We start from the raw sequence: 72,089 nt of genomic DNA, 5'->3' as shown, positions 1-72,089 counted from the left end.
TACCCTTCTCGGACTTTAAAAGAACGCTTGCGTAAATTAAATAAAGAAAGTAACTTAAAAGAAAAGAGACATCGGATTTGACTTGGTTACAATCAGGGAGGTTGTTAATCCAAAGAATGGATCACACTAAGTATCTCCTTCAGGCGGAGAAGTCTCTTACCCAAAAGTCAAGTAGGTCAAGGTTAACCAGATACTTGATTGGGAAGTCCTAATTGGAGGTTAGACAAGGGCAAGTCGAACGAGAAGTTTGGCAGAAGAAGAAAATCCAAGTGGGTCAGTGTTGACCAAACACTTTGTATAGAAAGTCCTAGTGAATGAAGCTAGGTGATGAAAAATCCTAGTGAGTGAAGCTAAATAGATAGGAAAAACCCTAGTGAGTGAAGCTAGGAAGTGAGAAAGTCTTTGTGAGTAAAGTCAAATAGTTAGGAAGTCCTAATGAGTGAAGCTAGGCAGTTAGAAAATCTTGATGAGTGAAGTCGGGTGAAAAGCCCTAACAAGTGAAGCTAGACAGTGTGAAAAGACCTAGTGAGTGAAGTCAAGCAAATAGAAATCATAACGAGTGAAGTCAGTTAGGAAAATCTTAGTGAGTGAAGCTAGGTGATGAAAAGTCCTGGTAAGTGAAGTCAGATGAAAAGCCCTAGTGAGTGAAGCTAGGCAGTGGGAAAAGTCCTGGTGAGTGAATCTAGGTGAAAACCCCCTAGTGAGTGAGACTATGCAGAAGGAAAGCCCTGGTGAGTGAAATTAGGCAGAAGAAAAGCCCTGGTAAGTGAAGTCAGACATGAGAAAATACAGGTGGATTAAGGTTGACCGGGCACCTGGTGTTTGAAAGTCTAAGTGGATCATGGAGGACCAAACAATTGGCCCGAGATAGTAAGTCCAAGTGGGTCAAGGTTGACTAGACACTTGACATGAAGAGAAGAGACTAAGTGGATCAAAAAATTGATTGGACACTTGGTAACAAAGTCTCAGCATGTCAAGGTTGACCGGATGCTAGGCACAAGGAAGTCCCAACAGGTTACAATTGACTAAATATTGGATAAGGGAACCCTAGACTTGAGATTAGCAAGTTAAGGTTGGTCAATCGATCAAGTGATAAATTGAACCAGATCTCAATCGATCAGTTGATCAATTGGGAGAGTGCTGCGAGTAAAGATAGCCTAATTGATCAATTAGGGTTGTGCCAATCGATCAGCTGATTGATTCGCAACCATTTATCACGAAACAAAAATGCCCTGAATTAATTTATCAATCGATTTAAGCATTCCTAATCAATCATTTGATCAATTGGGGAAGTTTCTCTCACAATAACGCAAGGCAACCAAAATCGATTGGTCAATCGATTCTGGAGTTTTCTGCGATTGTACAGAAGGATTCTGGATTGATCAGCCAATCAATCCAGTTGCCCTCAACCGATAGATTGAGAGATGACCATTGTGCAGGATGCAGGTTTGGACAACTATGATCACTAGGATATGACGTGGCAATCGATTGGGAGTAGGCACAATCGATTGGGAGCCCTAAAAATGTAGATATAAAGGCGACATGGAGTTCAAACTCAAGAACTACACACACGATTCTTCTTCGACTCTCACCGCTAGTTCTTGGAAGCTTAGGGATGAAATGTTGCTTCACTTCTAAGCTTACAAGAGGCATTCACAAACAACAAGAGATCAAGTAAGAAGATGTTTGAGTTGTATTCTTACATTTACTTCTTGTTTAGAATTATATTCTTATTCTTATGTTGTAAGAGGTTTATCCACCTTCGGATTATTCTGAAAAGGAGTATTTTTGATAGTGGAGAGTGTGCTCATGTGTGGATCCTTGGATTAGTCACCTCATCTTGAGGTGAATATCAAGTAAATCCTTGTGTTAGCATTGGGGAGCTTGGCTTCGAGTTTATCTGCTGCAACAACATCTATGAAGCGAGCGAGCTATTCCCCCCCCCCCCCCCCAAGCTCCGAATGTCCCAACAAATGGTATCTGAGTGAGGCTGCACTTCGTATGACTCATCGCTGGAAAGGGCAATGAGCTAAAGGAAGAAGAAGTTAAAGCCCTAAACTCAACAAGTCGAAGACATCATCAACAAGCTCAACTTCAAGATGGATTTATAAAATGGACTCAGATATGACACAAGGAGAAAATTGGATAATACAAGGATGTAAGTGAATTATGGAGAAAATTGGCCAAGCTCCATGAATATCCCTCCACTGTACCAAATCAAGAAGAATCCAAAGAGAAAAATTCTATCGATCAAAAGGAAGAGGATTCAGAGGTTAAGAGATGCTCATTTTTCAAAGAAGAAGAAATTGAAGAAGATCCATCCTTAAGAGAGCGTCAAGACAAAGGCAAAGGAGCATACTCTTTGTTTAATGTGCACGAGAATTCGGAGGTTGAGAGGTGTTCAATATTTAAGAAGGAAATTCAAGAAGCCTCCACCTCAAGGATTGAGAGGGAGCGTCATTCGTTGACAACGGAGCAAGAAGAAGCTTTTACCTCCAGGCCAAATGAAAAGGAAGATGTGTCACATCCAAAAATCAAGAAAAATCAAATGGAGGATCAAGTGTCACTCCTATACGGAAAGGTATAAAAATGTCAAATTGTAATAATAAAAATCACATTATATGCTTTGATATAGGAAAAGATGATACTACAAAAGCAAGTGTCCAAAGTTGACCAAGGAGAAGGGTCAAATGGCATCAAAGGCTAAGGAGAAACCAAGAAAGGAAGTCGGCCCCATTGTACAAAAAGGCAAGGAACACATTGTGTATTTCTTGTGTAACCAAAAAGGGTATTATCAGAGTCAATGTCCTAAGGAGAAGAAATTAACCAAGGTCAAAGGAAGAAGTTCAAATCGAGGGAGAGCTCTCAAGAGCAAATCCAATGTATCATTTATTGATTCAATTCCTTTGGGCTATGATAAAAAGCATGTTAAGTCTAATCTCTATCATTTTAATGCTATTTATTATGAAAATAGAAAGCATGATAGAATTAAGGAAAATTATGTAACATATCATGCTAAGACTAGGAAAGTAGAAAATAATTTAGGCAAGACCTCTAAGAATTTTAAATATATGCCTAAAAATAAAAATACTCAAGAAAATCAAGAAAAATTAAATTTAAGGAGTTAAGGATAAAAAATCAAATCTTAAGGTCAAGCCTTGATAAATTAGAAAAAACCCTTAAAAGAATGGAAAATATATTTAAGGGATCAAATGAGCATGACCTAGGGATAGATAAGAAAGAGTCATTCAATGGCCATAGGAGTTTGGGATACAAACCTAAAGCCAAGAAGAATGTTCCATCATTCCATAGAGTTTCATATAGTTATAGAACTAACCCTAGGTCTGGGTCAAGTCAAGGTTACAAGGGAGGTCATTCCTAGAGTTAACCTTGAAGAAACCAATGTGACTAAGGATTTTAAGAAGCCTAAGAAAGTCACTAAGAAGGTCACAAGGGAAGTTATCCCTAGAGTTGACCTAGAGGAGTCTAGCATGACCAAGGCTTCTAAGAAGTCTAGAAAGGTCATTAGAAAGGTATCAAGAGAAGTTAACCCTATTGAGCACCTAGAACACTCAAGGAGTACTAATAGATTTTGGATTCCTAAAAGTGTATTCTCTACATCCTAGATGGGTTTAGAGAGTGTCAACTCTAATTGGAATGGTAGTTAACCTAACTTTGATAAAGTTGACACTTAGAGACATTTTTAAGGTTTGTCAACCTTTGAAAATGTAGGTTTAGATGTTTACTCTTTTGGAAGAGTAAAATATGCCAAAAAATTTAAAGATATGGACTTAATTAAAATTGGCACAAATAGGAAGAGTAAAAGAAATGTCAAGCTGGGATTTTGGCATTCTCTTAGGAGATAAGGACAAACTTAAAACTTAGGTCTATTCTTTAAATTTAGCAATTAATTAGGGAAACTTAGATAGATAATCTAGGTATATTATTTATGCTAAATTGCCATGATTGTTTTCTCATCATATGTCATGACATCATATTTTGCATTCATATCTCTATGCAAAAATTATCACATATCATGTCATGCATCATATAGCTATAGTATGTTTTCTTTTGAAAATTATTTATTATGATGTATACCATAAAAATCATCATGCATTAGTTTAATTCCTTGTAATTAAGGACAAGGGCATTAGCTATCAAATGACATCCTAGGTGGATGATCACAACTTAAATGCTTAGATAGATATGTATGAACCCTTATATTAGGGAGAACCAATAACTACATCTCACAAAAACTATAAGGTGACTTCTATGTGTGTTAGTGCATATTAGATACAAGTGAGATGTTAGGAGGATGAATAAAACTCAAGATGTTGATTTAGTACATCTCTTTGAGTTTTAGATTCATCAAAACACATAGTTATATGTTATCCAATTATTAGGAAAGCTAGTGTACAAGCCATGTACATTGAGCTCAAGGAACGTGGTTATAAATTGGTTTTAAAAATCATTTTAAAATATTTTTAAAAAACCTTGGTGAAGGCTATCTTTTGATACAAATCACCATTGTATAGTTAAACACAAACTAGTGCAAAATATTGAAGTTTTTAATGGTTTCAAGTTTTATGTCAATCTTTGAAAATAGAAATTATTTTCTTAGAAAATTATTTTTTTCATGAAAGTATATGACTTAAATAATGTCTACTTAAAATTTTATGATTTTTGAAAAATCATAGAATTATTTAAGCATTTCTGAAATTCGGCCAAAAGCTTATTTTAGAAAAATCAGAAACTCAGTCGATCAGTCGATCGATTGGGGGAGTTCAATCGATTAGATTGAACTAGGTTTTCCGTGAATAGAAGCTCCTAGAATCAATCCGTTGATCGATTGACCCGTGACTTGATCGATCGGTTGATCGATTCAAGTACTTTTCCACAAACAAAGCCTTGCTGAATCAATCAGTTGATCGATTGAAAGGCTTCAATCGATTGAGTCTCAACTTTAATCGATTGGGAAAGCTGATTTTGGCTGTGATAATCTGATTTCAGTCCATTAAATCGTGTTTAGTCATGTTAACCATCCTTAACCCTATGAAACTCATTTATGAACATTTAAGGATAATTTTCTTGATGAAAACAAGAATGAAATGGTTAAGAAAGACTAAGTTGGAGTTTAGGATGAGGTTAAGTTTTAAAAATAAATTTTGAACCTCAAACTTCAAATCTTGGGTTTCCTAACGATTTAGGAATTCTAAGCCATTGTTGGTGAAATGACAGAAGGTTAGAATATATTTTGAGGGGGAGCTACTCCTTAAATACATGAATTTATTTTTAACGAAACAATGGAAGGTTGTAAACCTTCCTTATTGTGAATGCTCTAGGATGAGCATTGTAGGATGAAAGTATGCTCTAGAATGAGCACTTGGAGACAATGAAGGGTATGAAATCTTCATTGTGATGTTGTGAACAACAAGTGAGATTGTAAATAACATGTAGATAAGTCTTTAGGAGAAGAGTTTTTGATGTGTGTTAAGGGGGGAGAATGTAGGGTTTAAGTTAGGAAATCTTTATTTACCCAATGAAGGAGATCACTCAAAGGGGGAGAATAAGGAAAACCCACATTTATGCTTTAGCATGAAAAAGAATATGAGGCTATAGGATTAGCCTAACTTCAACGTATCGTTAAATATTACAAATTGAGAGATTATTTGTACAATTTCCCCTGCATCAAGGTTAACCAAGTTGACTAAGCTTGAGTTGGCTCAAACTTGAATCTTGATATTTGACAATATATGGATATTTCAGGTGCAATTGTCCATATGGAGATTGATGGTCAAAGGTTGACTAGAAGTCAAGTAGGTCAAGGTTGACTGAATACTTGACTGGGAAGCCCTAACTGAAGATTAGGGAAGGGCAAGTCCAATGGGAAGGTTGGCAGAAGAAGAAAATCCAATTGGGTCAGTGTTGACCAGACACTTGATGTGGAAGTCCTAGTGAGTGAAGTTAGGTGATGAAAAGCCCTAATGAGTGAAGCTAGGCACAAGGATTGACCGAACACTTGGTAACAAAGTCTCAGAAGGTCAAGGTTGACCGGATGCTAGGCACAAGGAAGTCCCAACAGGTCACCGTTGACCGGATGTTGGGCAAGGGAACCTTGAGTTTAGCAAGTTAAGGTTAGTCAAGTGATCGATTGAACCAGGTAGTTGATCGATTGGGAGAGTGTTGCGAGTAAAGACAGCTCAATTGATCAGTTGATTGATTGGGACTGCGGTAATCGATCAACTGATCGATTCACAATCGTTTATCGCAAAACAGAAAGGCCTTGAATTGATTTGTCAATCGATTTAGGCATTCCCAATCGATCAGTTGGGGAAGTTTCTCTCGCGATAACGTAAGGCAGCTGAAATCGATTGGTTAATCGATTGCGGAGTCATCTGCGATTACACAAAAGGATTTTGGATTAATCAACCAATCGATCTAGCTGCCTCCAATCAATCAGTTGGTCTATTGAGAGATTATCGTTGCACAGGATGCAGGGTTTGGACGACTGTGATCGCTGGAATTTGACGTGACAATTGATTGAGAGCCCTAAAAACACAGATATAAAGACGATGACGAGTTCAAACTCAAGAACCGGACACACGATTCTTCTCCAACTCTCACCGCCAGTTCTTGAAAGCTTAGGGTTAAAATATTACTGCACTTCCAAGCTTACAAAAGCATTCACAAGCAATAAGAGATCAAGCAAAAAGAGGTTTTGAGTTGTATTCTTATAGTTACTTCTTATTTAGAGTTGTGTTCTTGTTCTTATGTTGTAAGAGATTTCTCTAACTCCGAATTATTCTGAGGAGTGTTTTTGATAGTGGAGAGTGTGTACGTATATGGATACTTGGATTAGTCACATCATCTTGAGGTGGATACCAAGTAAATCCTTGTGTTAATATTGGGGAGCTTGACTTCGAGTTTATCCGCTGCAACAGCATCTATGAAGCAAGCGAGCTATTTTCCCCCCCCCCCCCTCTCTCTCTCTCTCCAGCTCTGTGTGTCCCAATATTAAGTATATATACACTTAGACACAAGTCATCAAATACACAGTCTAACTTAACCTAGTTGATTACATCAAAATCAACCTGAGGTACTTACAATCTTTCCCTTTTTGATGTGTAAATTAGAGATAAATCAAAATAAAATAATTTAAACAAGTAAATTTGAATTTATAACTGATAATAAATTTATAATAAATTCAAGAGAAATAACAAGTAATAAATTCAAAAAAAATATAAAATTTTATTTCAAGTAATAAATTTAAGGAAATATAAAATTTTTATATCTCCCCTTATCTTATACAACCTTTTAATTTAAGCTTTCTAACTTTCTCTCCCTTTGATCACATCAAAAATATTGTTAGAAAGACATGAAAAATAGTTAGAAAAATGTAGAAATTTTTTTGGGGATACAAAACAGAACTTTTCGTTATTTATCTTTTTACCAAAATTAATTTTTAATTAATTAATCAAAAAAAATTGTAAAAATAATTTAAAAATTATTTTAATGTGTAAAAATCTTTAAAAATTTTATCAATACTACTCATAATAATTTGAAAATATGATAAAAATATTAAGTACAGAATATTTTTTTTATTTTAAAAGTATTTTAAACAAATAGAGTTATTTTTTTAAATAAATAATTAAAAAAAATAAAAAATTTTATAAAACATCTTGCTGATTTTTCTATACATTTATAATGCAACGGTAGTTTTTCTAACAATCAAGTTCTTCAAAATTAATCTCCGAAACATTTTAAATCTTAAAAATTAATTTTTCTATTTAAAATACATAAAAAATATTATTGGTCGAAAAATTATAAAACTTTTTCTTCTAACAGAAAACATAACGCATGGTCACAGAAAAATTAATGCTTTTGAAAAATCAATTTTCTAAATATTTTTAATCGTCAAAACTTATTTTTCAAAAGAAGAATGTTAGAATTTTAAAAATAAATATAACGAACAAAAAACTATGAAACTATGAAACTATTTCTGAATAGATAATGTCTTTATTTTGTAAAAAATAATTAATATAAAATATTAATAGAATGTCTGCAAAATAATTAATTTGATAAATAAAGTTAAAAACTAAAGCATATTAAATTTATTGCATGCATAAAAATAATTTAATTTCAACTAAATATAATTTAGAAACCCAAAATAAATTCCTACCTTCTGAATTTATTAAAAAAATTTATGGGATATATTTTCTTTCTACTTTTTCAATTTGGCTCCTATAGTTTCGTAAATACTAATTAAGTCCTTATAGTTTCTAAAATTTGGATATAGGAGAATTTGAACATGCAAAATTTTTAAGAAATTCTATTTATTTTTTAATTTTACATTTTCATTTTTAAATTTATCAAATTCTTCTAGTGGATATGCTTTAACTAAAATAAATTTTAAATTTATATTTTCTTTTTTCAATTTGATATCCTTAGTTTTAAGCTTATATAATGATTTAGACTTTAATGTTATACCTGAATATAGCTGATCATGAGGTAGAAAGCATACCTCATTTATCATATCTGATCTGAAGCTAGATTCTCCCTCTTCATTAATGTTTTCTTTAGATGTAGTTCTCCCTTCTTCAATACTCTCCTCTTGGTGACTCACCATTAGTGTTAGTCTGGCATACTCCTCTAGTTCAGACTCTGTCCCACATTGCTTTCAAATTCTTGTGCTTCAATTTTCTTGGCCCTTTGTTTTTATCCTTCCTTTTCAGTTTCGGACAATCATCCTTAAGGTGTCTTTCTTCTTGGCAATTATAGCATCTGACTTTCCTCTTTCCCAGAATAAACTTCTTAGCCTACGATTTATTAAATTTGTTAGATTTAAAAAACTTTGAAAATGTTCTTACCATGAAATCTACTTTATCTTCGTCTAACGATGTGTCAGACTTCAATTCGTCTTTTCTAGCTTTCAGCGCTAGATTCTGACTTGGCTCATTTTCTTTCCTCATACCTATACATCTAGATTCGTGTAATTTCAAAGTTAAAAATAGTTCTTCTAAATTACTCAACTCCAAAATCTTTGATATATAGTAGTCATCTACTATTGATGTCCACTGTTGAGTTCTAGGGGTATATTAGATTGAGTCTCGATTCGTTATCAATTCTCCGAGGTTTGTCAGTCCAGCGATAAGCTCCTTAATCTTTCCATGCAATTAAGCTACTGTTTCTTCTTCTTGCACCCGGAGGTTTGTCAGTTGATTTCTGAGCAAGTCCCGTATTGCTAGCTTAGCCTCCAATGTCCCTTTGTGTAGCTCTAGGAATTTCTCCCAAAGTTCCTTGGCAGAGTCGTAGGCGCTGATCTAGTTAACTTTTTACGGTGGTAGAATATTTAGCAGATGGAACTCTGCTTTGCCATTTGCCACAAAGTCAACTTGCTCCTTCTTGCTCCAAAAATGTTCCTCTTTTTTGGCTCCTTGTTGATCTCTAGGTGCTACAAAATCATATTTAATTGTAAGTAATATATCGAAGTCTGCTTTAAAGAATATTTCCTTTTCCTTTTCCAAATCACGAAGTCTCCCTTGGTGAATGAATGCTCGCTCTGGTCATTTGTGCTTTAGACGACGAGTAGTCCTTCTGAAGTATCCTTGCTCTGATACCAATTCTAGGTCTCGGTAAGACCGGCTAGAAAGAGTAAAAAGCCATAAAACAAAGTTAGCACTTCTCTCACTTTCAGAACTTAGCAAGGAAAACATGTTTGTTTAACAATAAAACATAAACATTAATTAAAAAGTAGAGGCACAAAAGAATTTAGATAGTTTGCAACTGAGAAAGTTGTTAATCCAAAACAGTGGAAGCTCAACTAGAAGATCTCCTTTGATGAAGGCGGAGTAGCCTCTTACAGACATTAACGCTCGAACAAAAATAAAGAACAGAATTTGAATACAGTGTGTTGTATTGAATAAAAAGGATCAGAGCTCTATTTATAGCTCACTAGTCGAAATATAGCCGTTGAGGACGTGGTGGATTCCGGACGCCTGGACCAAGTCCGGGTGCCTCTACTATGACACCTTATCCGGTTTGCAATGGCTCCACAACGACTTCGTGATAAGTCTCTTATCTATGCTTGGGTGCATAGAATGTTGCTGACGTGGACCCAAATCCTATCCCCATTATAATGTCTCCGAAAGGGCGCCTCTACTGGCCCAAACTGGTCCAGACGCCCAGACTGGTATGGATTGGTCCAGACGCCCGCACTGGTCCAAACCCGCCCCACTGGTCCGAACGCCCAGACTCCGGGTGCCTGGACAAATCAACTTTGTGTTGACTTGTCCGGTTGCTGCTCCAGTCACTTGGGTGATTCTCCGATCATCCAGAGTTGAGCTCATCCGAAACCAACTCCGGCCTTTTCCTCAAACAAACTTCCTTCCTGACTTCTCGGCCCTTGGAAGCGACACGCGCGTCCTTCTTGTCCTCCGCTGTACTCTTCCACAGTTCTTCGCCCCTCGGATGCATCAAGCTCGTCGACTTGCTTCCCATGTCATCCTTCTCTCTCGCCGCATCTTCTGCTCGACTTCCTATGTTCCTAAATTCATGCACACTTAGACACAAGACATCAAATACACAGAGTTTAACTTAATCTTATTGATCACATCACAACCAACTTGGGATACTTACAAATGAAACTTGAGAGGGATTAAAAAATGTCGCTCACAGCCGTGTCAAGTGCTCACGTAGGATGTCACCCACGATTGCTCATATAAAAATGTACAGGATATATATATAATTCAACTCCTAAAAGAAAAATCCTAAATGACATAATTCGTAAGTTAAAAAAAATAACAAAAAAAATAATAATAAAAATACTCTGTCGCGGACTTCGCAACGCACACAGGAGGCACCTAGCACAACACAGTTATATATATCCTACACGCCTGCCTGTGCACGACAGTCCTAGTGACTGTCTGTGACAGCGCCCATGTTGAATGCACTTCGGAAGCCCCGCACAAAATGTCATATATATATACAAACGAATTTGAGGAGGGCTGCGGGGAGGCATGGTGAGCTTCGATGACCTCTACCCAACTACTCCACCGGTGCACTTCACCACCACCTGGATAATCGCCGTCAACCAAGATCAGTGGCTGTAGGAGGAGGATGTCAGAGGGGTTCGATTCCAGCAGCTCGGAGGTTTCAAGCTACGGCAGACAGGTCTAAAGAGGTTCACAAGGCCTCTCTTTCGTTTTTCATCTTCCTCGGCAGGACACAGCCTCTGTGCCGAAGCCAGCAAACCCAATTTCCGGCCATAGACCAACTACAGCTGTTCTCCGGTCACCCTCGCCGACCGTCCTGTTGGGCGAAGGGTGGAACGGGAGGGTAAAGGCCACAGATAGTGCCGCGGTGGCTGGTGACCGGCCGGGAGTGTGCAAGCAGCTAAGGAGTTTGGCGTTTCTGGTGACCAGCAGGTTGCTGGGTATCTTTCCGGCGAACTGGGAAGGAAGGAGGCAGTGTGGTTCACAAGACAAGGTCCGTTCAGTTCATCTTCATCGGAAGTTGCTGTGCCGACCGAATGCAGTGCTGCGGTGGCAATCGGCTGGGGAGTGCAAGCAGGAAATGCAGTTTGGAGGAACTGGGCGTTTTCCGGCCATCAGCAGAGCTCCGGCCGGTTTCCGGCGAACTTGGGATGAAGGAGACTTGGTGTCACCTTGGGGAAAGTGGTCAGATTGTTCCAGGAGCGGGAGAATTCAAAATTCAAAATTCAAAGCTTGGCCAGCAAGAGAGGGAGTTGGTACGTCTTTGAATTTCAAATCTCTCAATTTCAAATTTCCTCTCCCACTTAATTCGGTGGCAGAATTCGTACTCGAACTTGGTGGACTTGTGGGTCATGGAAGTTGGGCTCGAACCCAAGCCAAGGCTGTGAGTCCAAGGCCAACCCACTGGAAGAGTAGGTTCTTCACTGATGGTGGCAGCCGACCATTCCAACCTCCCTGGAGCTACCCCCGGTGAAGGAGCTCCCCGGCTCGATTTTTCACGCCATACGCTTCCTTGGCCATGGGAGCACATATGGAGCGGGTTAGCGGATGCAATTGGGCGTGCTAGATGGTCCCGTGAGGAGAAAGCGACGGCAGAAGGAGGCTGCTCACTGCCGGCCAGAGAAGAGCACAATGGGGCTGTCACAAGATGATTTCACCGATGAAGGATGCACCATATGACTGGGATTACCTCTACAGTATCTACATTGGATTGTCCCCTTTGCCGGCCAGTGTGTTGTGCCCGCACGGCGGTGAACGGAGGATGGCCGGAGCTTCATTTGGTTGATGGATTGTCTAGAAGGTGGAGGGGTGGTCTTGGACATGGAGGTGCTACCCGCGCTTGTGATCAGAGGACCATGGATACAGTTGTCGGTGATGGATGCCACTAGTGTGGAGGATGACTGGGTACAGACGGTAGGAGGATCAACCATGGACAGATGAGATTGCGACGTTGATGATGACACCACATTAGTGACAATGATTGTTTGTTGTATGATTTTGATTGACAGTGATGTAGGAGGGTGTACAAAATGCGGCGGGACTCGACACTAATCCAGCATTGGTCTAGATATGACGTGTCCAAGACCGATCGTACCTTTTCGGCCTATATGCATTTCCCATTTCATGATCTATTTACTTTTTATCAAAAAAGAAAAAAATATGAATTTGATATCTCGGGAGGCATCCGTGTGCGACACGCGTGGACGCCTCCCATGCAAAGAGGTATTCACATGCATCGCACACAAATGTCGCTAGGATAAAATTACGCTATATATATAATATCACTTGTTATACCATTTCATTGCCAATTATAATGGAATGATCATCATTTTCATAGATACAAATCAAACTTTTTGGCCGGCATAGAGTTTTCAGGGTTTCCCTTATTTGCCCTAGAAGATCCGCTTGATGATCGATCCATCTCGTGAAAAGGAAAGCATAAATTTGTGCTCTTTTAAATTGCTCTACTTATAACGTAGATATTTCCTTTTTATAGAAATGTATAGATTATTCATTTAAAAAGGTTTATTTATTTTAAAAAGGATTGAAATGTATACATTATTTGATTGACCGTCGAGTTCATGCGGTATCAAGCTTGTTTGGTCTGACTTAAGTGGTCGACACAATCTATTTAGGCTGCTCAACCCGTTAGGCAAATCCTTTCAGCCGAGCCTACCAAACTGGTTAACTTGGTTAGTGTGACTTGGGTCAATTCAACTTATATGACCCACTTAACACATGCAAGCCTAATGGACTTGCCCGATCTATCCAACTTGTTTGAATTGTCAAGTTAACTCATTTCAACACTCTTTGTATTTGCCTAGTAAGTTTAAACACCCATCCATAGCTCAAGTATTCACACAAAAATGTCTATAACCTAAGTTGACACTGAGTTTATAGTCATCATGCCCATTTTCTCTAGATACCATTTCAATGTGTTAGACAGATGCAAATAGGCATGTCAAATAAGATAAATTTGAATTGTATACTTCACTAAGCTCGACACTCTTTGTATTAAACTAGCAAGTTTAAACACCCATCCATAGCTCAAGTATTCACACAAAAATGTCTATAACCTAAGTTGACACTGAGTTTATAGTCATCATGCCCATTTTCTCTAGATACCATTTCAATGTGTTAGACAGATACAATTAGGCATGTCAAATAACATAAATAGTAGGCTACCAACGGAATTGCAAGACGTAATACTAAGAATCACTCTTCAAAGCAATGAGAAGCATGTAAATAGGCAAACTTCAAAGCGATGGATGATAAGCTGTTTAGACACATAAAACAGTACCCAGGAACTACTGATTTTTAAGTACATCAAAAAATTCTAGTACAATCCATCTTTTTCAGGTTGATTCTAAGAAAAACAAGAAGAGAGGAAAGATATACTAAAAATCCATCTTTTCCAAGTTAACTTCTGAAGCTTCAAACTGAAGACTGAATATATTTATAGCACACGAAATTTGAAGACCTGATTACCTTTATGTCTCCCTCCTAGATCTCCTAGGGCGAGGTGCTGATACATCATCCTTCCCTTCCTCTTCTTTCTCTTCACTGCTTCCTAGAACTTCAGACTCTACAGAATCAGGGTTCTGGGGTTGAGCAGCTGGTGCGACAGTAGCGGCTGGTGGAGCCGGTGACTGTGATGCAAAACAACAAAAGTTAAATCATGTATAAGTTGTAGACAGGAACGAATGGTGAAGTCACTGCAAGACAGTAGCTCACTTGAGGTTTCTTTCTTCCGAAGAGAAGCTTGAAAATGACAGTAGCGAATATGACCAGTATGGAAACCAGGACTCCTATAGTGAGGTTAGGTTGTTTTTCTGCTTTTTCAATGACATCCTGAAAGACAATATGAATGAGACCTCAAAGATTAGTTGTTCTATGTAAAAGAAGCAGAAAGTGCAAAGTTAAAGTAGCCAAATAACCAAAAGAATGGTGATATCCAGAGAGAGGAAAAGCATCCAATAACAGTAATTTTGTAAATGATTTTCAGTTCTCAATGTGGACGAAGTAAAAAAAAAAAAATCTAGGATCTCACAATAATTTTGATCTTGTAGGGCTCCAGTAGTGCAATATCAGCTATCCTATAAAGAACAACAAATACTTTCTTCTGCAATAAATCAAAAAAGTGGTAAATGTAAAATCCAGCCTGAATAAAAGGACTTAGCTATTGGATAAATTATACTGGACACATGCCTGGACAGCTGAAAACCAATCTGAAGACACATCAGAGGGTTCTTCAGCCTTCTGCTTTTCTTTCTCAACCTCATACTTTGGCTTCCATGCCTCCAGCCTATATGATTCAGCAACCTTCTCATCTGTATCTATCAAAACATTGTCAAACAGAATACCATCCTGCATTGTCCAAATCTCAATACCAATAGCAGCAATTGGCTCAATGTCTGGTTTGTCGAGCTCAAAATAATCAGGGTTATCTATCTCTTGTGGCTTCCAGATACCCTTGTAGTTTGGGTTGTCAATTAAAGGAGCATGCCATTTTCCTTTGTATGTTGGGTTTCTCGTCATTGGTCTCTTCCATTCTCCACAGCCAGGTGCAGCTTCACATTTTGGGTTGTCGACTTTGGGTGCTTCCCATTCTCCATCCTCTTCATCATCCCAATCTTCTGGTTTTGTGGCTTTGTCGGGTCATTTCTTTTCATCCAACCATCCTTCTGGCTTGACCGCTTCTTCATCTTCAATCTCCATAGGTGCATCTTCATCCCAGTCATCAGGCTTTAAAGCATCTGGCTCTGGAATTTTAGCCCTCTCATCCCAGTCATCAGGTTTCTTGTCATCAGGATCAGGTATTGTCTTAAGTGGAATAAGTGCCGGCTCAAAGTCGTTGGTGGATAAGAAATTTGCCTTTTTCTTTTCCTCCCCATCAATTAAAATTCTTAGTTCATTATCAGGTTTTAGAATAGCGGTATAGATATGAGTGAATTTGTCAGATGGGACAGAAGGAGGATATTTTAGATGATGTTCTACAAACTTCCCAGTCTTTGGATTCTTGTGTTGAAAGATGAAGTGCACCTTATTTGTGGGCCCACATTTATCAGGTCCAAACATGATAGTATATGGAGACTCATTGTCGAAACCCTTAGGAGTCCATCCAGCATCTTGAGGACGGAGATACTTCAGATATGCCCCTCCACATTCAAGTCCATTCTGAAATCGAACCTCAAACTGTAGAACAGTTGTATCCTTCAGAACAGTAGGTTCATCAAGTTCCTTTACAATCGCATACTTCCTAGCCGTCTCACTAACAAGTAGCCCATAGTCTTCGTGACCATCACTCTTTGCATGTTTCCATATACCTAAACAAGAAATAGAAATTCTGTAAAAAGATGATGGACACCAAAGGCAAAATGCAGCAAGCAAAAGAAAGGAGGAAGAAGACCTATCCTAATTCCCAGAGCAAAACAACATTGAAACTGAATTGTAGTATAGTACTGAAATAAACAATAAAGAAAATAGCATTGCATTTATCCACACCTATATACACAACTAAAAATTCATGGACAGTGACTCTGCAACATATTGTTTTGCTTTTGGTGCATATAACATGACAACATAATGATCATTGTATCTGCTTCACTGACAAAAGCACAGGCGAGAAATAGACGCCTAATACTTGAATCCATTACTTGGACAATTGTTGTTTCATTCATAACTATGATACTCATTGAATCATTTTCCCTCTAAATAGATTTTGTTTCATATCCTAACTTCCTGTAGAGTGTCCAAATCTACTCCCTTACAATTCAACCAAAAAATGGTTTGCAACCTAAAATGGTTGTAACAAAATTTAATTGGAAGATAATCAAGACACTGCGTTCTAAATCAGACATATTATCTCATTTGCATTAAGCCAAAAGACCTCCATCGGAAAGGTAAAACTATTTGGATTAAATTTTCTTTAAGAACATAGAAACCAATGACTACTGGAATTAACACTCATTTTCTCTGTATTGGTTGTTTAGCACTCAAATGAGATTCCAATAGGTTTATACTTCCAAACTTCCTTTACCTCAGATTTAGATGCCAAGAAAAGATCAAAGGAAGTCATAAAAATTAATATCCCTGATCAAGAATAAACAGGAAAAGAATGACAGATGTAAAAACAGACAAATGCAAACTTATTGGTTCACTAACTGATGGTAAGGTAGATGTTCAGCTAGTCTGAGTTCCAACTAGGATTGCACTTGGAGTTGCTTGTTTTATATCTCGAACGGTAGCTAAGCATAAACGTATGCAAAATATATCTATAAGTTATGATACACGTACTTGATCAGTATATCATGGACTGGCTAATACTTCATTGGTATGTCATAAGGGGGCAAAACAGAAGCATATCCATATGTAATGTGGATAACTATATATAGCCATAAGGAAAGAACCCAATGGCAAATCTATCTTTTCCATACCATGAATAAATGCAACTTTTACCAGAATCAAACCAAAGGAGATAAATTCACATAGACAACTATCTTGTAGTCATCCTAACAGCATTCAGGTAAAATTTATGACTATATTAGAAGATTTAATAACATGACGGCAATGGGATCCCTTTGTATCATCTGAAGAAACTATCACTTGTTTTCACTTTAATTCAGCATTCTTTTGACTCTTAATCACATAATAGTAGAGTCTTTACTAATCATGGCATACACCATAATATAACAATAACATAAAAACATAGAATTATTGAAATATATTTTTTTTAACTCAATTTTGAAATGCTAAACATAAAGAATTACAGATAGTGAGGATACAAGGTAATATTCACTGATGACGAATGCAAAAGAGAAAATAATTACATCAGTTTCAGCTGTGACAGAATAATCTACACAGTTTTTAAAATGGAAATTCTTGAAGTTATTACAGCAAAACCAGTTAGGAACAGAATATGAAAAGAAACAAATCCCAAATTTGTGACCATTCAAAGATAACAATTCATTCAGAAAACAAAATCTGAAAACTTAGCTTAAGTTGATATATAAAAAAGTTACGCTGCAATAATTGATTAGGAAAAAGAATACAATGATTTAGCCTAACTAATTAAAGATATTGTACATAAAGAGTTTGATAGTCTTAAGATGCAAAGAGCCTTACAAATAACTAAGTGTCTCGACGAACCAGTTAATATTTTTTTCTACTTTCCTTTATTCAGAAAAACCATCGAAAGTAAACTAGTAGAGGGTGATACGACAAAAAAGAAACTAGTATTTTTTTCCGCTAGAGAATGAAAAATTCTATCATTAATCATGGGTCTGATAGATGCAAAATTTCATAGCATTTGCAGGCAATGATACACCGAAGGGCAATTCATAGGATAGAGCAGTTAACTTAAAAAGATACACCTCCATTATGGATTAATTGGAGGGGCCTAGAAATTTTGGTATCAGAGCCCATTACGACTTTGGGACACTTAGTTTATGCTTTCTACTACTCCACAGGAAGTTAGGAAGTTAGAAAGTTAGAGTATTTAGACTTTAGCCTTACAGCCAAGAACGGTAATTACTTTAGATCAAAACAAACATAGTTGTTATATTAGGATCAAAGAGTATGCTCACTGCCTGCACACAGAAAATTCTCACTTAAATTCCCTTACAGACTTACTGATAAGTCTAGGAATATCTGTCCAAACCCAACAACAATTTCTCCAACAACAGATTGACACCTTTACTAAGACTCTTAGACAGAACAATCAACTTCTAGTTGAGGTATTAAGGAATCTGGATTATCTAAAAGAAACCCAAGAATCCTTAAAAAGAACTTTTAACTTAGATAGTATCTCTACAAAACAAGATATACTAGTCCTTTCTGACCTTATACAGAAAAGTAAAAAAAGACAGCTAGTACAGACACAGAGTCAAAAACAGTATTAGCACAATCTAAGGAACTGATTGTCAGTAATAAAACACAAGTTTATGAAAAGTTGGACATCCTTCATACAATGCTTGAGGAAATCAAGAATAAATGAACAAACTTAGATTTGGAAGCACTCATTACGAGGAAACTTTAGACTGCGCTTGACAATTTTCTATTACTAAAGAAGACAGCTATTGTAATCTTGAATTAACTGGGAAAGGTGATCAAATAATCACTCAGCAAAACCATACTATATTAGCACTTTTAACTTCACTTCACTATAGACTCTCTTTACTAGAGAATAAGATATTGGCCATAGAAAACTTCACTTCAGGAAATACTCGAACAACAGACTTGAAAGAAGTATTAGAGACTCTGAATAAAGACTCAAGTAAACTCTCTATTGGAAAAACAATCAATAGGAAGTGACCTATTACTTCTAAGTTCTTAACATATATGTCAAAATGAACTTAACAAGAACTGAGGCTTTTACCGGTCCCTCACAAATAATAAGAGAAAGACCAACTGAAGTTAATACTACTTCATGGCTAGAAACTGTTCTCACACAAAGAAATAGTTTTTCTAATACTGGTCCACAAAGATTAGAAGAAGTAATTGATATTGAAAGAGATATAAACATTTTTTCCGATGAGCAGTTAAACGCACTAAATCCTAGGCGACTATATAGTCAAGGAATACTCAATTTCTCAACTGCTGTATATAGACACCACAGATAAGAATCGCTTCATCTCCTAGATGGAGGGAGGAAGACTTAATTTAATGACTGAAACAGCAGCCAGACTCTATATAACCGCAAACACAATTATATTCATCTTGGATTAATTGTATTTGGATTTAGAGGACTTACAAGAGCTAGATTAGGAGGTAAAATTTTATTAGTCTTATATGACTCGTCTTTCTGATAATGAAAAATCCATCATAGAACTTGTGGAAGTGGATATGAATAATAACTTAGACATCACTTACTTATGTCCTAATTTCAATATCACCATCAAGGACTTTGTAAAACATATTAAAATACATATCCAGACAAAAAGATATGGGCAATTCCAAGGAGACAATATAAACATCATATTTTTAGGAAAAATAATGAATCATATCCATAATCATTTTAAAATCACTATTGCTGATATGATTGAAGCCTTAACAACAAAAGGAATACACTTCCTAAAACCTAGAGAATCTGATTAAAATGGACCATAAATCTGAATAATCCTGATACAACATTGAAACCCACAACTTCTATCATGTACAAAGACAGAAATGAAAAACTTTCTATTAGATTTTCAGGATATCAGCCTTCTACTTCACAAACTGAAGACACCATAGAGACTGATAACTTAAATCTCATGTTTAGACAAACTGATCCTATCAGTGTTCTGAAAAAGACTAGGAACCAAACAATAATGAAAGATAAAACAAGCAAGTACTCTAGCATAGGAGTTTAACTTAATGAATAAAACAGATGAAATAAGAAGTTTTTTTGGAGATTTAGACGAGTATGTTTACATGCCTTCTGGAGTAGCTATGTTTACATGCCTTCTAAAGTAGTGATCCACTTAACAGAACAAGACTTAGTTGACCTCAAAATTTTTAATAAGCTACAACCCAATTGGATATTATATTGTGATGAGGATAGAAATATAATAGCCCAAAAATGTGAAGATGATAATATCAGCCTTCCTGTAGAAGATGATAGTATTAGTCTTCCGGCATCATCAAAAGATTTGATGAATCCTGGAGAATCATCATCTACTTCTAGACCACCATATAAAGTAAGAATGCCAGAAAGTACTATGGGAACCATGGATTATGGACAAGGACATCCCCTAGGACAAGGATAATGTCCTATACTAATAATAATCCCTTGGTGAGGACTATAGGAAAAAGAAAACCTCCAAAGGTAACCTTTGGAAAAGACATTGTACTTTTAAATATCACTGTATGTGACCCTTAATTATATGATATATACTTAGAACAATGGATAGTCTTAGTTAAACGAGATTATCAAGCAAAACATAAACTGGACAAAGAAACAAGAGATGCTATGATCAAAGTAGGAGAAAACAACTTGGGACAAGTAGCCAAAGCGGCCTGGGAAAATTTTAAATTACAATTTTTTTGACGAAATAACATGAATTGCCTCACAAGGCAATAACATACGTAATTTTTGTTATGCAATCCATAGATTACTCACGGCTAGGGATGCAAATATAGGATTAGATATTAGACAAAAAGAAACAATGAGAAACTTTGAACAACTTTAACTTTTCAGTTGGAACTACATTAAACCCTTTTGCAATGAACTCCCAGGTGACTTGGGAAAAGAAATCTATAAGTCATGGGCTGATCAGAATATACCTGCATTATATGATAACATTTGAGTTAGAATTCAACATATTCTAGCCAAACTTAAAGAAAAATGCACTTATATTCAAATACAAAAACAACTCAAGAATCAACAATATAGATTTTGTAGTCAGATATATACCCCTCAATAATATGGATCAACAAATCAACAGCAATCTAGATAAAGAACAATGTCAAGGCCTATGATAACGGCAAAACCAAAAATAAAACCCAAGAAAACTTATTACCTTAAAAAGAGCAAGGAAAAGAAACCTTATCTGAATAAGGATAAACACATTCGAAAATTTAAATCAAAGAAAACTTATGCCAATACAATAACCAGGGCATCTTTCTTCTACCTGTCCAAACAGGAAAAATCTGTACAGTCATGAAGCACAATTAGTGGGTGTACTAATTTGGACAATCAAATGTTTTTGATACATCTTCTATCTATTCCATCGTGTCTATTAATGATACGGAAGAAATATCTTCTTCCACATATTATACTTTAATTAACTCATTTTTTCAACCATCTTATGACCTAGCTGCAAAATATGAGACCCCTTATCTTTTGAGTCAAGATGAAGCAATTAACTTTGATGACACAGGAAATCTCTTAGAAGATTTTGACTTAATATATCATCAATTAATTTCACAAAACTTAACAGATTTAAGATCTGATCAATGAACTTATACTCATGAGTGGAACTTAAAAGAAGGATCAAATAGTGTTCCTTGTTTCAAATGTAGATTTTATCCCTCTATGTTAAAAGGAGGCACTTGCAAAATTTGTAAAAAAATAATGCTGTAATTTATGACTCAAAACAATATTTCAAATAACCATTCTTCTAGTACATACTATCTGGGGAAGTATGAGGAATGTCTTATTAGAAACTCGAGTTTCAGTATTAGAAACCCAATTAAACTTATTAGAAGCTGAACAGACTAGTATCAATGACCAAACTTCTACCCTTTCCTTAGATAAGGGAAAAGGTATACTAATTTCAGATGAACCGGACGATACAAATCTAGTGTTTATTAAAACTCCTAGTATTTGTAACCAAAGTAGTCAAAAGCGCACGGAGCGCTCGCTTAAACGCGAAGTACAATGGGATGCAAGCCTTGCGCTTCTGAGACCTCGGAAGCATATGAGATCTCGGAAGTGCTCATTTCGCCTAAGTTTCCTGTTTTGTCTTTAAAGTCCTAATCAACACGTTGATTAGTGTTCATCATCGGATCATCTGCCTCTCGAAGCGTCTGCTCAATCATCGATAAGATTTTATTTTTTCACATTTTCTTTCTCATTATGTTATTTTTTGCATTGTCTAGCATCGACGTCGCCAAAAGCGGCGCGATACACTTCCGATTCTACCGAACAGCATCACCGGTTGTCGTGGGCATCGTGAAGCTTCCGGCGCCACCGGACTTTTCCCGTGACACGTTCGACGCCGCCGAATGCGTTGCAATGCCTATGGTTACCGCGGCTACAACGACGACGACGACGACGACGAGGTTTTTTTTCATATTTTATATTTAATTAATTAATTCAAACAACTCCTCACTTAAATAGAGATAATTCAAATAGACTTTTATAATTATAATTAAATTACCCAAATAAATATATAAAAAATATATTTAAAATTATTTATTTTATAAATTTTATTAATTCTAATTTTATATGTAAAATATTTTTTAATAAACACTATTAATTCTTTATATTCTGAATTCTAATAATTTAATATTTAAAATTAAAAAATCTAATAAATATTATGAATTCATATAAATCATACTTATATTCTAATAATTTATATTTAAAATTAAAAAATATAATAAATATTATTAATTCATATAAATGGTAATTACATTATAATAATTTAAAAAACAAATCTAATAAATTTTATTAATTAATTTATATTCTAATAATTTTATATTTAAAATTAAAAAAATCTAATAAATATTATTAATTCATATAAACCATATTTATATTCTAATAATTTATATTTAAAATTTAAAAATTTTTAATAAATTTTATTTATTCATATAAATGAGATTTATATTCATAACTTTAAATAGAAAATTTTAAAAATTCTAATAAACTTTATTAATTCATATAAATCAGATTTATATTCATAATGTTATATTTATCATTAAAAAAACTATATTCTAATAATCTTGTTTTACTATTTAATATTTTTTTTATTTATTGATTTAAGTGGTCTTAAGTCTTAATCATGTCAAATACAACAATTCTATCAACTCGAAAGGATATTGCTGGGAATTATGCAACATGTTCGGATCCTAAAAATCCAAATATAGTTGGTTGTATTTTTTGTGGTAAAGTAACAAATGGCGGAATTTATCGACAAAAACTATATTTAGTTGAAGGCAATAAAAATGCAAAAGTTTGTCCAAAATGTTCCGAGCATGTTAAAGAAAAAATTAGGAAATTTATGCAAAAAAAAAAAAAAAAAAAGGAATTTGAAAAATCAAATGAATGATATTCCTCATTCTAATAATATTGATAATTTGGAAGAAAATGAAGACGATCTTCAAACTAAAGTGGAAGGAAAACGACCAATATCCGATCCAAATATTCATCGTATGGTCCAAGGCAAAAAGTGTAAACAAAGTGGACTTATTAAAATAATCGATGAAATTGTCAGACAAAGACATGCAAAAAAACAAAGGACAATTTGATGAAAATAAAAAGAAGTTAAGAGATATTGCGGTTGAGAAATTTGCTAGATGGATATATGATGCCAGAATTCCCTTAAATGTCGTTAAATATAATTCTTTTGAGTCTTGTATTGAAGCTATTGGGCAATTTGGATCGGGGATGAAGCCTCCATCATATCATGAAGTCAAGGTTAAGTATTTGAAGTAGTTGGGAAATATGAACTCACTTCTCAAATCCCACCAAGAAGATCGTGCTAAGTTTGGATGTGCAATCATGGTAGATGGATAGACAGATAAAAAGTGTAGGACTCTTATAAATTTTTTAGTAAATGGTCCTAAAGGAAGCATATTTGTTGAATTAGTTGATGTTCCATACTATTCTCACACAACTGACAAGATGTTTGAGTTACTTTCTAAATTTGTGTATGCTCACATAGCTAACAATGTCAGTGCATGTAATATTTTAAATTTATGTTACTTTCAATTAAGAATTGGATCATATTTTTAATTTTTTTTACTAAATTCACTTTTTTTTCAAGTAGTCTTTTAGAAAACCGATTTCCACACCAGCTTATTGTTTAGATTTGTTGCTTGAGGATATATTCAAAATTCCTCATCTCAGAAAATTACATGAACGGGCGTTGATGGTGAATGGTTATATTTACAATATACCACAAGTATTGAGCATGATGAGAAAGTTTATTGGACAGAGAGACATGGTAAAAACCGCAAAAACACGTTTCGCAACGGCTTTTTTTTACTTTAAAGTGATTGCACGTACAACAAGCAAATCTGAGAAAAATGTTTACATCTGAAAAGTGGACAAATAATCGATTTTCTAAAGAGGTTGCAGGAAAGCGTGTAGTAGAAATGATATTGATGTCTTCTTTTCGGAAAAATATGGTTTTTGCATTAAAAGTTGATGGCCCATTGGTGAAAGCATTACGACTAGTAGACGGTGAAAAAAAGTCTCATATGAGTTATATTTATGAAGGGGAGCCTTGGCGCAACGGTAAAGTTGTTGTCATGTGACCAAAAGCTCACTGGTTCAAATCCTGGAAATAGTCTCTTGCAAAAAGCAAGTAAGGTTGCGTACAATGGATCCATCCCCATGACCCCGCATGGCGGGAGCTTCGTGCACCGGATTGCGCTTTTATGAGTTATATTTATGAGTCAACGAACAGAGCCAAAAGAAGCTATCGCTACGTCATTTAACAATAATGAAGAAAAATGTCGTAGAATTTTTGAATTCATTGACAAAAGATGAAATGTTCAACTCCAAAAACTCATGCACGCAGCCGAATATTTCTTGAATCCAGAGTGTTTTTACTCAAACTTTGACATAGAAAATGATACAGAAGTGATGGAGGATTTGTACAAGTACATATCTAGATTGGTCAGAGGTAAGGATTTACAAGATAAGATCACAAAGCAATTGAAAAAATACAAGAAAGAAGAACCTTTTGGTTTGCCAATGGCTATCCAACAAAGAACTTCAAAATCACCAGGTAAATTCATAAATAATATATTATGCATTATCAATATTCTTGTAATAAAATTAATCTTATATGTTTTTGTATTTCAAGCTGATGGGTGGTCTTCTTATGGTGCATCAACACCTGAATTAAAACATTTGCAATGAAGATTTTGAACCTCACATGCTCTTCTTTAGGCTGTGAACATAACTGGAGTCTTTTTGAATATGTAAGTTAGAATTTTTTTTAATATATATTAAAATTTATATTATGGACTTAACTTTTTTTACTTTTAATTTTTTTTAGATACATTCTAAGAAAAGAAACGCCGCCCATGATGACCAGTCATGGCCGGTCCCAAGCCCGGATAAAGGAGGAGGGTTGCGTTAGGTTGCCAGCCAGCGTCAAACTATGGCAAAATTTCATGAATGAATCCATTAAACTATTGTGCTAATGCTAGGTTGTTCCCCGGAAGGAACGCGTTGCAGGGTCCGACTGTAACGTCTCGGCAAGGACCGCTACATCTCCAGAACTCGGGTGTAGTGATAAATATGCAAGAGCATGAGAACTTGGGTGTAGTGTTAAATAGGCAAGAGTTCTCACACCATAGGTTAGATAAGAACAAATATGATAGGAAAACTAATAATCTAAGATTTGGAACATGGAATATAGGAACTCTCACTGGTAAATCAATGGAGGTAGTAGATATGATGATTAGGAGAAAAATTAATATTTTATGTGTACAAGAGACAAAATGTACAGAACTCGGGTTTTAAGTTATGGTACACTGAAAAAGTAAAACAAGAAATGGAGTGGGTATTATTGTAGATAGTTTGTTAAAGGATGAAGTTGTAGGAGTAGTTAGAAAAGGGGATAGAATTATAACTCTTAAGATAATAGTGGCGAAAGAAACTATGAACATAATTAGCGTATATGCACCATAGGATTAGATGAAGCTACCAAATTAAGGTTTTGGGAGGACTTAGATGAAATATTACAAAATATTCCACCAAATGAAAGGATTTTAATAGGAGGTGATCTAAATAGCATATCGGAGTGAAAATGAGGAATATGAGAGGATACATGGAGTTATGGGTTTGGAACGAGAAATGAGGAAGGAAAACTATATTAGATTTTGCGATAGCATATGACCTTATATTAGCTAATACGTTTTTAAGAAAAGAGAACACTTATCACATTAAAAGTGGGAATAATAAATTGTAAATTGACTTTCTTATGGTTAGGAAGAAGGATAGAAAGATTTGTAAAGATCCTCGGAGAAAGCTTAATTACTAGTAGTGTTGGATATATGCCTCAAACATAGTATCAATAAAAAGAAAATATATAAGATTTCTAATTAAGTGGTGGAAGTTAAAGGATGAGAAACAAAATATATTTAAGGAGAAGGTGAGAGTACAAGCATTAGGTGAAATATAGTGACTTTAATATGACATGGGATAAGATATTAAAGTTAAAAATAGTGGTTAAAGGTGTATTCGGTGAGTTAAAGGGGCATGCACCACTAAGTAAGAAATCTTAGTAGTGGAATGAGCAAGTAAAAAAAAAATGATGGAAAAACGATTAGCTTATAAGAAATTATACGTTGTAAGAACGAAGAAAACTTAAGAAAATATACAATAGCCAAGAGAGAAGCTAAGAAAGAGTGAATGAAGTAAAAAAATGAAACTTTTGAACGATTATATCAAAAATTGGATACAAAAGAAGGGGAAATACATTTATAAAATAGTTAAAGTGAGAGAAAGGAAGAGATCTTAGCCAAATAAAATGTATTAAAGATGAATATAATAGGGTATTAGTAAATGATAGAGAAATAAAAGAGCGGTGGAAGAGATATTTTCATCAACTTTTTAATGAAGGTTTAGGAGACCATAACTTTAGGTAATTTAATTAAGTCAAATGAACATCGAAATTTTAATTTTTATCGTAGAATTTGAACTTCGAAGTAAAACAAGTTTTAAATGAGATCATAATGGAAAAGCCGTTGGACCGGATGATATTCCGATAGAGGTATGGAAGTGCTTAGGGAAACAAGGTATTGAATGGCTTTACAAAATTATTTAACATGATATTGAAAGCGAAAAAAATGCGATCGATGGAGGATAAGTACTCTGGTTCCCTTATATAAGAATAAGGGAGACGTATTGTGCAAACTATAGGGTATTAAACTAATGAGTCATACTGAAACTTTGGGAAAAGTAATAGAAAAAGATTAAGGAAGGAGACCATGACGGAAAATCAATTTGGGTTCATGCCCGGAAGGTCGACGATAGAAGCTATACGTCTTCACAATTAATTGAAAAATATCGAAAGCAAGATACACACGGTATTCATTGACTTAGAAAAGGCGTATGATAGAGTCAAGAGAAATTATATGGAGAATTTTAGAAAAGAGAGGTGTTGCGTAACGTATATTGAACTAATTAAGGATATGTATGAGGATGTAACGACCAGAGTAAAGACTTCGGGAGTAATGAAGCATTTCAATAAAGATAGGGTTACATCAAGGTTTTTACATTAATTATGGACGAACTCACTGCACACATTCAAGACACAGTATCGTGGTGCATGTTGTTTGTAGATGATATTATTTTGGTAGATGAGACACGTGAAGGAGTAAATGCTAAGCTAGAATCTTGGAGGAAACACTAGAAGGAAAGGTTTTAAGCTTAGTAGATTAAAGACGGAATATATGGAATTTAAGTTTAGCAATATTAGAAGTAATGAAACAATTGTTAAGATAGGAGAGGAGGAGTTGAAATTTAAGATCATTTTTACAAAATGATGGAGGATTGAGAGAGATGTCTTACATAGAATCGGGATGGGTGAAATGGAGGGGAGTATGTGACAGTAAAGTACCTCTTAAACTTAAAGGTAAGTTCTATAAACAATGATTATATTTTTTTGGACGAATTTTATATGAGCAGAAGATGAGAGTTGGAGAGATGAGGATGTTAAGGTGGATATGTGGACATACGAGGATGAATGAAATAAGAAATGAGAGCGAGAGAAAGTAGGAGTTGCATATGAGGAAAAACTCGAGAGAGCGTATAGACATGTACTTAGACGACCAATAAATGCTCCAGTTAGGCGATGTGAAACTATGATAAACATGCATATAAAACGAGGAAGAGGAAGACCAAAAAAGACTTGGTTAGCAACAATAAAACAAGATAAAATTTATTTAAATATAGATGATGATATAATAGGAGATAGAGCTCAATGGCGTAAAAGGATTCATACAGCCGACCCCACTTAGTGGGAAAAGGCTTGGTTGTTGTTGTTGTTGTTGTTGTTGTACATTCTAAGAAAAGAAATAAGTTGTCTCAACAACAATTGAATGATTTTGTATTATATCAAGTACAATAGAGCTTTGAGGAGAAGATATAACAAGCAAGATAAGATTGATCCTATTACTTTGTCAGATATAGATGATAGTAATGAATGGTTGTTGGGAAAATTGGATGAGAGACAATGATAATGATTTTGTCAATAAAGGTAAAGATTTGCGTTGGAGTGATGTAGCACGAGCATCTAGGATTGGTGAAAGTGCATATAGCTTTCGATCTCACAATGAGTCTTCTTTAAAAGGGGCATCATAATCTACGTCGGCAAAAAGAAAGCAATCTTCAGCTCAAACTAGTCTTGTGGATGAAGAAGAGATTAACCATGACGATGAAACTGAAGAAGAAGATACTGATGGATACAAATCAAGTGATGGAGCTGATGACGTAGATTTGGACAATGAAGATGAAGAAGATGATTATTTTGATATTTGATATTTCATCTATCACATTTTTCAAAGACTTTTGATTTATTTTTAATTTTTTTGAATAATCTACAGCTTCATCAAAGAATATTTTATTTATGGTCATTTGAATTTTCAAAGACATTTTCAAAGACTTTTAATAGATACATTAGTCCTTTTATTTATTAGGCTTTTTTCCATAAAGCGTGTGCTTTGCCTTCCGCTTTAAGCCCCAAGACCCTTGAGCGCTTTTTTGCACCTTGCACTTTTGCAAACTATGTTTGTAACTTCGAACATTCAGTAGATATAAGTGTACCTTAAACATACAAGGCCATGAACTTATTTTACATATCTTTCTAGATAATGGAGCTACTACCTCTAATATTGATGAGAGTCTTTTGTTATCTGTCTTACCTACAAGCTTGATCAAACAAACTAATACTCCATTAGTCAGTACCCAATTAGATGGCCAACGACTCTCTTGCCACAAATTTGTGAAGAATGCCTAACTTCGCTTTTATACCAATTGCGGCACTTTCAATCCTATTCTTCTTAACCGTCAAACCTTTATCACATAAAAATATTTCCTTCATCCTTGGTCTTAGTTTCCTCCTTGCTTCTGTCGCGCCCTTTTACATACGAAAGACAATGTTGTCTTTCTCTCTACTCTCGTAATTGCCCCTATTCTCTCTGCTGACCCATTAGAGGTCAGCACTCGTAAGCATGGTAATACCCCTCCCATCGCTGAAACTTATAATCCTACCTCGGACACTTGTCCTTGCACTATTCAAAATTCATGCAAAACTAAAGACATTATTCAACCGGAAAACTAATGCTACTTGGCGAAATAAGCCCAAAAGTAGAAGAGGACTATGTTAATCCAACTTATTTGTTAACTATGATTAAGACCCATGACAATCTAGGCTCCTTAATTTTTAGGCTTGAAAAACTAGAAATTCTAGAAGGAAATCCTACCAAATACGGGAAAAGAGACATGATATATTGTAAATTAAATATTATTAATCCTGATCTTAGCATCAAGGCATAAGATTCAAAATATACAAATAAAGATGGAGAAGAATGTAAATCATATTTCCCAACTACTTACCCTTAGAGTCATACAAAAGGTCTGAATCTAGACGTTGAAATCGAGCGCATTCATTATTAATAAAGGCGCGGAACAGAAAAGATGACAGTCTAGAATGGTGTCTAATTATATAACGTTTTACCAAACCACGTAAGAAAGTTTATAAAATACCCAAATTACATTTACCAAATCACGTACCCAATTTCATTTTTGCCCCTATTCCCAGTCGACTATTACAATTGTAGCAGTCGAATCGATTAATTTTTTTAAAAAAAATGACATATTCATGTTCAAAAAATCACTATTCTCAATATAGTCGATCAAATTAATGTTTAAGGGCATTTATATAATCAAGAGAACTAGACGAACTCATATGACCTAATTTCACGTCATTCCAAGCCCTCTAGGTTCGTCAACCTATTTTGGCCGAATGAATCTAAAGAGTTTCAGCCAAAACTGGCTGATGGACCAAGAGAGCTCAGAATGACATGAAATCAAATCCAATGTCTTCGTCTAGTTTTCCTAATTATATAAATGCTCTTAAACATTAATTTAACCAACTATATTGAGAGTAGTGATTTCTTGAACATGAATGTGTTCAAAAACTTTAATTCGTGTTAAAAAATCATTGTTCTTAATATATTTGGTCAAATTAATATTTGAGGCTATGAATATAATCATAAAAACTAGATGAATTCATAGGACTTAATTTCACGTCATTCCGAACCCTCTAGGTTTATCAACTGAATTTGGTTGAATGAACCTAAACAGTTTCGGCCAAAATCGGTTAATGCTCGAAATAACATGAAACTAGTTCTTATATGTTCGTCTAGTTCTCCTGATTATATAAATACCCTCAAACATCAATTTGACCAACTATATTGAGAGCAGTGATTTTTTTAACACGAATATATCTGTTAGCCGGTTTCGAATTAATTGATTTAACTGCTACGACAAGGTCAAACGTGGAATTGGGTATGTGATTTGTAATTTTGAAACTAGTGTATGCGATTTGGGTATTTCAAAAACTTTTCTACGTGTTTTGGTAAAAAACTGTTAATTATAAACGTCTTAATGACAATTGTCATGAGGATGCTTATAAAATATTAGATAAAAACTAGTTACCTAACAAAATTCAAAATTCAAAATGGTATTCCAAATTTGACATGAAGTTTAGATTTTGGCAAATCAAAATGCACCCAAACGCTATACAATGGGCTGCATTTTCTTGTTCAGAAGAATACTTTGAATGGCTAGTCATGTCATTTAGACTTAAAGTAGCTCCCCAAATCTTCTAGAGGAAAATAGATGATATTTTCAGAGGAGTTTTTTATTTAATTTGTGTACTAGTATTCTCCAAAACTAAGGAAGAACACTATGCGCACCTACGTATAATTTTTAATTTATTTGAGAAACATAGGTTAATAATATCTAGAAAAAAAATGAAAGTAGCCACAACCCATATAGACTTTCTTGGAAGTAAAATTGGGTAGGGAAAGATTGCTCTCCAAGCCCATATAGCAATAAAATTTTTGAAGTTTCCAATAAAATGGAAGAAATAAAAACACTTCACTCTTTTCTTAGGCTTCTAAATTATGCTCGACCATATCTTAAATACATTGACAAAATCAATGGTCCTCTATATAATAAAACTTTTAATTAGCAGGATATTGATATGGTCAAATAGATTAAAACTATGGTTAAACAATTATCGGTCCTTACTTTACCCTTAGATTCCGACTATCAAGTAATCGTTGTGAAATAGGATGGGTTGGAGCTCTCTTTAGAAAATTATCTAAATATAAGTCAAAGACTATTGAATCCTTATGCAGATATGCATATGGAAAATACAAAGAAAAAGAACATTTTACTTCTTTAGATTATGAAATTTTAATTCTGATTAACTGTCTAGATTTCTTTATGTTATTTATCTGTAGCAAGTTTGAAATCGCAATTAGAACCACCTGTGAAGCTATAGTACATATAGTTAGTAAACAAAAGGAACTAGAAAAGGATTAGGTTCAAAAATATAGATTAAATTCACTGACACCATTATCAATAGAGGATTAAAAATAAATTGAGAATATATAAAAGGGAACCAATAATTCTCTAGTTGATACCTTATCCAAACTTTTAATATTTCCTTTGGTCTACAGGATAGTGGATAGATAAAAGAAAGTCAGAACTTATGGAAACAAAACTGAGGTTCGGAAATCAAGAACTTCATCAGTATACTCAAATGGATAATACTTTCCCATTTGATGCAAGATCAACGCTAGATCCTATCCAACAATGTCTTATTGATGATATCTAGAATATTCCTACGACACCAGGAATTGCTAATCATAAGATTTCAATCATTATGCACTCTCTAACAACTTATTAACAACCATTCAAAAAGCTATGGGAAAAAAGTATTCTTGTTATGCTCCATTTTCAGCAGTCCAGATCCTCTGGACCACAACCCCTGGTCCGCTCCGGGACCAGGGTCGTTCATAGGTGGGATTTTATGGATCCCACCTGTATAACAAGTGGGGTCCATAAAACCCCACCTACGAGTGAGTTGGTCCATCCTCTGGACCACACTTTGTGGTTCAGAGGATCCGTGCTCCTTTTCAGGCATTCAAGCAGAACTCTATGCAACCTGGGATGAGTTAATACTCATCATTAAAGATTATAGTAAGACATTTTACAAAGGCTTTTATTCTATCAAAGAAGCTGTGGACTTACTTAGGACTCGAGTAGGCTGAAACTACTTTATCAGTAACTCACTTAAAATTGAAGGACAACTTGCTTCAGACAATGAAGACTTATTGCCTCCTCTTGACGACGAAAGTTATTATACTTCTACTTAACAACAACTAAAAGATAGTGACTTCCTATCTGTACCATACATGCCTCAAAGGCCTATGGATTACCAATCCTTGGAAATTCTGAAATCCAAGGCTGGAAAAACATCAGCTACTATATTTCCTGGGCAGAAAAACCTACCAGAAGATATTCAAACTTACATTAAACTCTTGGAGATACTTCTACTTTTAAACAATTTGTGAAACTTGGAGAAGCTCTTAATTGGTTTCATAAGAATCCAACCATTGATATCAGCATAGCATATGGTGAAGAATACAATTACAAAATGCAATGCCTGAAATTGTTCCCCAATGTACAAATCCAAACACTTTAATTCTACGCTGTCGATGTCACCTACTTTACTCTTTTCCAAGAGCTAATATAAACTTTGAACACTTTGAGCATAAAAACTAAGGAAAACTTATTACTCCTTTAATATTAATGGACTTTGGTCTTCTACAACAACTATGGATTCATGACTTGGACTCCATAACACAGTTCCCTTATAAATTTAGTATTATTCTACAACATGCACTGAAAGAAAGAGAAACTTTCTTATTATGCTCCTTTAATAGTTCTCCACCTGAATGGCTCAATTTAAAAATTGAACCAGCCAGACATATTATTAAACTTGACATACAAGGAGTAAATGTACAACTCCTCCCTTTCAAAGAGTACCCTTCAAATCTTGATAAGGAATGGCTATCTACTAAACTTCTTGAAGAACAGATAAAACATTGGCGGCCTTCTGTTCAAGGGAGCTCTTGGTTATGGGATCCCTAATTAGACCTAGGAGAATACACACTAGCCGAAGAAACATTTAATATGGGTACTTCAAATATTCCACTCAACATACAACACTTTGTCATTGACTCATTTCTACCGAAGAAAATAAAGACGGGTATGATAAACATAAAGGTAGCCCCACTCCATCACACGGACAATCTACTTCCACCTTACCAGCTTCTATGGGCTCCGTTGAAGAAGCAAATCTCATGGAACTGTAAATAAAGCTACTTTTTCATAGCACTAACTCGCGACTTTTGATACTTTTGGTTATCACTTAACAGATGACTCGGTAAATAGTTACAAGCACTTAAAATTCTTCTGATCAACATGACTCGGCATACCTAAAGATGCTTCTAGCACGATGACTCAACACCTTCAAAGTTTCTCGATGCTCAGTGACTCACATGGTTATAGATTTAGGCCTAGGCGGCCCCTAGCCGAACCGAAAGCCCTCTAATCGGCCAAAGTAAGCATCACTGTTTATGTGCAGTCCTAGGTGTCGAATAGATGGTCTAGGTGATCCTAGGCGCCGAATAGGTGGCCTGTTCGGTACTCAATAGATATTAGATCATAGTAAAAATAAAATATAATGAGTTTAAAATATTAAAGTACAATAATTTCAATAAGCCTCAACAATTTTTACAAGGAAATTAATGTCTTCAAGGGAACTTTTCAAGTGGATTTGAACTTCTTTTTGTCTTCCAACCTAAAAAAAGTTTAAAAAACATAAATATTAGTATTGAAACACTAAAAACTACTTCAAAATAATTTATAATTATAAATAATATCAATATTATTGATGCTGAAATTAAAAAAATATATTAAAAAAAATTAAAAGTAGTAGAGCGCCTAGGCGCTAGGCGCCAACCTAAAAAAAGTTTAAAAAACATAAATATTAGTATTGAAACACTAAAAATTACTTCAAAATAATTTATAATTATAAATAATATCAATATTATTAATGCTGAAATTAAAAAATATATATTAAAATACTAGAGCACCTAGGCACTAGGCGCCAGTCGGGTGCCCGATTGGCGCTTAGCGCTTTCTGCAACATTGGTAACTCACCCAGCTTTGGCGTTCCAAAAGAGTGTAGATGTCTCTCCTTCTTCCTCTCCCCTCTTTCTTTCTCTATAAAACCCCTCTAAAACCTTCTAGCCAAGACATCCAAGAAACCCCCAAGCTTGTAAGCAAGTCTCTATAAGCAACCCAATAGTTTGTAAGTCTTTTCCTCTTTCTGCAATTTCTTTATTGTAACTGTCTTAGTGTGTAATGAGTTTGTTTATATTTATGTATCTCAGTTTGCCTTTATGGTAGCTTAATAAACTTATCTAAGCCTGAGCAAGGCTCTGATTTTCTTTTCCCAAGTTACCTTGAAGTTAGCTAAATAGTCTCTCCTAAAGTAGAATTACAATAATTTCCCAATACTACTGTTAGTGGCAAGAAGTCTTGCAAAAGGGTTTAATGTAGTTCCAATGAAAAGTTGAAGTTGTTCTAAGTTTCTCATCGTTCTAAATCACTGTTACCAATATGATTGAACCTTAACAATGAAAGGAATACACTTCCTATAGTATGTATTTTGTGAAGTTAGTTTTAGAGTTGGTTTTAGGAAAACCAGCCTTGGTTTTAGGAAGATTAGGCTTTTGGGATTGATATAGGCACTTAGGAGGATAATTTTCTCACTTCTGTTTCTCACCAGTGAGTTTCACCTATTAAGGAGCAACAAGATCTATCATCCTCTGTCTCAAGCCTAACCTTGGTGCCTTCAGGTCTTACAATAGATGCTCTCAGCTTTTTTTGCCTTACTTAGACGACATAGGATTTACAAGCATAGACACAAGAGCAGATCCATCCTCTCCCATAGATAGTTACCTTTCTACTCAGATAGGACCGAGGATTCTTGAAACAGAGTGAAGAAAAAATAAAAGTCTTCCTTAGGCCTAGATAAGTTTATTAAGAGTTCATAAAGGCAAACTGAGATACAGAAATATAAACAACTTATTACACGCTAAGACAATTACAATAAAGAAATTGCAGAAAACGGAAAACATTTACAAACTATTGGGTTGCTTACAGAGATTTGCTTACAAGCTTGGGGGTTTCTTGGATGTCCTGGCTAAAAGGTTTCAAAGGGGTTTTATAGAGAAAGAAAGAGGGGAGAGGAAGAAGGAGAGACATCTACCCTCTTTTGGAAACGCCAAAGCTGGGTGAGTCAGCACCAAGATGCTGTGAGGGTGCTAAGTCATCTTGCTAGAAGCATCTTTAGGTATGTTGAGTCATGTTGATTAGAAGAATCTTTGAGTGCTTGTTACAGTTTGCTGAGTCGTCATGCTAAGTGATAATCGAAAATATCAAAAGTTGAGAGTTAGTGCTCTCAAAAAAATAGCTTTTTTTACAATATGAGAGTTAGTGCTCCCAAAAAGTAGCTTATTTACAGTTCCATGAGATTCGCTTCTTCAACTGAGCCCACAGAAGTTGGTAAGGTGAAAGTAGAATGTCCGTGTGATGGAGTGGGGCTACCTTTATGTTTATCATACTGATCTTTATTTTTCTTCGGGTAGAAATGACAGTATTGTATGTTGAGTAGAATATTTGAAGGGGAAGAACTTACTACCCATATATGCTGAGTAGAATATTTGAAGGGGAAGAACCCAATACCCATATGTTTTGGCCCATCAGTAAATGTTTCTCTCGCCAGTGTATATTCTGCATGATCTAATTACGGATCCCATAACAAAGAGCTCCCTTGAACAGAAGCCCACCAATGTTTTATTTGTTCTTCAAGAAGTTTAGTAGATGTTCATCCCTTATCAAGATTTGAAGGGTATTCTTCGAAAGGGAGGAGTTGTACATTTACTCCTTGTATGTCAAGTTTAATAATATTTCTGGCTGGTTCAATTTTTAAATAAAGTCATTCAAGTGGAAAACTATCGAAGGAGCATAATATGAAAATTTCTCTTTCATTGGGTGCATGTTGCAGAATAATACTAAATTTATAAGGAAATTGTGTTATAGAGTCTAAGTCATGAAACCATAGTTGTTGTAGAAGACCAAAGTCCATTAATGTGAAAGAAGTAATAAGTCTTCCTCGGTAGTTTTTATGCTCAAAGTGTTCGAAGTGAATATTAGCTCTTAGAAAAGAGTAAAGTGCTCTTAGAAAAGAGTAAAGTAGCTGACATCCTGAAAATATAGTAGTTGAAATTTTTCCAGACTTGGATTTTAGAATTTCCAAGGATTGGTAATCCATAGGCCTTTGAGGTCTGAATGGCACAAATAATAAGTCACTATCTTTTTGTTGTTGTTAAGTAGGAGTATAATAACTTTCGTCATCAAGAGGAGGTAATAAGTCTTCGCTGTCTGAAGCAAGTTGTCATTCTGTTTTAAGTGAGTTACTGATAAAGTAGTTTCCGCCCACTCAAGTCCTAAGTAAGTCCATAGCTTCTTTGATAGAATAAAAGCCTTTGTAAAATGGCTTACTACAATGTTTAATGACAAATATTAACTCATCCCAGGTTGCATAAAGTTATGCTTGAATACCTAAAACAAGATACTTCTTTCCCATGGGTTTTTGAATTGTTGTTAATAAGTAGTTAAAGAGTGCATTAATAATTGAAATCTTATGAATAGCAATTCCTGGTGGTGTCGTAGGAATATTCCATATATTATCAATAAGACATTGTTGGATAGGATCCAACTTTGATCTTGTATCGAATTGGAAAGTATTATCCATTTGAGTATACGGTTGAGTTCTAGATTTCCGAACCTCATAGTTTTGTGTCCATAAGTTCTGACTTTCTTTTATCTATCCATTATCCTGTAAACCAAAGGGCATTATTGGTTTCTTTTATATGTTCCCAATTTATTTTTAATCCTCTATTGATAATGGTGTCAGTGAATTGAATCCATCCTTTTGAACCTAATTCTTTTCTAGTTCCTTTTGTTTATTGGCTATATCGTACTATAGCTTCAATCGGTTCTAATTGTGATTTCAAACTTGCTACAAATAAATAACATAAAGAAATCTAGACAGTAAATCACAACTAAAATTTCATAGTCTAAAGAAGTAAGATGTTCTTTTTCTTTGTATTTTCCATATGCATATCTGCATAAGGATTCAAAGTCTTTGGCTCATATTTAGATAATTTTCTAATAAGACATTCCTCATACTTCCTCAGATAGTATGTATTGGAGGAATGGTTATTTGAAATATTGTTTTGAGACATAAATTATATAGCATTGTTTTTTACAAATTTTGCAAGTGCCTCTTTTTAACATAGAGGGATAAAATCCACATATGAAACAAGGAGTAAGATGTTCAAACTTGCTACAAATAAATAACATAAAGAAATCTAGACAGTAAATCACAACTAAAATTTCATAGTCTAAAGAAGTAAGATGTTCTTTTTCTTTGTATTTTCCATATGCATATCTGCATAAGGATTCAAAGTCTTTGGCTCATATTTAGATAATTTTCTAATAAGACATTCCTCATACTTCCTCAGATAGTATGTATTGGAGGAATGGTTATTTGAAATATTGTTTTGAGACATAAATTATATAGCATTGTTTTTTACAAATTTTGCAAGTGCCTCTTTTTAACATAGAGGGATAAAATCCACATATGAAACAAGGAACACTATCTGATAGCATTGTTTTTTACAAATTTTGCAAGTGCCTCTTTTTAACATAGAGGGATAAAATCCACATATGAAACAAGGAACACTATCTGATCCTTCGTTTAAGTTCCACTCATGAGTATAAGTTTGTTGATCAGATCTTAAATCTATTAAGTTTTGTGGAATAAATTGATGATACATTAAGTCAAAATCTTTTAAGAGATTTACTGTCATCAAAGTTAATTGCTTTGTCCTGACTCAAAAGATAAAGAGTCTCGTATTTTGCAGCTAGGTCATAAGATGGCTGTAAAAATGAGTTAGTTAAAGTATAATCTACGGAAGAAGAGATTTCTTCCATATCATTAACAGACACAATAGAATAGATAGAAGATGTATCAGAAACATCTGATTGTCCAGATTAGTACACCCTACTAATCGTGCTTCACGACTATACAGACTATACGGACTATATAGATTTTCTGTTTGGACAGACAGAAGAAAGATGTCCTGGCAGGCAAAGCATGTTATTGTATTGGCATAAGTTTTCTTTAGTTTGAATTTCTATACGTGTTTATCCTTATTCAGATAAGGTTTCTTTTCCTTGCTCTTTCTAAGGCAATAAGTTTTCTTAGGTTTCATTTTTGGTTTTGCCGTCATCATAGGTCTTGGCATTTTTCTTCGTCTAGATTGCTATTGATTTGTTGATCCATATTGTTGAGGGGTACCTATCTGACTACAAAACTCATATTGTTGATTCTTAAGTTGTTTTTGTATTTAAATATAAGTGCAATTTTTTTTAGGGATAAGCAGAAAGAATAGGCGAGATGATGGGCGTAGAAAGAAAGACAGCATAGCATAATCTTTCGTAAGTAAGAGAGCACGATCAAGGGAAACCAAAAAATTAAGGCCAAGAACGAGAGGAATAGATTTATAAGGCATAGGTCGTATCCATAATTAAAATAAAGTTAAAGGAGGACTAAACGTTCCAAAATTTGTAAAAAAGCGAAGATGAACATTTTTTACGAATTTATGACAACTTAATTGTTGACCATTAAATTGGGTAATAAGTAGAGGTGTATTAGTGGTTTTAATCAGAGGAGGGAGAAAAGAGAGTAGCAAAACTTCATCAATAGTGGAGGTGGTAGCGCCACTATCTAAGAAAGCATGAAGAGTAAGTTCATGACCTTGAATATTCAAGGTGCATTGTACTCATATATCCAAGGTAAGACCAGTATTACAAATACTGGGAGTTTGGATAAACACAAATTCAGGATTCGGCGGTGATTCTTCTATGAGAGGGCTCTTGCCTCTATCTAGATAAGGAACTTGAAGATAAGAAGATGGGCTAGGTTCCTCAGGAGGATACTGTCCTTCCTTAAAAAGTGTCAATTCAGTTTCTAAGAGATTAAGACGAGTTTCTAAAATAGAAACTCGAGATCTAATAAAGTATTTCGGGTACTCTTTTTAACATGTTGTGATGGTGGGATAATAATCTGAAAAAGAGTATTAAGACATAAATTACAGCATTGTTTATGGCATAATTTACAAGTGCCCCTTTGAAATAATGAAGGATAATAGCCATTGGCAAAACAAGGGATATGATCTGATCCTTGTTTTAATTGCCAGCCATGGGTACAGGTTCTTTGATCTGCTCTAAGATCCGTAAGATTTTGTGGGATGAAGTGATGATACATAAGATTTAAATGCTGAAAATCGTGAAGAGTGTCTTCAAACAAAGGATCAGAGAAAAAGTCTTCAACAGAAACAGAACTATAAGTAGGATCTAAGAAAGAGTTGATTAGAGAGTAATCTTTTTGTATTGGAGCTGGTAGATCTTTTAGGTCTACAGCTGACAGTATTGAATAAATAGAGGAAGTACTAGACACATCATCTTGGATATCTATTAAGTCTAAATTAGTGTTTCCAACTACTTCAGCTTCTCTACTATATAAGTTTTTTTTTTCAGGACAAGCGGACGATAAATGTCCAGGTTTATGACATGCAAAGCATGTAATAGTATTAGAATAAGTTTTCTTAGGTTTGAACTTTCTTACATGTTTTTCTTTATTTAAAAAGGGTTTTTGTTCTTTACTTTTCCTAAGATAATATGTTTTCTTCAGTTTATATTTGGGTTTTGGGGGTGGCAATCTTTTGTTTTGTTTAAAATGTCGCTTCCTAGTTTGTTGTTGTTGTGTCTCATATTGTTGTGGGATGTATATTTCACTACAAAACTCATACTGTTGGTTTTTAAGTTGTTTTTGGATTTGAATATAAGTACATTTAGTTTTCAGGGTTGTTAAGATATGTTGGATACGAACTCCAATATTATCATATAAAGGAGGTACCTGTAAGTCAATCCAAGACTTATGTATTTCTTTTCCTAATTCTCCAGGTAATTTACTAAAAAGTATTTCTCCTAATTCAGGATTACAATAATTTCTTGAAACTGCTGTCAGAGCTAAAAAGTCATTACAAAAAGATTTAATATAATACCAGTTAAATAATTGTAATTTTTCTAGGTCTCTCATAGCTTTTTTTTTGTCTAATATCTAAACCAGTATTAGCATCTCGCTGTTATTAGTCTATGAATGGCATAACAGAAATTAAGTATATTATTGCCTTGGTAGGCAATACGATTTATTTCTTGAGGAAAATGTGTTTTAAAATCCTCCCAGGCTGCTCTAGCTACATCTCCTAAGTAATTTTCTCCTACTCGAATCAGGGCTTCTCCTGATTCGATATCCATTTCATGTTTAGCTTGGTAGTCTCTTTTGACTGAAACTATCCATTGTTCTAAGTACGTATCATATAATTGTGGGTCACATTCTGTAATATTCAAGAGTACTGCATCTTTTCCAAAGAAAGTCATTTCTAGAGGTCTTCGTTTTCCAGTGGTTCTTACTTAAGGGTTATTATTAGTATAAGGTACTATCCTAGTTCTAGGTGGATGTCCTTGCCCATAATCCATAGTTTTCATAGTACTTTCTGGTAATCTAACTCCATATGATTTGGAAGTAGCTAAGGATTCAGCAGGATTCATAAACTGTGTTAGTCCTATAGTTATAGGTTGTAGTAGACTTAAGTGTTTTTGATATAGACAAGTAAGTATTTGTTTTTGTTTTTCTAATTGTGTTTTTATAGTTATTGCTTGATTCATTAAGTTTAGATGAGGTATTGATTCTTCTTCTGTTTCTATTTCAGGTACCATTGATGTGGGTTGATAGCTAGAAAACAGAAAGTTGATTATTACTATCTTTATACATTAGTGGTGTAGTGGGTTTTAAAGTAACATCATGATTTTGTAAATTTATATTCCATTCTAAACCAGCTAAAGTTTCAGAAGTGTATTCTCTTGATTTTAAAAAGTGTATGCCTTTGGTTGTTAAGGCTTTTATCATATCTGTAACAGAGATTTTAAAGTGATTATGCATATGGTTCATGGTTTTTCCTAAGAAAATAATATCAAATTGTAAATTATCTCCTTGAAATTGTCCATATCCTTTAGCTTGAATATGAATTTGGATATGTTTAACAAAGTCACGAATAGTCATATTAAAATAAGGACATAAATAAGTAATGCCTAAATTAGCATTCATATCTACTTCAATTAATCCTATGATTGCTTTCTCTGTATCAGAGAAATGAGTGTCATGTAAGACTAATAATACTTTTACCCCTAATTTGGCTCTAGTTAATCCTCTTAGGCCAAATACAATAAGAACAAGATGTATATAATTGTGTCTTCGCAGATAGAGACTTTTTGCTGCCTCTTCTGTCATCTGACCAAGTTTGACTTCACCTCCATCTGGAAGATGAAGAGCTTGTCTATGATGTCGATAGACAGAAGTAGAGAAATCTAGAATTCCTTGGCTATAAAGTTTCTTGGGATTTAAAGCATTTAATTGTTCATTGGAAAAGATTGTTAAATCTTTATCTACATCTATTACTTCTTCTAATCGAAGTGGACCTAAAGTAGAAGTGTTATTTCTTCTAGTAATTGTGTCTAACCAGGAAGAAGAAGTATTAGCTTCCATATATCTAACAAGAAGTGTCTAAGAAAGGTTCAGTTTTTGTCAAACTCATGAGATTTATATGTTAAAAATTTTGAAGTAATAGGAGGAGTTTTAACAATCACTTTTCCTAACGATAAGTTACTTAGATCTTTGGTGAGTTTTGCAAAAGCTTCTTTGACTTCACTAGACCCTATAGAGTTTGTTAAATGATTTTCTACTTGTAATAATTTTGATTCAAGTACAGTCAGCCTATAATGAAGAGAAGTAAAGCAATAATAGTATTATTTTGTTGTATCTGAATTTGATCTCCTTTTCCAGGAAGATTAATCATACAATATCTGTCTTCTTTTGTAACAGAAAATTGTTTAGTGTAATCTATAGCATCTTCATAATGTGTATTTTCATATTTCAACTTGTTCATTTATACTTGAGCTCTTCGAGTAAGTTGGTTATTTTCTCTAATTTTTCATATAGGTGAGTTCTATTACTGACTATTAAGTCTTTTGATTGTAATAATACTTGTTGAGTTTATTGAGTTTCTGTTTCAGACACAGGTTTCAAGTTTATTGATTGTTTTAAATAATCAAGATTACGTAAAACTTCAGCTAGTACCTTTTGTAGTTGAAGAGAAACAATAAGTAGATGTTCAACCTTGTGAGTTAAAGCTTGATTATGAGTTTCTACAGAAAGAGCAAAGCTTAAAAGTAAATCAGTTAAAGTGTTTAAGTGCGGTTGCTCAGAATGTAAAAGATGACCAAGTTGTTTACTTCTAACGTCACAAGTATGTTTATTATGATCTAGAGTTATTATATTTCTGGGTTGTAAAGCAAGATCTAAATAAGAAAGAGTTTTAATAGTAGTAGAGGTTGTACACATAAAGAAACCAGAGAACATATGGCTCTGAAACCAAGTAGAGCTTCAATGATGGTTTTTTTTTTTTCTGGGTGCAAGTAGAGCTTTGATGGGTGGTTTTCTGGTTTTTTTTTTTTTAGCAGAGGTGTTTGATTGTTGGATTAGGTCTAAACCTTAGGTAGTTGTATTGTTGTCCTAGAACTCACCAGTGAACCTCACTTAGTAGAAAGCCTAGAGAACCGTTGTATAATCCTTGGTTTCTTACCCCGGCCATTCAGGTCTTACTGCAGCATGCAAGCTATATTGCCTTAGCCAGCACAGGTTTTCCAGAACCAAGAACTATTGTTCTGTCTTCTTTCTTAGCTAGTTACAGATGAAAGCATCTGAGAAGGATTGAGCACTATTGTTCTTAAAACAACAAAACAAACACCATAAGGTTTAGAAAGAAAGAGTTACTCAGCCATGAACTAGTCCACACAATATTATTATAAACAAAGTACTTCTACAAAATACTTAATACTTACAAGAAACACTTCTACTGCTTAGAGAAGAAAACACCATAAGGTTTTCTTGATGCTTATTGCATGAAGAGGTCTCTATTTATAGAGAAAGGAGAAGGAACTAGAAGAGCTACGTGGAAGATAAGTGAATGTTGTATGAGGTCAGCACATATGTTAGGGTCACTGCTTTCGTATAAGTATTGCTGACTTCATGGCTTACGCCATAAGTGAGCGGTCGTCATGTCTTTCTTCAGAGATTAAATTTCCATCATATTGATTAAATTTGCTTCTTCTACTGATCCCATGGACGGTGGAAGAGTTGTAGTAGAAGCAATTGAAGGAGTCTTCTGTTTTAACCATGCCAAATTTTTCTTTTGATAAAATTGGCATAGATTTTGATGTTGCGTTGTATATTGAAAAGGAAAATGAACTGTGCCACATTTTGTAGGCCAGTAAATTTTCTCAGTAAATATTTCTCCTGCAAGAACATAGTCTGTAGGGTCTTGATATGGATCTCATAACCAAGAACTGCCTTGAAGAGAAGCCCTCCAATGTTTTAGTTGTTCAGATAATGGTTTAGGTGAGAGTCATTCTTTGTCTGGATGTGAGGGATATTCTTCAAAAGGTGATAAGTGGATATTGAGGCCTTGAACATCAAGTTTTGATTAAGTGTCTTGCTTGGTTCTGTTTGAGTAGGAAGTCATTCTGGCGGCGAGCTATCAAACGTGGCTAAGACAAACGTTTCTCTTTCTTCAAGTAGATGTTGAATAAGTTTTCCAAGTACTTGTAGTAGTAATGGAATAGAGTCTAATTCTTGTATCCATACTTGGTGGAGAAGTGCTTAGAACTACTTCAAGGTCCAAAAAAAAAAAGAGATAATCTTTTCTCCCTAAAAACACTTCCTGAAGACATTACATTATACTTACACACATTAGCTGATACTTCTTCCTACAAAACTTTCTTAGAGCTAGCAGATGCTCTAAATTGGTTTCATCAAAATCCCACTTCAGGAATAATGATCACTTATACTGAAGAATATTCTGATAAACTTCCTTGTACAAACCAGTTTCCACAATGTACTCATCCTACTGAATTAGGATGTATATGTCAATTATTATATTCGATAAGACAAGCCAAGATACAACTTGAGAACTTCAAAGAAGAAATTATCGTGGACGACTTATTAGACTCATTAATGACTTATGGACTTCTCCACCAAGTATGGATACAAGAATTAGACTCTATTCCATTACTACCACAAGTACTTGGAAAACTTATTCAACATCTACTTGAAGAAAGAGAAACGTTTGTCTTAGCCACGTTTGATAGTTCGCCGCCAGAATGGCTTCCTACTCAAACAGAACCAGCAAGACACTTAATCAAAACTTGATGTTCAAGGCCTCAATATCCACTTATCACCTTTTGAAGAATATCCCTCACATCCAGACAAAGAATGACTCTCACCTGAACCATTATCTGAACAACTAAAACATTGGAGGGCTTCTCTTCAAGGCAGTTCTTGGTTATGGGATCCATATCAAGACCCTACAGACTATGTTCTTGCAGGAGAAACATTTACGGTACAAAATGCGGCACAGTTCATTTTCCTTTTCAATATACAACACAACATCAAAATCTATGCCAATTTTATCAAAAGAAAAGTTTGGCATGGTAAAAACAGAAGACTCCTTCAATTGCTTCTACTACAACTCTTCCACCGTCCATGGGATCAGTAGAAGAAGCAAATTTAATCAATATGATGGAAATTTAATCTCTGAAGAAAGACATGACGGCCGCTCACTTATGACGTAAGCCATGAAGTCAGCAATACTTATACGGAAGCAGTGACCTCATCAACTTTCTAACATATGTGTTGACCTCATACAGCATTCACTTATCTTCCACGTAGCTCTTCTAGTTCCTTCTCCTTTCTCTTAAATAGAGACCTTCTCTTCATGCAATAAGCATCGAAGAAGAAGCTTGTAAGCATAAGTGTGCAACGTTTGTAATCTCTCACCTCTCTAAGGAGTAGCAGTGTTTATTATAAGTATTAAGTATTCTGTAGAAGTACTTTGTTTATAATAATATTGTGACGACTAGTTCATGGCTAAGTAACTCTTTCTTTCTAAACCTGTGCTTGTTTTGTTGTTTTAAGAACAATAGTGCTCAGTCCTTCTCTCACTTATGACGTAAGCCATGAAGTCAGCAGTACTTATACGGAAGCAGTGACCTCATCAACTTTCTAACATATGTGTTGACCTCATACAGCATTCACTTATCTTCCACGTAGCTCTTCTAGTTCCTTCTCCTTTCTCTATAAATAGAGACCTTCTCTTCATGCAATAAGCATCGAAGAAGAAGCTTGTAAGCATAAGTGTGCAACGCTTGTAATCTCTCTCCTCTCTAAGCAGTAGCAGTGTTTATTATAAGTATTAAGTATTCTGTAGAAGTACTTTGTTTATAATAATATTGTGAAGACTAGTTCATGGCTAAGTAACTCTTTCTTTCTAAACCTGTGCTTGTTTTGTTGTTTTAAGAACAATAGTGCTCAGTCCTTCTCAGATGTTTTTATCTGTAACTAGCTAAGAAAGAAGACAGAACAATAGTTCTTGGTTCTGGAAAACCTGTGTTGGCTAAGTAAGGCAATATAGCTTACATGCTATAGTAACTGAATGGCCGGGGTAAGAAACCAAGGATTATACAACGGTTCTCTAGGCTTTCTACTAGGTGAGGCTCACTGGTGAGTTCTAGGACAACAATACAACTACCTAAGGTTTAGAACTAATCCAACAATCAAACACCTCTGCTAAAAAAAAAAAAAACCAGAAAACCACCCATCAAAGCTCTACTTGCACCCAGAAAAACTTACTTGCACCCAGAAAAAAAAAAAAAAAAAGCCATCATTAAAGCTCTACTTAGTTTCAGAGTCATACGTTCTCTCGTTTCTTTATGTGTACAACCTCTACTACTATTAAAACTCTTTCTTATTTAGATCTTGCTTTACAACCCAGAAATATAATAACTCTAGATCATAATAAACATACTTGTTACATTAGAAGTAAACAACTTGGTCATCTTTTATATTCTGAGCAACCACACTTAAACACTTTAACTGATTTACTTTTAAGCTTTGCTCTTTCTGTAGAAACTCATAATCAAGCTTTAACTCACAAGGTTGAACATCTACTTACTGTTTCTCTTCAACTACAAAAGGTACTAGCTGAAGTTTTACGTAATCTTGATCATTTAAAACAATCAATAAACTTGAAACCTGTGTCTGAAACAGAAACTCAATAAACTCAACAAGTATTATTACAATCAAAAGACTTAATAGTCAGTAATAGAACTCACCTATATGAAAAATTAGAGAAAATAACCAACTTACTCGAAGAGGTCAAGTATCAAAGAGGGGGGGCAGTACAAGCATCCCGATACTGCCAACAGATCTCGGGGTAAATGGTATACCTTTATAGTCCTCCTTCTCCGATGCAATCCAACGTCCCTCGAACGGCTCATCGAACGACTCATAGAACAACTAAAACATAACCCACAAAAGTGTTAAACCCTCAGCTTAAAAGGAAAACTTAGCTCAAAACACGGAAAAGACTAATTACGGGATCCCCTGCACAAATCCGAAGGAGTGACCAAGCTAGTAGAAGGAGGAGGAACGATGCTGACATCTCCCTCTCGGCCATCGTCAAGACTCGAGGCAGCAACCGGAACCCGTAAGAACCCTAACGCGAGACCGAGAGAGAGCAACCGCTCTCACTCACAGTTGAAACTCTGGGTGGAACTTGAGAACATCCACGTGCGCCAATTGCTTTCAGAGAGTAAGTACGGCATTTTACTGAATTATTATATTTCTGAATTACGCTTCCTTTTTCTTTAAACGGCAAATTACAGAAATTATTTTAATAAAATATTTTTAAAGATATTAAAAAGTCATTCGTCCTAATTTTTCCTTTTTTAAATATTATTTTTATTAAAATCATTATTCAACTGTTCCACTAAAAACTGCTTAATTTTCTCATTAAATAGCGTTGTATAATACAGATTTGAGTTTCGGATAAGGAAATAATGTTGCTAAAAGTTATCGTGCGGACCTATCATTCTTTTTTAAAAAGATATCTGCTATTTTGCCTTCTACGAACATAAAATAAGTTGATAATAAAAACACAAACAAGTAATTAGGAAAAACACCATTTAATTTAATCGACAAACAAACAATAAGAATTCAATTTTATACAACAAATGCTGATTACGTACTTTTCAACGGAGTTCTAACAGCAAACCAAACAACAGAATTCTAATAACAAATTAACCAAACAAAAACAATCCCAATAGTTTGAATCAGGGTTTCTAAGCAGTAGTAAAGTGCAAACTAAGATATCGATCGAGGGCTAGGGTAACTGATTGGAGCCGGAAACCATTTGGCGCCGTAAGATGTCGCCGGCGGCTGAACAGTGACACCACCACCCTGGCTGTAGCTGAAGGGCTAAGACGGGAAAGGACAAGGTGAGCACATCATCAACAGTACTGGTATATAATACTCCTACTCGGTGAAAAGCCGGTGGGCATCGGAGAGAATAAGGAGCCTTAATCTCCTAGCAAGCACTCTCCAAGTCGTAAAGAATCATAAACACTTGCTCGTCGTCGATCTCCCACCTCTTATGCATCTCGTGGAAAATTAGTGTGGTTACCAAACTATCGAATCATGCTTGGTGAGCGACACCATCGGTCTCCACATTCAACGGATTTACAAGCTTCATCAACCCAAGCTCACCGCCGAGGTGTCCATGGCAGAACCACGCCATTACTTGAGATCAAAGAGTCCTCCGTCGAAAATGCTCCGTGCCTCCGTTATAAACTCTTCCACCATGTCCGGCAGCGGCTTTCCGCCTGGTTAAAATCTTTAACAAGTATGTGGCATCGTATAGGCCATGGAACGTGACAAACTTACTGTCATGGCCGAATAATTTCTCCCGGAATAGAGAGGCACAACAATCTTCCTGGTCAAAATCTTTATAGTCGGAGAAGTTAATTTGCCATGGAAGCTAAGAGACCGCTCTTCCTAGCCAAGTTTAATCGTTGCTCTTCCTGGCCGAGCCAAACCACCACTCAGCATAGGATGCCGTGGTCATAAAAAGAGCAAAGCCAAGTTGGATGACATGGAGATTATCAACATTGTGCTTGAAGTCACGATATCTTTCATCTTCGATGAAGCAGCTGTTGGGCATTACAGGAGACGAAGGGGTTAATCTCTTTCGTTGCTGCAAACATCTCGTTGCTGCAAACGCCAAGGAGACGAAGGGGCGTTCTTTCCCCTTCGTCTTCCTCGACCTTCCTATAAAAGGAGCGTCCAAGCAATGGTCCAGCAAGCAGAAGGTGAAGCAGAGGTGATCAGAGAGAGCAGCGAAGTTGTGAGGTGATCAGCGAGCGATAGAGAACGTCCAGAGGCTAAGATTTGGTTCGTGAAAAAGTTCGGGAGATTCCATGTGGTGATCTTCTCGGCGACAGCGCGCAGTAGCGACGTCTTCAACGATATCTTCAGCGAGTTCATCGGGAGATCCATGTAAGTCATTTACAGTTTACTTTTCGATTGTATTTCATGCTATCTGAACCAACAATGGTATCAGAGCAAAAGTATGATTCTAAAAGCATGAAATAAAACTGTGAAATGCTCGCATTTTTTTTTCGTCGAGAAGAAGATGAACAGTACGTATTGTTCATCCGTCAAGTGAATCGATTCGATTCAATTGAATCGATTGAAATGAATTTCAATTGAATCGATTGAAATGAATTTCAATCGATTCAAAATCGTAGAGCACAGTGCTTTTGTTTTTTTTTTCGAAGCACAGTACTGAATAGATTCATGAATTGATTGAGAAAAAAAATGAATCGATTCATGAGTCGATTGAGGAAAAAAAAACGAGAGATGCACCGTATATTTTTGACGAAGTACAGTGTGCATTTAATTCATTTTTTCCGTCATTTATATAAATCTGCATGTGTAAAAAAAATTAATTAAATACATAATGAAATGTATTATTAATTAATAAATAAATATTTAATTAATTTATAGTTCAATTTACTGAAAATTGAACCAGACCAATTTGTCCAATCAAACCCAAGTCTGGTTTAAATTATTAGTTGATTTAAGTAGACCAGTTTGATTCAATAATATCTAGATCTGGTTCAAATTATTTGTTAGTTTAACCAGTTCGGATTATTATTGAATTAATTGAGGTGATCTTGATTACAGAAGTTGGGCTGATCAAATATGACCATATTAGTTCTATTGTATCAGATTTGATCAAAAAGATTAAATTTGTTCTATTGGGTCAGACTTAATCCAATGGGCAATTGGACGAATCAAACGGACCTAAGTTTGATAAATAAGTCTGAGATTGACTCAAATGGGCTTAAACAATAATAGAACATAGGTTAGAAATCTCTATCCAATTAGATTAGTTCTAATGAGGACGATAGACTAAGCTTAAGATCCGGACTCCTGATTGACCAGTCCAATGGGTCAGTCGACTTAAACTCCTGAAAATCAAGAAGATTTATTTTTCTTGATTTATAATGATGGTTTTATGCCTGTATAAATTGAATTAAACTGGTTTTGTACTGATTAGTCGATTTTGTACTGACTTGTTTAAATTCAATTTTTCAGATGGCACGGACTATTACCACATTGACTCGTTGTGAAGTGCGGCGAAACCAGCTCCGAGAGGAGATTCAGGAGATAGAGTATAAGTCTGCTTTTGGAGTCAACGGACATGTTAGACGGCTTAATAGACTATTTTGGAGACTTAAGCAAGAAGAGTTTCCAGTCCTGGACAGTTATAGGATCTGGGCATTGATGCATTCATTGCCAGAGTATCCTAGGGTAATAGCAGACTATGTATGGGGACGTCATGAAGGACGCGTCACATATTCAGAACTGTGTGAGGAACTGCTTCACCATATCGGTGAAGAAGAGCCTGAAGAGTCTGAAGAGGACCAGGAAATATTTAAGGAAGATCTAGAAATGGATCCGATGGAGAATCCTGAAGCTGCCCCATATGAGATTATCTCAAATGAGTCCAGGTTAATAGGGATAATGTTGGCCGCTAAACTAGTATTTGTCCTAGTGGGAGCAGTATTGACCTATCTAGTTTATTAGAATTCTGTTTACTGTCGTTATATACGAACAGTGTTAGCTCATTTAGTTTTTGAGTCATGTAATAATTTCTGTCATTATATACGAACAGAATTATATAATGAAAAGTTATGTTATATGTTAACAAACTTGGAAATGATTAGTTCATTTTATGACATGATTAGTTCATGTGAATATGATTCGTTCATATATCCATATGATTAATTCATATGAAAAATGATTAGTTCATTTTAATAATGATTCGTTCATTAGATGGGATATGTGTAATATGATTGATCAATGTTGATTAGATTAGAACATACAAATGATGAGTGGAAACAATATTATCACTTGATTTTATAAACTAACTCTAATTTACACTGAGTCAATAAATAATTACACATATATAAATTACACTGAAATAATAAATAATGTGTTTATTTATATAGATCATGGCAACTAAAAACATCACAGTTGAACTCAATAAGGGTGAGAAATTATATGGGGATAATTACAAAATCTTGCACCTGAAGATATAATATGTTCTTGAGGAACAAGAAGTTCTAGAGGCTGTAAATCAAATCATGGAAGAACCAGTTGATGGTTCTACAGCACAGTACAAACGTGACCTTGATGCCTATGAGGCATGGAAAAGGAATGACTCCATTGCTAAGGGTATATTGATTAGTTCAATGGTGGATGACTTGGTATTTGAGTATGAGCCATTACCATCTGCTTATGCTGTCTGGCTAGCCCTTAGAGAGAAGTATAGTGGAGTAAGTATGAGTAAGCTCCGTCAGCTAACTATCAAGTTTGATAGCTGTAAAAAGCGTTCGAATGTTACCATGGCCCAACATCTCAGGGAGATGGGTAACATGATTCGAGAGCTTAAGACTGCTGGTTATGCGTTGACCGATGAACAATAGGTTCAGGCAGTTATCTGTTCCCTTTCTGATTCTTGGGAAACGATGAAACAGAATCTGACCCACAGTGAGAGTATCAAGACTTTCACCGATGTCTCACACCATGTTGAACTTGAGGTGGAGAGGATTGAATCCGCAAGAATTTTTTGTCAAGCTTTTGTAGTTGAAGGTTCTGGTTCCAAGAATAAGAAAAGATGGTTTAAGAAAGGAAAGGGAAAAGGAAAGGAGGCTAGTGCTATTGCTGTTAAAAACCAAGTCAAGAAGAAAGGAAAGAAATATGGACAAAGACCTCTGAGCAAGTTGACTTGCTACAACTGTGGCAAAAAGGGGCATTTTGCTCGGGATTGCACTGAGCCTAAAAAGGTAGGTCCAATGTTATCTTCTTTCCACGAGCAATATGTTACAAGTATAGTGTTGTTAGCTGATTCGTATCCTTTGTGGATTGTAGATTCAGGAGCAACGAACCACGTAGAACATGATCGAGCAACATATGTGGAGTACCGTCAGGTACCAGCTGGCAACAAATCGATATATGTAGGAAACAATGCAAGAATTGAAGTCAAAGACATTGACACTTGCAAGCTCAACCTACGTGGTGGGCGCACCTTGTTTCTATATGATGTCCTGTATGCTCCTAAGATTCGACGGAATCTAGTTTCTGTCATTTGTCTTCTTGATTTATGTTACAATGTAAATTTTTATAGTCGTTGTGTGGAACTTCGAATTAACTCTATGTTAATTGGGTATGATTATGTAACAAATTGTTTTATGGTTCTTGATGTAGAACCAAATAATAATGATGGTTGTTTTCCAAACATTGCTCTTACTAGTAATGCTGATGTTAATGATGAAATTTGGCATGCTAGACTAGGACATATAGGACAAGAACGAATGAATAGATTAGCTAAGGAGGGCCTTTTAGGCACTCATGCTAAGATTAACTTGTCTATATGTGAGTATTGTCTTGCTGGAAAGACGACTAGGAACCATTTGGTAAGGCTATTAGGGTTGAATCACCATTACAATTAATTCATTCGGATATTTGTGGTCCAATGAATATGAAGGCTAGAAATGGAAGTTCTTATTTAATTACATTTATTGATGACTTCGCGTGTTTTGGTCATGTGTATTTGATTTCTCACAAATCTGAAGCATTGGATTGCTTTATTCGTTACTTGAACGAAGTTAAGAATCAATTAGAACGTAAGGTTAAAACCTTGCGCACTGACCGTGGAGGTGAATATTTGTCTTATCAGTTCAAGACAATGTGTAATGAGAAAGGAATTATTAGACAGCTAACTATCCCTCGAACTCCACAGCAAAATGGGGTTGTTGAAAGAAGAAATAAGACTCTTCTTGAAATCGTTAGGTCTATGATGGCGCATGCTAATTTGCCAATCTCCTATTGGGGAGATGCATTATTAGTTGCTGCCTATATACTTAACAAAGTGCCTTCAAAGCCAGTTCCATCTACCACACATGAACGTTGGACAGGCAGAAAGTCGAATTTAAGTAATCTGAAACCTTGGGGGTCAGCTGCCTACGTTCATGATAAGACTCACGAACATGGAAAATTAGGACCCAGAGATAAGAAGTGTATCTTTATAAGGTACTCTGAGACTTCTAAGGGTTATGTTTTTATTGGTGAGCGACAAGATAGAACCATCTCTGAAATAGAGTCAAGAGATGCTACTTTTCTTGAAACTGAGTTCCCAACACGAGCTGAAATTGATAAGACAATTCCTCTATATGAGATAGAGGAGGATAGTATTCCTTTATCAACAGATCAGGAGATGTCTGAATCTAGTCAACCTAGTGGGAGTAATTTGCCACTGAATGAGTCAGTTTCTCAACAGTCTAACCTTCGAAGAAGTAGTCGTCAGATTATTCCTCGAAGAAGGTTTGATATTGAGAATGAGGCATTGATGATTCTCCCAGTTGATGATGAGGAATCTCGAACAGTTAAGGAAGCTTTGAAATGCTCAGTTAGAAAAGAATGGAAAATTGCAATGGATGAAGAAATGGAGTCAATGAGAAAGAATCAAGTTTGGGATTTAGTCGATCTTCCTCCAGGCCGAAGGGCTATTGGGAATAAGTGGATTCTCAAAGTAAAGAGGAAAGCAGATGGATCGATTAATTGATACAAAGCTCGATTAGTTACAAAAGGATATATCCAAATGGAGGGTATGACTTTGAAGAGACATTCTCCCCAGTTGTGAAGTTTGTGTCAATACGTGTCATCCTAGCTATAATAACACAATATGACATGAAATTACATCAGATGGATGTAAAAACGACATTCCTTAATGGTAATCTTGATGAAGAAATCTATATGATACAGCCAGAAGGTTATGTTGCTGAAGGCTAAGAAAAAAGAGTATGTAGACTTAGGAAGTCTATATATGGGCTAAAACAAGCGTCAAGACAACGGAACATAAGATTCAATGAAGTCATTTTGTCTTATGGTTTCTAAATGATCAATGAGGATCATTGTGTTTACCTAAGAAAGGAAAAAAGGAAAGTTTATCATTTTATCATTATATGTTGATGATATGCTAATAGCTGGAAGCGACAAAAAGTGTGTGATAGAAGTCAAAAGTTGGCTTTCATCACAATTTGGCATAATAGATATGGGAGGAATACATCTTAGGAGTGAAGATCGTTAGAGACCGATCAAAAAGACTTTTGGGTTTGTCTCAAGAAGCTTATATCACTAAGATGTTACAATACTTCAATATGTCATATTGCAACATTGAACATGTTAGAGTGTATACTAAAAGCTAGCTTTTTGTAAATATTTATTTTGAAATAAAGAATCACATTGGTCAAATGTCTACATTTATGCTAAGTGTAGTTGTTCAATTAATTTATATTGTAGATAACATGGTGTGTGGTGTCATACATAGAAGATAATGTTATCAGTTCTTTATAAATTATAAACAGTTGCTCACAACTAAAATGGATAGGAACAAACCATTGGAATAGTCGTAGTGTAATTTAGTATTAGTTTATCTTGACTATAAAATTATACTAGTACACTCATAGTGTATTGAGCTGGATCATTTAAGGTAAGTTCTTTTTATACTGACTAAATAAAATAACAAGACCTTTGTTATTGTAGAAGTGTGTGCTCTTAATCTTGATATAATAACAAGCACATATATCTAGTATTTATTTCTTTGACTTATCAATGGGTGAGATTTAGTTCGATAAATCAAGAGGCCCGATAAGTTGGGAAATGATATTATTTATAGTGTATGTTGTTGATTATAGAAGGAAACTGTGTCCTAGTAATCTAGGTTGATAATGTCCCTAAAAGAAGCTCATAAGAATTGTCATGTAAACCCTGTAGGTGGACTTAGTTCGACATGATGATAAGGTTGAGTGGTACTACTCTTGGACTAAGATATTAATTAAAATGAGTTGTCAGTAACTCATTTAATTAGTGGCATTCGACATCTTAAACACATGGAAATTAACACACTCATGATAAGAATGAGCCCAAAATGTAATTTGGGATTGGTGCAATAATTCAATAATAATTATTTAGTGGTATGAATTATTATTGATGAAATTAAGTTGGGTGTTCGGGACGAACACGGGAAGCTTAATTTCATCGGGAGACCAAAACCAATTCCTCCACTCGGTCCCTATCGTAGCCTCTTATTTATAAAGTTTTATATCCACCAAATACCCACTTTCTACCCATATTAAGGTGGCCGACCAAGCTAGCTTGGAGCCCAAGCTAGGGCTGGCCAAAACAAGGCTAATGGGTGCAAGGTAGTGGTCGACCCTTGCTTGGAGCTCAAGCTAGGAGGGTCGGCCAAAATAAAATAAAAGAATTTTATTTTTTAAAATTCTTTCTTATGTGGGAACCATGGTTTTAAAAGAGAGTTTAAAAATTTAAATCTTTCCTTTTATTGCTTTCTACAAAAGATTAAGAGAAATGTTTGATATCTTTCCTTATTTGTAGTTAAAAGGAATATTTTAATTTTTTGATAAAACTTTCCTTTTTTGCAACCATGCTCATGATTTAAAAGAGAGTTTTAAAAATTATAAATTTTTTTTTATAGCTTTCTACAAAAAATTAAAAGAAATATTTGATATCTTTCCTTATTTGTAGATTGAAAGGAATATTTTAATTTTGGAGAAAATTTTTCTTTTTATAATCATCCATATATTTTAATAGAGAGATTTTAATTTATAAAAGTTTCCTTTTATAACCAACCATGAAGGGAATTTTTAAAGAGAAATTTTATTTTAAAAATTTTCGAAAAAAAATTAGGAAGTTTTAATTTTGTATTTAAAACTTTCCTTGTTTGGAGCTCAAGGTGGTGGTCGACCATTGAAGTTTAAAAAGGAAATTGTTGTTTAAATTTTCCTTTTGTTGGCAAGGAGAATAAGGAAGTTTTTATTAAAACTTTCCTTATATGCCAAGACCAAGGAATATAAAAGAGAGGGTAGAGGTGCCTCACCTCATAACCTAATATCTATTATTCCCTCTCTTCTCTTCCTTGGTGTGGCCGACCCCTAAATTTCTTTTTCTCTTCTTCTTTAGTGGTCGGTGGCACCCTCTCTTGGAGCTCTTGTGGTGGACGGATTTTGCTTGGAGAAGAAGGAGAGAAAGGAGGCTTTGTTCTAGCATCCCTTGGAGCTTGAAGGTTGGTGGTCGAAACTTGCAAGGAGGAAGGTGGTGGTGGTTCTCATCTTGGTAGATCGTCGCCCACACGACGTCCAAGATAAGAAGAGGAATACGATAAAAGATCAAGAGGTTGTTGCTTACAAAGAAAGGTATAACTAGTAATTCTATTCCGCATCATACTAGTTTTCTTTGTATGGATTTTGAAATACCAAACACAAGAGGCTAGTGATTCTAGATTTTCAGATTTGTGATTTGAAGTTGTGTTTTTTTGTTTTTTCGATCTTGTGATTCGATTGTTCTTTTTGGTTAAACCTAGGGTTACAATAAGGAAACTAAATATTAAATTTTGTTGAAAAGCTTTGCCTAGAAAGTGGTGGATGCTCCTATACCCAAGAAGGCATAGTGTCTCGCCATGTTTAACATGGAAGTCGATCTATGAAATTAATATTTAATTGAATTTGTAACATGGGTGGATTTGGATCAATAATGCTAAGCATCGTTTGCGATCCAAGTCTAAACCACTAAGAATAGATAAGTTGAATTTGGAATCAATAATGTTAAGTTCTGTTTGTGATTCCAAATTTAATTTCTAAAGAACACAATAGGTTGTTAGAAAAGGTTCAAGACTTGTACAAAATTTTTATACAGGGGAACCGGTACGATATTCCTAGTATCAACCAACAGAACAGACGCTTTTAGTGAAAGGTACTGTTTTGAGCAAAAGTATGTATCCAAAGACTCCTGATGAAATAGTAGAAACGAAGAAGAACCCATATGCAGTGTTATTGGTAGTTTGATGTACACTATGTTGTGTACTCGTCCTGATATAAGCTATGTTGTTGGCTTAGTTAGTCGTTTCCAGTTAAACCCAGGATCGAGACACTGGAAAGCGGTGAAGAGGATATTCAGATATCTCAAAGGAACAACTGATTATTGCCTCTGTTTCCAAGGATCAGATATGAGTCTAAGTGGCTACTCAGATGTAGATTGGGCAGGGGACCTTGATGATAGAAAATCCACATCTGGCTATGTCTTCTTGCTGAATGGTGGCGCTATCTCATGGAACAGCAAGAAGCAGGCTTGTGTAGCCTTGTCGACAATGGAAGTTGAGTATGTGGCTTGTGCAGTAGCTGTGCAAGAGGCTGTCTGGATAAGAAGGTTCCGATAGCTTTTTCCAAGGATCCCAAATATCACAACAAAGGCAAGCATATAGAAATTTAGTATAATTTTGTAATTGATATTGCTGACAAGAAAAAGATTATTCTTGAGTACATCCCTACACGGAATATGCTTGTTGATCCTTTTACTAAGTCATTGACTAAAGAGTCATTTCATGGACATGTGAAGTCTTTGGGACTTCGAATAATGTAATTAATTGTAAAGACATTTTGATAAATGAAAAATGTTATGATTTATTCAATGTATATGTCTTTGTTACATTCGAATAAAAGTCTCGATAAGCATATTAGCAGATTGAGATTGGTCCACTCACATGGACAATCATCTCTATTTGTTAAGTACGAATAGAGGTAAGACTGTTGCTTATGGGATAACTTATGTAGCTATGAATAGAGACATACCCATAAGTTAAGGTTGTCTTGATAATTATGTCAAGATGAGATCATTTGTGTAATGATTGGAGTAAATGCACCCACCATTTATTGAATCTGCTTAAAGACCATATTAGAATTCATATGTTGAATTCAAGATTAGACATTAGGTATGTCTAGATTGAAATCTGTACGATATTAAATTTGAAAAAAAAATATGCACTCTTTTTAGTAAAGAGAATAACATCGTAGCATGTGATTCATACCACATGTGCTATGGCGACAAGAAGGGTAGTAGGAGAATGGATCCCTGCTTCTCTACTATGTGAGACCCTTGAGATTATAAGTTAATCTCAATCTTACCCTAAGTGACTATTTAGTTGTCTACTTGAAGTTTTGATCAGTGTCTGCTACTTTAGCATGTTTCCTATTGGCTATGGATGATTCGGTCTATGGAGCATAACTAGGAAAGCGACTGATTAGAATGAATAGATTCTAGTTAAAAAGGAAGATTAAGATTGATTTACATCTGTGACATTTATTCATTGGTACCAGTCATATTTTTAGTTCAGTACATAAAATGTAATTGTGAATAATTTGTTTGATTGGAGATGTTGAACATGCTCTTGACATATAGTCAATATGAGGGATTAAAGATGTTCATAATGATGTAAATAATTTAATCTGGGATAAAGGCAAGTCATTTATGTCTCTGATTCGTTCTATGAACATTTATGTCTGTGATTCATTCTATGGAGCAACTAAGTAAGGTGTGATAATCTTCTTAGCAGTTGAATGCTCAATGTGCTTGTTGTCGCACGAACCATTTTCCCTAATATATGGAATGAATGTTCTTACTTGGTCTTTGTGACTAATTAATTTTACTCTGGTCTTCGTGACTTGATCCTTATAAAGTCTACGTGACTCATTTGGTCTTTGTGACTAATTTTGCTCTAGTCTTCGTGACATTATCACCTTGTAGTCTATGTGACTGACATGGTCTATGTGACCATATAACCTTATGGATTGACTTGGACGAGTGTGAGATGTTGGGCGTTACAGGAGATGAAGGGGTTTGTCTCTTTCGTTGCTACAAACGCCAAGGAGACGAAGGGGTGTCCTTTCCCCTTCGTCTTCCTCGACCTTCCTATAAAAGGAGCGTCCAAGCAATGGTCCAGCAAGCAGAAGGTGAAGCAGAGGTGATCAGAGAGAGCAACGAAGTTGTGAGGTGATTAGCGAGCGATAGAGAACGTTCAGAGGCTGGGATTTGGTTCGTGAAAAAGTTCGAGGAGGTTCCGTGTGGTGATCTTCTCGGTGACAGCAGCGACGTCTTTGACGATATGTTCAGCGAGTTCATCGGGAGATCCATGTAAGTCATTCACAGTTTACTTTCGATTGTATTTCATGCTATCCGAACTTGTTCGTGCGGTTAGCACTAACGGTCTAACTCATGTTTTGATGAATGACAAATCAGGTTAAGTTAGGATTGTCGTTATCTAACACTCTGATCGAGTGTGCACACGAAGTCCAAGCAGGTCGACGGGCTGACCGGACGCTTGGCGAGAAGTCCAAGCGGGTTGACGGGCTGACCGGACGCTTGGCGAGAAGTCCAAGCGAGTCCATGGGCTAACCGGATGCTTGGCACGAAGTCCAAATGGGTTGAAGGGCTGACCAGACATTTGGCACGAAGTCCAGCTAAGTCGACGGGTTGACTGGATAGCTGGCGAGAAGTCCAGACGGGTCGAAGAGCTGACCGGATGTCTGGCAGGTGAGTAAAGGTAAGTCACTGGAAGGGACTGACTGTGAGGACACGTTCCTGGGAAGGGAACATTAGGCGTCGATCCGGCTTAGATCCATTTCGGATATCTAAGTCGAGATCGTGACTAGATTCCGGTCTCGGAAAGACGGAATCTAAGTTATACTCTTGATATTGAATTTATAAATTGTGCTAACACTTTGTTTTGCAGGAAACATATTATATATTTGCCTCAGACTAATCTTGTCTTGCAGGAGAAGGAATCTCTGGAGAAAGGTGGTTTGGGTGCCCGGGAGGCAATTTCTATCTTGATCGCGTCATCGCCACGTGGAGCTCGTTGGTTGGACCTGCCACGTCTCACCAGGGCGCCCGGAAGGGATCCGGGGCGCCCCGAGCCTCATATAAAAGGAGGGTTAGAGGTGGAGCCTAAGAACAACAACTGACAAGAAGAGCATCTACTGCTTGCTCTGCTGCTCTGCGCTCCTGCGACGCTAACGAAGCTCCGACAACACACTTTTTCCTTTTCGATTTATTCCTTTGTCGGTATTGCTTTTATTTTCATCAGCATTTCAGCACTTAGTTTGTAATAATTTTTAAATTTCTAGTGATTGCCCACCGAAAGCACTCAACGAGTGCGGGCCTTGGAGTAGGAGTCGACACAGGCTCCGAACCAAGTAAAATTGGTCCGTGTTAGCATTGCTTACTTTTTCCGCTGCGCTTACTCTTATCGACTAATTTTTTATAATCGATATTCACCCCCTCTATCGAACGTCTACGATCCAACAAGTGGTATCCGAGCAGGTATCGCTCTGATTTGGTGCAACCGCCAATCAGGCAAAGGGGGTGTTTTTTAAAGAAAAATTAGATTTCGTTGATTTTTAAAATATAACCTTACGCCTTTCATTTTTTCCCTCCAAAACTATTTTTAAAAAATACATCGTCATCTTTTCACCATTGCTTAGTATTGACAAAATATTACATTTTCAAAATTTTGAAATAATATTTTTTTATTAATATTTTATTATTTTTCTCGAAATTAGTGCAATACTATATTTTTTCTCCAACACTGCTAATCCAAGACCAAGTCTTGGGACTTTTTCTCTGTTTCCTTGTGTGCAAGACCGATGTCTGTTCAAGAAGGACGAAACCCCCACGAACCACCACCATACGATCAAGATTTCAACTACTGGAGGCGATTAATGGAATGCTTCTTAGGAAGCTTAGATTATTTGGAACTGAACAAAAATGTAAGTAAAATTATTTGTAGTGTTTTACCTAACAATATTTTATGCAAACTAGAAAAGTGCAAGAATGCGTGTGAGCTTTGGACCCAGTTGATCAAGCTTCACGAGAAGCCGTTGGAGTCAGACGATCAAGTCAAAATCGAATCCGAACTCGAGTCAGATCCAACGGAGAAACCTGCTGAATTAGGGGTTGCGCTCAAGGTTAGTAATATTTACCAAAACACCCTTGCTATTAGTAGTTTAAAATATATGCATGTTAATTTGGATATGTCTGAAAGTATATGTGAAAATAATGTACATGACCATACTTGCAAAAATACCCCTAGGATATTTTCTGATAAAACAAATATAATTAATTCAGAAAATACCCCTAGGATATTTTCTGATAAAACAAATATAATTAATTTAGAAAATACAGAAAACCTGAAAATAATTAATAAATCTAAAAATTTGAATTTAAACCTAAACAAATTTGAAAATTCAAACAAAAAAGATGACAAGGTCAATATTGATCTAGATAAAATTCATAAATTATTTAATCTAGACAATATTAATCTAGAAAGTCTTATCCAAACTCAAGATAATCTAATTAACAAAAAATTAAATATTAAAGATAAAACTTATCTAATAAATTCCACTAATTATAAAGAAAATATAAGGATAAACTCAAATACTCTGATAAAATCAAAAATAAATTTAACAAATTTAAAATTAAATATTAAAGATAACATATTAAACAAAGATAATTTGGAAAATTTAAAATTAACAGTTAATAAAAGATTAAAAGATAAACCTTTAAAGAAATATAATTTAATTAATTCAAATTTAAAAATTAATAAAAACTCAATCATTAACGATGATCCATTAAATAAAGACAATTCAATTAACTTGATAAAATTAAAATTAAAAGAAAATTCAAATATTAAATACACTCTCTTAAAAAAGGATAATTTGACCAATTTAATTAATTCAAAATTAAAAACTTAAATCTAAATTACAAATTAAACATTAAATCTTAACTAAAACAAAAAAAAACTCTTAAAAGGAAAATCAATAATTCAGGGGGAGGCTCCAGAATAGCTGGCACCTCCAAAACTAACCTACCCGACAGGGTAATCCAAACAAACCTACCCGGCAAGGTAATTAGGACTAGTTAAAAAGGGACCGAGTTTAACTTGACCCACGGTACTGGTGAAGTTTTGGAAGATAGTACGTTAGGGAAGCTTAGTCTATGCATGTCTAGAAAGATATGGCTTCGACCTGGTGCATTTGGCTAAGTGGAACTGACCGAAGCTATCCTTTATGGATCCTAACCAGTTAGACCAAGATTTTGTACTAAGTCCAGTGGATAGGACTATTTGGAAAACCTCGAAAGCATATTTACTTTAATGATGTCCAAGTGACTCACCATAGCCAGAAGTTTATCTAGAGAATGTCTATCTGTTGAACCCAAAGCTAAACATGAATCTAACACAAGTTAAAACCAAACCCTAAAATTGAACCTAACTCATCTCACAAAATTATAGGATTCCTTGATTGAAAACATAGATCGGGTGAGATGACAATTAAATTAAATTAAAGTAATTAAAATTACATTAAATTAAATTAAAATTAAATTAAAGAAAATTCAAATAAAATTAAATTAAATTAAAATTAAATTAAATTAAATTAAATTTAAATTAAATTAACTTTAATTTAAATAAAATAAAATAAAACTAAATTAAAATTAAAATTAAATTAAATTAAAGAAAATTAAAATAAAATTTAAATAAAATTAAATTAAATTAAAATTTAATTTAATTTAATTAAAATTAAATTAAACTAAATTAAAATTGTAATTATAATTAAATTAAAATTAAATAAAATTAAAATTAAAATTAAAATTAAATTAAATTAAATCTAAAAAAACTTAAATTTTTTTAATTTAAAAAAAAAATCAAACCTAAATTTTTTTTAACTTAAAATTTATTTTAAAAAATTAAACTTAAATTTTTTTTAACTTAAAATTTATTTTAAAAATTATTTTAACTTATAAGTTATTTTAAAAATTATTTTAAAAAGCTTTAAAACTCATTTTAAAAATTATTTTAAAAATCATTTTAAAAATTCTTTTAGAATATTATTTTAAGAAAACTTTTAAAAATCATTTTTTTAAAAAAAACTTTTAAAATCATTTTAAAAATTCTTTAAAAATTATTTTAAAACATTTCAAAATTATTTTAAAACATTTAAAAATTATTTTAAAACATTTAAAACTCATTTTAAAAATTATTTAAAAATTATTTTAAAAATCTTTGAAAATAATTTTAAAAATTCTTTTAAATATTATGTTAAAAAACTTTTAAAAATCATTTTATAAATTCTTTTAAAAACTTTTAAAATCATTTTAAAAATTCTTTAAAAATTATTTTAAAAACTTTTAAAAATCATTTTAAAAAACTTAAAAATATCATTTTAAAATTTCTTTTAAAAATTATTTTAAACTTTTAAAAATCATTTTAAAAATTATTTTAAAAATTCTTTTTTTTTTAAAAAAAAACTTTTAAAAATCGTTTTAAAAATTATTTTAAAAACTTCTAAAAATTATCTTAAAAATTCTTTTTAAAACTTTTAAAAATTCTTTAAAAACTATTTTAAAAACTTGTAAAAATTATTTTAAATTTTTTTTAAATCATTTTAAAAATTCTTTAAAAACTAGTTTTAACAATTATTTTAAAAATTATTTTGAAAACTTAAAAAAAAATATTTTAAAAATTCTTTTAAAAATCATTTTAAAATTCTTCTAAATATTCTTTTAAAAATCATTTAAAAAATTTTTTAAAAAAACTTTTAAAAATCAATTTAAAAATTCTTTTTAAAATTCTTTTAAACTTTTAAAAAATAATTTTAAAAATTATTTTAGAAAATTCTAAAAATCATCTTAAAAATTCTTTTAAAAACTTTTAAAAATTCTTTAAAAACTATTTCAAAAACTTAAAAAAATTATTTTAAAAATTCTTTTAAAAAACACTTTTAAAAATCATTTTAAAAATTCTTTAAAATCTACTTTTAAAAATTATTTTAAAAAACTTAAAAAAATCATTTTAAAAATTATTTTAATAACATTTTAAAAAATTCTTTTAAAATTATTTTTAAAACTTTTAAAAATCATTTTAAAAATTCTTTTAAAAAATTATTTTTATAAAACTTTTAAAAATCATTTTAAAAATTCTTTAAATTTTTTTTAAAAATCTTTTAAAAATTATTTTTTAAAGTTTTTAAAAAATTTTTAAAAAATCATTGTAAAATTTCTTTTTAAAATTATTTAAAAAAACATTTAAAATCATTTTAAAAATTCTTTAGAAATTATTTTAAAACTTTTAAAAATAATTTTAAAAATGCTTTTTAAAATTCTTTTAAAAATTATTTTAAAAACTTTTAAACTCTTTTTAAAAATTCTTTTAAAAATTCTTTTAGAAACTTTTAAAAAATCATTTTAAAAATTCTTTTAAAAGTTCTTTTTTAAAAATTATTTTAAAAATTATTTTTTAAAAATCATTTTAAAAATTCTTTTAAAAATTCTTTTAAAAATTCTTTTAAAAAATTTTAAAAATCATTTTAAAAATTCTTTTAAAATTTATTTTAAACTTAAAAAAAACATTTTATAAATTATTTTAAAAACTTAAAAAAAAACATTTTAAAAATTATTTTAAAAACTTTTAAAAATCATTTTAAAATGCTTTTAAAAATTATTTTAGAAACTTTGAAAAATCATTTTAAAATTCTTTTAAAAATTCTTTTAAAAAACTTTTAAAAATTATTTTAAAAACGTTTAAAAATTCTTTTAAAATTTTATTTTAAAAAGTTTTTAAAAATTCTTTTAATAACTATTCAAAAATTCTTTTAAAAATTATTGTAAAAAAAAACTTTAATTTATCTCAATCAATCTTAATTTTGATGTTAGTCAAAATAAACGTAACTTAGGTATTCGTAATTAAACGTAACTTATTGAATCCTAATTGAACGTAACTTAGTTTACTTAATAAAAACTTAAAGATTAAGTAAATGAAAAACAAAAGATAAATTATAACTATTATCCATTGATATTAAGACAATTAATTCGAAATTTAATCAGAAAAGTCAAGTATAATAAAAGTTAATCAATAAACTATTGATATTGATTAACTATTATTAAGTTTGTAATAAATTACTTATTACTTATTATTAAGAATAATTGATCATTCATTAATTTCAATAATCTTATTCTTATCAAAAAACTATACCAAGTATATAAAAATACTTATATAAATAATATACTCGATAAACATAAGTGTTAGTAACACTGCATCCACCAAAACACCTAGGTACAAAAATGTATTGAGGCTGTAAAACTTAATATTACCAAACCTTAGTATTAACTTAAAGGGGAGATATTAAATTAAGGGGAGTAACAAATTCAGGGGGAGGTTCAATTTTTCCTTTTATCAAATTTCTATTTAAATTTATTTAGAAAATCCTACCTCAATTTAAAAAAAAAATTATACATTAAAAATCTCACTTTAAATACTTTTCTGTGAATATTTTTAAAAAATTTTATTTTAAAATTATGTCAGGTTTATTGGGAGGATTAAATCATCTTTTTGCACTTAGCACCAAAATTATTCTCTCAGCTTTAAAAATAATGTCGTTCCTCAAATTTTTTTAATCAGTTTTGAGATTGAATTTTATAAACTAAGGTTTTGAAAATTGAAGCTTTTACAAACTTAATGTTGAAAAATCTTAATCAATTTTGAAAAGTAGATTTCTCAAACTTAGTTTTGAATTTTTTTTTTAAACTTATGTTTGAATAATTTTTTTATATTATTGAAAACTAGCTTTTACACAACTAAGGGTTTAAATTGGATTTTATAAACTAAGATTTAGAAAATTGAATCTTTTGCAAACTTAGTTTTAATTTGTTTTGAAAAGTAGATTTTTCAAACTTAATTTTGAAATTTTGGTTTTGAAAACTCATTGTTTCAAAGTTGAAACTTATTTTAAAAATTTAAACCTTGATTTTGAAATTTTGGTTTTGAAAACTCAGGTTTGAAAAGCGTTTCTAAGTTGAAACTTGGAGAGAAAAATTTACACCTTGATTGTGAAACTTTGTTTTTGAAAACTCATGTTTGTAAAGCATTCCAAGTTGAAACTTATTTTGAAAATCTAATTTCTTGAAATTTGGAACTTCAAAACTTATGTTTGAAAATTAGACTATCTAAACTTAACTTCCCTAAACTTATTAGCTCTTAAAAATTTTCTCTTTGAGTTTGCAAATTCATTTAATTTTGCAAAAATTATCTTTAAAAAATTACTCAAGATATACTAAGTTATGTTGCTAAATTAGTTATTTTCCAAAACTTAGTTATGTTACAAAAGTTAAATTACTATGTGTTGAAATTTAAAACTCCCCCAAGTCAACTTGACATCTTTTCTTGCAAGTTTTACCTTATCTGTATTCCATAATTACTTGACTTATGTCCTTATTTGATGAATGTCAAAGGGGGAGGGATAGGTGGTTAAGTTAGAGCAACAAATGCCAAATTTAAAAAACTAACTTAAACCTTAAAAAAACATGCTTGGTTTTTTACTTGCACATTTCTTTTCACTAACTTAACCAGGTTGTCATTCCATCAAAAAGGGAGAGATTGTTGATGCGGTTAACACTAACGGTCTAACTCAGGTTTTGATGAATGACAAATCAGGTTAAGTTAGGTTTGTCGTTATCTAACACTCTGATCGAGTGTGTATACGAAGTCCAAGCGGGTCGACGGGCTGACCGGACGCTTGGCGAGAAGTCGAAGCGGGTCGACGGGTTGACCGGACGCTTGACGAGAAGTCCAAGCGGGTCGATGGGCTGACCGGACACTTGGCACGAAGTCCAAATGAGTCGAAGGGCTGACCAGACATTTGGAACGAAGTCCAGCTAGGTCGACGGGCTGACCGGATAGCTGGCGAGAAGTCCAGACGGGTCGAAGGGCTGACCGGACGTCTGGTAGGTGAGTAAAGGTAAGTCACTGGAAGGGACTGACTGTGAGGACACGTTCCTGGGAAGGGAACATTAGGCGTCGATCCGGCTTAGATCCATTTCGGATATCTAAGTCGAGATCGTGACTAGATTCCGGTCTCGGATAGACGGAATCTAAGTCATATTCTTGATATTGAATTTATAAACTGTGCTAACACTTTATTTTGCAGGAAACATATTATATATTTGCCTCGGACTAACCTTGTCTTGCAGGAGAAGGAATCTCTGGAGAAAGGTGGTCCGGGCGCCCGGGAGGCAATTTCTATCCTGATCGCATCATCGCCACGTGGAGCTCGCTGGTTGGACCTGCCACGTCTCACCAGGGCGCCCGAAAGGGATCCGGGGCGCCCCGAGCCTCATATAAAAGGAGGGTTAGAGGTGGAGCCTAAGAACAACAACTGACAAGAAGAGCATCTACTGCTTGCTCTGCTGCTCTGCGCTCCTGCGACGCTAATGAAGATCCTACAACACACTTTTTCCTTTTCGATTTATTCCTTTGTCGGTATTGCTTTTATTTTCATCAGCATTTCAGCACTTAGTTTGTAATAATTTTTGAACTGCTAGTGATTGCCCACTGAAAGCACTCAACGAGTGCGGGCCTTGGAGTAGGAGTCGACACAGGCTCCGAACCTAGTAAAATTGGTCTGTGTTAGCATTGCTTACTTTTTCCGCTACGCTTACTCTTATCGACGAATTTTTTATAATCGATATTCACCCCCCCTCTATCGAACGTCTACGATCCAACAGAACCAACAATAGCTAGGGGTGTAATGGATGAAACTAGAAAACTCAACATCAAGGGCAACGATTGGAAAGGAGGGGCAAATGGCAGCAATCAACTTCAAATTGCTCCTCGAGGTTATGCTCCCACACGTCTACGCTTCCCATCACAACGCTAAGCAGCTAACAGCTAATCTCTGCCTCTTGGAGCATATTATTCATCCCAAGTTACTCAATATCATTGGACCTACGGTAAAATACAGAAAAGTAAATCAAAGGGAGTATTTTGCTCTAGCGCAGAAGGAAAGACCAGACATCCAACGAGTGATAACCCTTGGGGGTAGCTTATCTCCGTCTCTTTTTTTTTTAATAAAAAGGTATACAATGACTTCGAGCGGGGCAGCTTATCTCGATCTTTTTTTTAAAATATTATACGCTAACTTCGGACACTCCACATAACTGACCCTACATCCATTCATAAAGAACTAAATCAAGAAATTAAGCAGGTCACTACATGTGAAGAGCTTAATTAAGATTTGATTAATTAGCTATTTTTCCATTTTTGTAAAATTAAGATTTGATTGATTAGTTATGATTAAATTTGATTGGTTAGTTGAGATTGAGATTTGATTGATTTATTAACCAATATTTAATTGATTATAATTTGAAATTTCTTAAATCGTTTATATATATATATATATATATATATATATATATATATATATATATATATATATAAAAGGAGGCAGCACCCGTATGGGTATGTGTGGGGCACACACCATGTGGGTGCTACCCCCGTTAGGCACGCATCCCCAAAATGCAGGATATCAACAATGTATTTATAATGTTATTCCCCCCCCCCCCCCCCCCTCTCCCTATGCGACTGAGGGGGCGACATACGTAACAATAGCCCCCACATGGTCGCCCCCCCTCCCCCCATATCGCACAACACCCCCTGGGGGAGGTGAGCGCAGGGTAAAATTTCCCATATGGTTAACTTCATAAATTTAAAATATGAAAAGTGGTCATATGAGGTTGTGCTTCTAAAGTTTGTGAAGTAAAAGTTTGTAATCATTAAACCTAATGCTGTAGAGTTTTATAAGACAAGTAATAAAAAAAACTTTATAACACCTTGCCTCCTATACTCTTTTTAGTTAATCCTCTTAGGCCAAATATGATTACTCTTAGATGAATATAAGTATGTCTGTGGGTAAGAAGTATTCTTGTCAATTGTTCAGCTATAAGATTTAATTATTCTTCTCCCCCATTAGGAAGGCGTCATTACAACAAAATCCCTCATAGACATCAGTGGAACAACAACAGTTTTAAGCAAAAACCGATGTATTTGAGTATTTTACACCAATTTTTCCAAAAATCAATGTCTATGAGCGTTGAATTTCGCTCATAGACATCGGTTTTTTAGCCGATGTCTATGAGCGCCTTTTTTCGTTAATAGACACCGATTTTAACAGCGGTTTTTAAAATCCGGTGTCTATGATAAATAAAATAATTTAATTTTTCCACCCATACTTAGCCAAAATTTACAACACTTCCCTCCAAACCTAAACCTATATCGCGTCGTCCTTCCCCTTGCTAGATCGACGCCCCCTTCCTCTCCGATCAAGATCAACACACGACTCCCTTGTGAGGTCTGTGGAAAATGACCACATCCATATATTCTTTCCCCTTCTCTTCTCCTCTCCCTTCCGTCTTTGCCCTCTCACGGGTTGCTCCATCTCTTAGGGTTTCTTCTCCTCATGCTTTTTGGTTTCTGGTTTCTCCGTCTGCACATTTTGCACCTCGCCTAGGGATCTTTCCAATGACGACGTCCTCGACCGCTTCCGCTCTCATTCTCGCCATCATCCTTCTGCTTGTCGCCCCCTTGTCACCTGGGAACTGCGCATCGACTGGAGAAGGTAACGCTCTCTTCTTCTCTTTCGGTGGATCGGGGAAAAATCGGAGCTTCGCCACGGAGTTTGCCCTCTATGGCGATGCTGAGATGAATAGCTCGGAGGTGAGGGTGACGCGTGCGGCGAACGAGAGCTCCGGGCTTATGATTTACTGGAAACCAGTCAGATTCTTCGGCACCAAGCCCGGGTTCTTTCCATCAGATTTAGGTTAATCACAACGATGACAATTTCAATAACTCTGATATGCTGTTATTTCCTCTCATTAATGTTCGCTTGCTGATCATGTATTTGCCCTTCTATTGTCAAAGAACTATTACATAGGTACATCCCGAGAACTGTCTAGGTTGAATGGTGTTTGCAAAGCTCCAATCATACAACATTTCTCGGAATCCCTGTCTGGATCAACTACTATTAGAAGCTTTGATCAGCATCAAAGATTTATAAACACTAATTTCAACCTATCAGATCAGTTTTCTAGACCAAAGTTTCACACAGCCGCTGCAATGCAATGGCTTTGCCTTCATTTGGATATGTTGTCGTCAGTTGTGTTTGCTTTTTCTTTACTTTTCCTAATCTCCATGCCAAGAGGGGTGATTGACCCTGGTAATTTCCTAGCAGACAGTTCAATTCTATGTTATTCAAGTACATGTGATATTAATTTCTACCATTTTGGGTTGGCATCCTCTTCCTCTCAGGTATTTCTGGCCTTGCTGTCACATATGGACTTAATCTTAATAAGGTACTAACTTGGGTCATAAGGAATCTCTGTCAACTTGAAAATCTAATGATATCTGTTGAGCGAATACTGCAGTACATGGCCATTGACAGTGAACCACCTTTGTCAATAGAATCAAATAAACTATACTCAAGTTGGCCATCCAATGGAGAAATTGAACTTCATAATTTGCAGGTACACGTGACACCAAACTTATGTAAAACTAGTTTTTTCTAGTTTCCTCCATGTAATTCTGATTTGTGACTTCTTCTTGTCGATTGTTAAGTGTAGATTTTTTCTAGTTGTGGATTCTTTCGGACGATGGTTTGCTTCTCATCCTCAGCAGAGGAGAAAAATTGCATTCTTGGATTGATTACGATGGAGAATCGAAGAGAATAGAGGTCAGGCTTTGCCAGGATAAGGATCCGAAGGAAGCAACCCCTTCGATCTCTCACTCTATCGATTTGTCTTACATGTTGTGGAGGGAGGCGTCCTGGGTGGGTTTATCTTCCTAGAGTGGCAATTCTAGTCATGGCAGTAGCATATACTCGTGGAATTTTACAGAGAAGAGTAAGCTCTGTACTTGCACAATTCCAGTTTATTCTGCATTAATGCTTAGCAGCTTCAGGCATTCATATGACTGATGATGAAAGCAAATTAATTGTTCTATAATATAAGTATAGGACTGTTATATCAAAAAATTCATGCTAAAAAAATTTAGTAAAAAATATTTATGGACTCAGTGCATCTTTTTTTAACTAATAAATTGTAAAATAGTTTCCTTGTTTCCCATTCTTTAGGTTATCCTTTGATTGTTACTGCTTCATGGCATCATGAATGTTTTGTTTGGTCTATTAAGTTGTTTGGCTGTGGTTAATTTCAGCTCCTGTTTGAAACAAGAAAATGGTTTTGGTGCTGAGTGAATAGGAGAAATACTAATATACATGTATCCTGATTATATTTGCCCCTTTCATGGAAATTACTATATATTTCTTGTTCCTATTTAACTTTTACAATTCATTTCTAATTATTTTTCATTGTGCGTTGTATTTGTTTGCCTAGTTCCTGTTTGCTACTTTGTAGACAAGTCTCAATTCTTAATCAGGATCGGACAGGATGTGCTGCATTATGTATTTAAAAGGATACTTCTTTCATAACTAGCATTTGGTTTCTAATTGAGTTTGGTTAGTTTTATTATATTTAGTATATCCCAACTAAGTTGCATTTAAATTATTTGTATAAAAGTTGATTTCCATTGATAATTAGCTAAAACATTTAAATAGTTTTTAAAATTATAATTAAAATAAATAATAATAATAATAAATTAAATTGAACTAAATTTTAATTTGTCGTAAAAAATACAATAGCCTGGCTTCGTCACTGTTACATAATTGCTTCCTATTATGTACTTTGATTGGACAAGGAAAGTCTCCCATTTATAGTGTTTACTTAGAGGTACTTGGTTGCATGGTATGAAAAGAGCAATAGGAAAAAAAATGGAATAACGGTGCTTGATTTGAGTAAGTAGTGATGGATCCAGCAGAATCAATCTTCCAAATATGGGATTACTTAGCAAAATGGGGTATAAAAATCTTTCTATTCTCATTTCACACTTCTATTATTCTTATTTTTATTACCATTCATATTCTTAGGACGGATTAACAGGGACGCTGAGAATGAACATATTCATCTTTTACCATATTCATTTTCATTACCATTCATATTCCTTTCCAGAAAACAAGCGCACCCTTACCCTTCTCACAAATCATGGAAGCAACGTGATGTCAAATGGCATGGTTCAAATCCATTATTTAAAAGGCTCTCCATTGACTTGTTAAGGATCTGGTAAGTATTTTATCGCCAATGGCATGTTGAGACCAGCTCGTCAAAATTGATGTCTAAGTTATTTACATCTCAATTCTGTGCTTTTAATCTAAATGAAGAATTACGACAACATTTGGAGTTCAGTTAATAGTTATGGTGTTTGGCAACCATATTTATGATGATGATGATAGCATCTTGTTCTGCAGATTGATGCTCATATAGGCAGTGTTAATGACATTACCTTTTCCTA

The 72,089-nt window shown here is 34.4% G+C and overlaps 1 pseudogene; it reads right to left on the bottom strand.

Moving 5' to 3' along the window:
- Positions 1-13,733: 13,733 nt before the first annotated feature.
- Positions 13,734-47,192, bottom strand: LOC121984478 (annotated as a pseudogene).
- Positions 47,193-72,089: the final 24,897 nt, after the last annotated feature.

Source organism: Zingiber officinale, chromosome 5B (genome assembly GCF_018446385.1).
Source record: "Zingiber officinale cultivar Zhangliang chromosome 5B, Zo_v1.1, whole genome shotgun sequence".
NCBI lineage: Eukaryota > Viridiplantae > Streptophyta > Magnoliopsida > Zingiberales > Zingiberaceae > Zingiber > Zingiber officinale.
The sequence above is the reverse complement of the archived record's forward strand: the minus strand, read 5'-3'. Positions and strand labels throughout refer to the sequence as shown.